The sequence below is a fragment of the Cannabis sativa genome, chromosome 2 (genome assembly GCF_029168945.1).
Source record: "Cannabis sativa cultivar Pink pepper isolate KNU-18-1 chromosome 2, ASM2916894v1, whole genome shotgun sequence".
NCBI lineage: Eukaryota > Viridiplantae > Streptophyta > Magnoliopsida > Rosales > Cannabaceae > Cannabis > Cannabis sativa.
This window is the reverse complement of record NC_083602.1, coordinates 31,645,039-31,717,127: the sequence shown is the minus strand read 5'-3', so window position 1 is coordinate 31,717,127 and position 72,089 is coordinate 31,645,039. Positions and strand designations below refer to the sequence as shown.

Sequence of the window (72,089 nt, the reverse complement as noted above, 5' to 3'; positions counted from 1 at the left end):
CCAAACTCGAACCCAACTTAAATAAAATCAACAAATAAAAATAAAAATGAAAATTACAGAACACACTTTTATTTTTTATTTTTAAAATTAAAAAATAAAAGTGGTTATATAACACATTTTTGTTTTTCAAAAACAAAATTTTACTTTTATTTTGTGATTAAAAAATTTAAAAATAAAAGTATTATCAAACGTCACTTTAATAAAATGATCCATTACTACCCAAATCAAATCGTACAATCTTGTGGTTCTAGGTAATGCTACCACAAAGTACACAATAATATCTTCACACTTCCACTCGGGAAGTGCTAAAGGCTATAACAAACTCACATGTCTCTATAATGTTCAGCGTTATGACAATTCAAGCACTTGGATATGTAATCTACGACATTATTTTTACACCATACCACCAATAGTAAGGCTTCATGTCCTGATATATCTTGGTGGCACCTAAGTATAACAAGTAAGGAGTGGTGCAAGCTTCATCTAAAATCTCCTTTATGAGTTCACCATTATCCGAAATATAAACTCGAGCCTTGTAAAGTAGTATTCCACTATCTAATACTGAGAATTCTTTAGCCTGGATAGCCTAAACTTTCTCTCGAGACATAACTAACTCAGAATCTTCCATTTGAGTATTTCTAATTCTTTTTTAACAGATCAAACTAAAGCGTCAAATTCCAATGTTTAACAACTACAAACTCAATACCCATCTCAATCAGGTTAGTTACTAATTAAGGAGAGATCATCTTCGTACTTAAAATTTGCTCGGGACCTTTTCTATTTAAGGTAACTGCTATCACAATTGCTTTCTCTAGGTAAAGAAGGATCTCACAATCATAGATCTTGACTAACTGTAATACCCTAGAATTAGGAATGGATTAGCAAAACCCTAATTGGTAATTATGAATAAATGAGGAATTATATTATTATATAGTTCAATTTATGTGAATTAATATGATTTATAACATGGTAAGACCCTGTTGGTGAGACAGGGGCATTTTGGTAATTATGACCCGAGAAGGGTAAAATGATGAAATTAATTTAATTACGTGCTTAAGGGAACTATATTATTATATAGTATGTCTGTGTTGTCTTTTCAGGTGTGTTCTGACAGGTTGGCGCGGTATAGTCACAACCGGGTATTTCGGGCCGAACCGAGTTCGGGCCCAAAATGTAGATTGGATTGATTTAATTGGAATTTTATTTGATAAGTGATAATCTAAAATTAATTGAAATTTATTTATGCATGAAGTGACAATATTACCCTTGTGTCATGCTTACGTTATATTTAAGCCCTAGGAGCATTTTGGTCTTTTGACCATTTGTTTAATTATCAACAAAGGGAAGTTTTACAAAATGAGAAAACCAATTTTCTGGTTTTATAGCACACCACCGACCCCTCCCTCTCTCTATTTCTCATCTTTTCAAATTTTCAATCCTTGAGAATTTTGCCATGGTTTAAGCTTGGGTTTGGGAAGATTTTGGTGCTTGGCTTTGAGGAAAGCTTAAGGTAGCTTTCTATTTAATTTACTTTGAATTTTGCTACTGAATATATGTGAAAATTATGCTTTTGATATTTCTAAATTGATTGGTTGCATGTATGTGGAAGATTAGCTTAATCTTAAAGCTTTTTGCTTAGTTGTGTTGATAATCCTTGGTTATTGTTTTGGATTAAGTTTAAGAGAGAATTTTAGGGATTGTGCTGGTGCTTCTTTTCTGTTATGCATCTCTGAATTTTATTGTTGAGCTTAAGCTTGTGTTTTGGGTTTAAAGATTCAAGGTTTGAGCTTGAATTTGTTGATATTTTGCTCAATGTTTGGAGGTTAATTTTTATATTGATTAAATCTGATTTTGGTTAAGGATTAATGCATTTGTGTTTTTTTACCCTATGTTTGGTTGGGGTTCGAAATCTAGGAAAGGTTGGCATTTTAAGACCTTAAAAATGGAATTTTTGGGTGTTCAAAACCCAGTCGTCACGACGGGATTTTTGGCCGTCGCGACTGGGTTTGGCAGTGAGAAATTCTGTTTTTCCCAATTTTGTTTTGGCCATAACTTTTGACTCGGGACTCCGTTTGGGACGTTCTTTATATCGTTAGAAAGTTCGTTCCGAGCTCTATTTGATTATTTATATTTTAAATGCCATGTTTATATTTTGTGAAAGTAAAATTGGGGATTAATCCTATTTGTGAATAAACCCTAAACCCTAAACCACCGAAAGAACGTAATACATGGATTACGTATATTCATGAATAGGGTTATGCGAGCAAGGCATAACTACGTTAGGCTCGGTAACCAGAACCGAGGTAAACCCTACTGAGGCCTTATTGTATATAGACGTGTGAGTGCAACACGTAGGTCTACGCCACGTAGACATAAATAGGCATGTGAGCGTAACATGCAGGTCTATAGCAAATAGACAAATATTGCAGTGGCACCAATAATTATGTGTTACATATTGAGATTAAGGGTTATGCGTCAATGCATAATCAAATTGGACTCGATAATCAGAACCGAGATGAACTATTCTAAGGCCTTGTTGTAATTAGACGTGTGAGAGCAACACGTAGGTCTACGCCACGTAGATATAAATAGATGTGTGAGCGCAACACATAGGCCTACGCCACGTAGACATAAATAGGCATGTGAGTGTGACATGCAGGTCTGTGACATACAGACATATATGAATGGCATTACTGTTTAAATAGCATGATGAGCATATTATATTTGTTAAGATTTATACTGTCTTGCTGGGCTTGGCTCACGGGTGCTCTACTGTGCAGGAAAGGGTAAGACTGTCGTTGATCAGCCATGAGTGCAGAAGTTGGACGAAGAATGTACATGTTCGGGCCACACTAGACCAAGCGGGTTGGGGTCTACCAGTGATGTATTTTGAGACTCTATTTTGCCGCTTAGGTCGGCCAAAGGAAAAGAACTTGTAATAGTGTTTTGTAAATACTTTTGGGATCCCAACTTTTGTAACTTTTAAATTATAAGATTTAAGATTATCACAAGTTATTTTCATTCCGTTTATTAATAAAGTTTAATTTCCGCGCTTATTTTACTAGTAATCCCGATTAGGAGATAAGGGTTTCATAAGTTTATTTGGTAGCGTGCCTAATTATTTAGGGCATTACACTAACTCTAACCACCGTCTGGCGTCATATTCAAATCTTCAGTGCAAACATCACTGTAGTGAGTTTAAAATCATATGATGAGTAACATCGCTCATACTCTTCTAATTGACGAGAAGTATAAGCAATGACCTTGTTGGCTTACATCGGAACACACTCCAAACTCTATTTGGATGTATCATTAAAAACCACAAACTTTTTCCTGATCTGATGATAAAGTTAACACCGGAGTTGTAATTAGCCGCTACTTCAACTTTTGAGGACTGATTTCACACTAATCAATCCACACAATCAACTGACTTTTTTTTTAATTCTATTAAAAGTGTGGAGATCTTAAAAAATCCTTTTACAAAGCAACGATAATACTTATCTGAACCAAGGAAGTTTTTGACTTCCATAACTGTCTATGTTCTTCACCAAACCCTAACTCATTCAATCCTTCTCGGATATACCATAATCCCGCCTTATTATTCATTAATGAATTAGTGTTATTAATGAATTATATGAAGCTTAATAGCCAGAATAGAATCAATCTATATATTTATATAATTCTATTGTTAGGGATGGTGATGTGGCATCTTCTATGAGTTTTCTTTTCAATTCTTTGCTCTCTAATTTTTTCATATTTTTTTAGATTTTTGTTAGTTTCAAGGTGATGTGGCATCATTTATGAAGTGCTTCTTCTCCTTTAATTTTCTATCTATAAATAATAATAATTTTAATAAGTAACTTAAAAATTTGTAATAACAATATTATTTATTATGTTCATAGGTAACCTATTAGCTTAAATATTATTTATATGGTGTATTTAATTACGTTCATTTCATGTAAGTTATATACACTCAATTACTATAACTAATTTCATATATTGTTAGAGATATGAGACTCTTCATTATCATCCCACATTTGAGACTCTTCAATACTCCACTTAATTTATATATCCTTATGCCAACAAAAAAAATATATATATATATAAATTTATATATATCAATCATCTTCAAATCCTATCATATAGGGAGATGTTAATTATAAACTCTAAAGCAAAGGCTTTATCTACGCTAAAAGATTTTTGTTAGTTTCAAGGTGATGTGGCATCATTTATGAAGTGCTTCTTCTCCTTTAATTTTCTATCTATAAATAATAATAATTTTAATAAGTAACTTAAAAATTTGTAATGACAATATTATTTATTATGTTCATAGGTAACCTATTAGCTTAATTACTAATATATTATTTATATGGTGTATTTAATTACGTTCATTTCATGTAAGTTATATACACTCAATTATTATAACTAATTTCATATATTGTTAGAGACATGAGACTCTTCATTATCATCCCACATTTGAGACTCTTCAATACTCCACTTAATTTATATATCCTTATGCCAACAGAAAAATATATATATATATATATATATATATATATTTATATATATCAATCATCTTCAAATCCTATCATATAGGGGTTTCTCAAAAAAAAAAAAAAAATCCTATCATATAGGGAGATGTTAATTATAAACTCTAAAGCAAAGGCTCTATCTACGCTAAAAGTGATATTACAAATGTTACAAAACTATAATCACACACTTTTAGAAAGAATATGAGCTGTATTTTTTTTTTAATTTTTTTAGAATTTAATAGTGTCTTTTTTTTCTGTCTTTTATTTTTAGTTTATTATTATCATATTGTGATGTTAACTATTGTGTATGTGTGCAGCTTATCTATGGCTCTTCTTGGGTGCGTGCACTATTTGATGTTATAATCGTTTGGTTACAAAAGGAGCTAGAGAGGAAATAAATAGAATGGAGCAGAACATATATTTGTGTAAGTTGTTCATATATTAAATAAATTAATTGTTGGTTCACAAAAATATGAAAGGAAAGAAAATGTAAGCAAATGAAGTTGTTTTTAATTTTTATGTTGAAATATAGTGTTCTATAAACAATTTTAATTATTATCAATTTTGGAATAATACACCAAATTAGAGTTTTAAATTTCGTTCAAATTTTCATTTTCAAATAATCTTTTTCTTTTATGATCACTTTCTTTCTCATAGATTTTGAAATTTAGAATTTACTTTATTTATTATTTTCTTTTTCAAGTGAAATTTTATATACTTTTAGTATGTTTTAATGTGGGCTTTAACAATTTAAGATTTGTGGAACAAAAACAATTCAACACCAATCCAATAATCTAAATTTAATAATAATATTATTATTATTATTATTATTATTATTATTATTATTATTAGTTTATAATAATAATAATAATAATAATAATAATAATAATAATCCAATAGAAAAATAATAGTATCTTTTCATTTGATAACTCCCATATAAAATATTTATTATTATTATTATTATTATTATACCTTGAATGCTCATTTAAAAGCAAGAAAACAAATATAATTAAATATATAAAAAAATATAGATATATATTACAAGTTTAATCTACAATAAAGTTAATTAGGATGAAAACATTATTTATAATAAAAAATAAAAAATTAGAGAAACTTTCAATTGAACTATGAACTCACAAATTAAATGATAAATATCATTAGCTAATCATATTTAGAGCTATAGTGATATATTGAAGAAGTTGAAAATTTGTTAAAAATTTTGGGACATGTTTATTATAAGTTATGCTAGAGATGTATATTTTATTTTTCACACATTCATTTTTATAATGAATGAATTAATAAAAATAAGAAATGATACTTTTTAATTAAGTAACAAATTATGTTGTTAATAATATTATACTTTTTATTTTTAATTTATTCTCCTCATGTAAAACTAGAAAAAAAAAATTATATAGTAAATAAAAAGAATGTTTGAGTTCCATGTGCAATATATAGATTAATTATTTTATATAGTGTAATAAATAATTATAATAAAGAATTTATGATTTTGTAACTTAAGTTAGTAATTAATACTTAATCATGATAGGACCATTGCTATTGGGCACCGGTGTTTAGCGCCACTTAAGAACCACTCTTTAAAGTTATTATATATGAGACCTGATACTTAATTACACTAATAACAATATAACACCGAAAAAAGTACTATGCACCACTGATACAATTTAGCATTTCTCATCATAGTAGCCAAGTGACGAACCAACCTATTACACTTTCTCTCTTAATTACACTTATGCGTTAATTAGTAATTAAAAAAATTAATGACAAATTTATTTATTCAAATAAAAAATGTAGATGTTAAACTTCATCTTTTTTAAAAAAAATATATATAAAAAAACTTAATTAATGACCAATTTATTATTTCAGTTAAAAAAATAATTTAGAATAGAGTACTTTAATTATGTGATTTATTAGTCTTAAAATAAGATAATAAACACTCCTAATAATTTTGTAAGGTAATCTATTATTTAAAAAAAATATAAAATGCAAGATTAATTAGTAAAAAGATAAAACACACTTTAAAGTTATAGTATAATAATATATTAAAAAATAACAAACCAAAATATTAAATTCAAATCAAATGTTGTGCCGAATCTCAATTAGGCATAAAGGAGGATTTAGCAATAATTAAGAATAGTCTTAGAAAATATGAATTTAACAATAATTTTATTTTTATTTTCTCATTAGGCATGATTGTTCAAATGGTAATGTACTTGACATACTATGATGTTAAATCAATTTTAGTAGTCACCTACAAAAGTCAGATTAAGGCTAAGTAAGTTTTAGAAATTAATTATTCATTTTAATAATTTAAAGAAAATTAATTCATGACAAAAAATAATGCATATACATTTCATAGAAAAGTTTCCAATCAATATTTATGTAACACCCTAACTAACTTAGGCGTATTACGTGATTTTTAAACATACTGTGCAGCTCGTTGCTAATCAACGAGGTTTATGGAAAAACGTGATTAATTAAAATTTTGCTTTTTCATTAACTTATAAACCATTTTACAAAAAGTCACGGGATCCCGATTTATAAAATATTTACAAACGTTTTCACTGTTCAACTTTTACATCAAAATAAAGTCGTCTAACGACAATTACAAAATCTCAGCCGTGCTGTCCCGAGGATCGTACGCTCCAGGCCTAACCGCCCCGACATGTACAATCCCATAAGCTCGCTCACGGTCCATCAGCAACTGCCTTGCCTTTACCTACACATGCAACGTAAACTGTGAGTCGACAGACTCAGTAAGAAAAGCATAATAATAACATACATAAAACTGACTGCCGTGTCCAACACGATACTGAGCCCCGCTACTGCCATGTCCAACATGGTACTGAGCACTACTGCCATGTCCAACATGGTACTGAGTTTTGAACGTTCAGGGGACGGCACTATTGACAAGTATCCTCCTGATCGGTCGAACCGGTCATACTCCGCCGTCGGTCATACTCCAGCTGTACCGACGGGATAGGTCAATAGCGCGAACCACCAACCGGTGGTCACTGATCGGTCGAGCCGGTCATACTCCATTCTTGGTCATACTCCACTGTACCGACGTGACGGGGTTGGGTGGTTCGAAGCCTAAATACATATCTAATGTAAACTAACGTGGCTTCCTACATGCACGCTAAACATGTAAACTACATATGCATACCGTTATACTAATCTTACCCGGATTCGATTTCGTGTGTGCCACAACTCGACCGGAACTGAAGCCGAACGGCGGACATCGGCTCCTAAACCATAAAAACCACAACGCTATAAGTGACACGCTAAATCACTTCCCGGGGACTAAAACTCGAAACTAAAAGTTTCCCTATCGATAAAAAGCATGGCAATACCCCTAAAAACCCAAAAACGAGGAAAACTAGGGTTCTGAAAAATCCCCCATCCGGAAGTCCGGTTGCCCAACCGGAATTCCGGTTCTGGGAAAATCTGAACCCCCATCCGGAATTCCGGATGCTCAACCGGAATTCCGGTTCCTCGCAGGCAGCAACCAAAAATTCCCATATCTCGACCAATTTAACCCCAATTGATCCCAAACTTTCCAGACCTCCTACATAGGTCCCAAATAACAAATCCAAGGCAACAAACCTACCCAGAAACCACACATACAAATTTTGCCATTGGAGCTCAAGCTTTGAGTTCCAAACTCAAGCTTGAGCAAACCACCTAAACAAGCATGCAAACCAACATAATTCAACATAACTAAGCATAATCTAACCTCTGCAAACTAACAAGAACAACAGCAACAACACAGAACATAAACACAACACTTTCCATCCAAAATTCATACTTTTTTCATAAAAACAACAAAGCTTAGCTCAATCTAACTATCATGCTTTCAACATAGCTTAAATCCTATCAAAATAACATGCTTGAACTACACAAATCAACCACAAAATTACAGCAGCAACAACATCTAAAACAACATGCATGCATCATAATTTTTCACATAGTTTTTCAAGAAATTAAAGGAGAAAGGGTTAGAATCACCTACCACACTCAAGAGCTCACAATTAGGACGAATTTAGCTTAGAGAAATGAAGAAAAAACCCAGCTTTGCACCCCACAATACCCAGCCGAAAGTGAAGAGGAAAAGAGAGAGTTTTGTTGGAAAATTTTCTATTTTTTCTAAGTGTTGAGAAATGAGGGAAATTAAAAGAAAATTGTCATATAACTAAACTTATTTCAGCCAACTCAAAATAACCAAATAATATTTAATTCCATTTACAAAAATCACATAAGACAAAATATTAATGGGGCAAAAAGACCATTTTGCCCCTCCACCATAAAATCATGAAAATCATACTAAAGGGGTATTTTTGGGACATTCTAAATTCCCGGCCATTCCCGACATTCCCAATGTCTAAAACCCGTCCCCAAAATACTAACATACTAAGTTGTGATTTGAGCCAAACGCCGCGTTCCAAAATACCGGACACCGGAAATGCGAAATATAAAAACTGCTGATAACATACTTATGCATATCTGAATTCCATAAATATCCATGATAAATTATTTAAATAGCTATAAATAATTTCCTGATTAACATAAATAACTGCTAATTTCCAAATTAACTAAGCGGGCTTTACAATTTAATTATCTCTTACATTTTATTACAAAATTGATTACCTTTCATATATTGACATTTTGAGAGTATAACATTTAAATGTAATTATAAACCTTTTTGTAATATGATATGGTAAAATAACAATTGCTATATTTAATATTTTACATATAATTAGATAATGTGCACTTAGAATAAAATTATGAAAATAAAATTCACAGTAAAAAATAATAATAATAAGAAGAGAAAAGAAGTAAAATTATAAATTTTATTTGAATATATAATTAGACGAATATAAAATGTACACAATCTATATTAACATAAATATGACATGATCACATACCATATTTTATTACATTTCTTCTTAAATCAACAAATTAACAACAGTAACAATATTAATAATATTATATAATAAACTTATCAAAAAATATTATTATTTTTTGTTATTATATTTATTACCTTTATAAAAATTATTTTTCTTTTTATTAAAAAAATGTACAACCGCGCAACGCGCGGTTTTATTGCCTAGTATCAATATATATATATATAAAGGAAGGTTTGAAGAGAGTTGAGTTGGCTTCCTATAAAGATAGTATCATCATCTTTCTATTTTATGGTGATTTTAAATTTTTTTTAATTATTTTTTATAATAACAATAAAATAAAACTAACTAATTAAAAGAAATTAATCAATGACTTATAATATTCTAAAACATGACTTATAGTATTCTAAAATAAAAACCATTTATATATGATAATTACAACATTATAACATATGTATTAACTATTTGAATTCTACCATTAAAAATAAAAACTATTTATATTATTTGTATTTATTTATGAGACTTTTCATCTTTTCACCATTCTTACCATACTATATATATTATATGTATATCCTACTATTGTTCAATAACATGAAAAAAAAAAAAAAAAAAAAAAAAACCTAAAGACTATCACATATATACCACATAACAATATATATTTTAGAGCTTGATTTTTTCTTTTAAAAAAAATTATCTTATGGGATTAGGAAGAGCTTCAAACTATTGGTATGATTATGATTAATAAGGTATGCATTTTCTATTTTTTATTAGTATTTTTAAATATGTCATATTGTATAGCTCTTTTATGAGACTTTTCATCACCAAAAATCTTCAATATTCTTACTGTACTGTGAATATATATTTACTATTACTTAATGTTAGACATATAAAAAAGACATAAAAGAGACTATCATATGTGTACCATACTGTAAAGACCGCATATGATAAATACCTTGTATTATTAAATAATTAAAGTTTTTAAATGAAATTAAATTAATAATTATGATATGCATATTTTGGAAATATATTTAATATACCATATATATTTTTATGCTATTTTATGTTAATCACCTAATTTCTGTGATTGTGTTCGGAAGCTGTGGAAAGCGACGTTGGGCCTATAGAGAGTCGCATTTTATATAATTTAGAATATTATCGGGGTATTATTGATAGGTATTAGAGGTGTTGTGAATTGGACGGGATTGGTAATGTCTAGAATGCCCTTGGTATTGTTTAACCTTTGGCTTAAGTTAAAAGGGCAAATAAGTCATTTTGTTTATGTTGACTTTTGGTTTTTAGTGAGAAATGATGGCTGCATCTTTTATAAGGTTATATTAATAACAATTCATTATTTTTTTTAAAAAAAAAAAGATAGAAATAGAAAGAAGCTTAGAAAGGAAGAAAGGAAAAAGGGAAGTTAGTGAAATCTAGAAGTCTCTCTCTCTCTCTCTCTCTCTCTTTCGTGCTGCCTATAACCAGCAAGGGGAAGGAAATTCTTGCTGAAATTGGAGAGTTTCCAGCTTGTTTATAGAATCCAAATCAAGGTATATCTCTTTAGTAATGTTACTCAATGTTTTATTTAAGTTTTGGGGTTATGTTTTGGTGTTTTAAGCTTGATTAGGGGCTGTGTGTATGAATTCAATTTGGATTCATTTTCTGAAGTTGAGTAGTGTTATTTCTTACTGTTCTAAGCTGGGATTGAGCTTTAGGTTGTGAATAATTCAAGCTAGAGGTTAGAAAACCTAAGTTAGGTCTTTAATGGTGTTTTTGGGAATTGATTGAATTGTTGTGATTTGCTGCTTGGGTTTGGTTTAGAATAGTGTATGCAGGTATTCTGGAAGTTTTTAGAAGATTTGGATTTGATTTGAACAAAGGGGTGGAATTTTTGGGTTTCCAGCTCAGAACCGGAATTCCGGTTACTGGGGCCCTGTTGCAACCGGTCGACCAGTTGGTGCCAGGAACCGGACTTCCGGTTGGCAACCGGTTTGCCGGTTGGGACTTTTTCCCGAGCCCTAGTTTGCCCTGTTTTTCAAGTGATTTAGGGTGTTGGCATCTTTTTTATCGATAGGGTTAAGTTTAGTTTCCATTTTAAATCCCCGATAAGTGTTTTAGCGAGTCTCTCATCGAATTTTGAACATTATGGTTTAGGGCCCTGTAAAACGTCGAGCTGCACTTCCACTCAGGCTGACCGGCACACTTGAGCACGGAACGAGGTAAGATAGCGTAAGAATATATATATGAATGTATATGTTTGTTTTAATTGTTATACTACTAGCACTAATATAAAATGATTATTAGAGTGTTAGTATAGTATTACATGTTATTGGGGTTACGGTGTTACCAACACGAGTACCCAGGGTACGTCGTGTTTGTGGTACAACATTTAGTAATTCCTGGGAGTACAGTTAGGGCTCTACCAACACAAGTACAGAGTTGGTACTTTAGTGCATTTGGTATAGTAGTCGTACTACCCTTAAGAACGTTCTTAATCATTTGGCGAGCTTCGTTGCTAAGCTCAGGGCAGCTTAATCATAAAGCTGGCAGCATGCTACTTTTATATATTTCTTGCATATCTTACTGAGTCTGTTGACTCATCAGTTTTCTACCTTGTGTAGGTAAAGGAAAAGCAAAGCTGGAGGAACAGTGAGGCGGAACTCGGCATGATTGTACATATCGCGGCAGTGCAACCTGGAGGGTTTCGGTTTACTAGTATTTTGGAGTCTGTATTTTGAGGATGCTTGTCCGCTAAACTTTTAAAAAAAAAAAATATATGTACATATTAGTGAAAATACTTTTAACTTGTATTTTGATACTCGGGATCCCGATCCATATGGTTATTAATGTATAAATTATTAAAATTAATATTCGAGTTTATTATTATAAAATACGGACGTTTCACATACTATATACATATATAAATTTTAGAACTTGAAGGTTCTTTAGAAAATTATCATGTGGGATTAGAAAGAAAGCTATTGGTATGATTGTGATTAATAAGGTATGTATTCTTCATTTTTAATTATTATTGTTGAATGTACATTTTTGTATACATTCTCATACATATATTTATGTATATTATATTATTTTTAAGTAATCATCTTATATATAAAATGGATTTTAGGAAAAAGCTTAAGCAATTACCTTATATTTATGAAATTGATTTTAAAATTGTAGATCCAACAAGGCTCATCATATTCAAATGCAAAATCATTTATAAAGTCTAGATCTTTACATAGTGATGAGAGCATCAATAGTGATATGAAGAGATAACTTGTACTATAGCAAATGGATATGGTTATAGAATGATCGATTAACAACATTTAAAGTTTAAATATTTCAAAAATTAATCGGACAAATTAGAATCGATATTTTAGTCCAAAAGAAGGTCATATTTTTGCTAAGATATATTAATTTATTTTTTCTCTTTCAAGTTTCATATGTTACCATTTATTATTTTTGTTACATTTTATTAAATATTAATATGGTTCTTTACTTAAATATTGTTTTATTTTTTTATTTCTTTTTTAAAGATCATATATATATATTGTAAATAAAAATATAGTAATGTACTATGTAGTTAGATCAATATATAGAGAAAAAAAGAAGAAGAAGAAGAAGCAATTTATTTACATCAATTTTTTTAGCAAAAAAAAATACTTATTTACATCAATTTTGGTAATAAAAAAAAATCATGCACATTAATTTTGTAACAATACTGAAAATTCTTGGCATTTTTTTTAATATTTATTGTTATTATAATATTAATAACAATCTATTTATCTATACATATATATTCTATATGTATATGATATAAATATATAAAAAAAAAATGATTTTACATTCTGTTTATATTTCAATTTATTTTTATTATTATGTGAGAGTTTTATATTTTTATCAAAAAATAAAAATATATGAAAAAAAATTATCATTAACTATCATTAATGGATCAAGTGAATTCTTTTTATTTTTATAACTCTCACCACCACTACCACCATTATTATTATTATTATTATTATTATTATTATTATTATTATTATTATTATTATTATTATTATTATTATTATTCCACTATTTATTTTTATAATATATCATTTGGCAATGTATTTACTCATTACTACAACATGCAGTAATACCATATTATTCTAAAATAATCCATATAGTAACCAAACAATTATTTTATTTTTGATAGAGAAAAAAAATGTGAGAAAATAAAAATTTAGATAATATAACAATATTTTTAGATATAGACTATTATACGGTTTGACTATAATTAACATCTAAAATAAAATTAATTCATTATATTTATAACCATTTAAATTATTTAATTTTGTAGTTGTTTTAGTTATGTAATTATAAAAATATATATACAACAATCAAAATTAAAGATCATCAACTACGTTGATATTTAAGAAAGAAATAGAAAATTTAATTACAATTACAATTAGTATTTTCATACCAAGTTGTATTGTATGTTATATATTTTAAGAAAAAGAATAACTCGACAATATTAGTATTCATATTGTGGTTATTATATACATTTTATAATATTAAAATAATAAAGGTGAAAATAATGGAAAAATATCTAAAATACATATTTTTAAAATATTTTTTTTCAACTACTTTGAATATAAGTATACATTTATATATATATATATTATTTTTTCATTAAAAGATGATATATATATATATGCGTATTCTCTGAAATATAATACTAATCATAAATATTAACAAATATAATTATACATTTATAAAAGTAGCATAGAATAGTAACTTATATGATATAAACTTGATATTTTTGAAAAAGGTATTAAATTGTGAAAACATAACATTACTATTAGTGATTATCAACTATTTTATAAAAACTAGCTAGCAGGGAATATATCCATATTAATATAATAAGTTAGTTATTTCTGACCATCTCTATTACTAATATATATAGTTAATTATTTTATTATATAACTTGAAGTGATTATTTCTATTATTATTAATATATATTTATAGAACAAATAGACATTATATTTGAATAGATTAATTTTTTTAAAAAAATAAGATTAGTTCAGATTTTTGTTGATATTTTAACTTTTATACATTAAAAAAATAATATATTTTATTTATTATTTATTCGATATAAAAATTAATCAACTTAAAAAATAACAATTGTTGAAAACCGCGCGAAGCGCGGATTCATTCTCTAGTATATATATTAAGGAAAGTATAAGAGAGGCCATGTGGCATCACCTATGAGCTATATTTCCTATTCTTTGTTTTATCTATTTTTCTATTTATTTAAGATTTTAATTAATTTTGATCATCATGATTAATACTCATACAAAAATTTAAAAGACACACTAATGAATATTATTTAGTCTTTATTAAGAATAAAGATGTGATATATTCTCTTATAAAAAAAAAAACGTAGTATATTCATATCAATTTCACAAGTGTATATAGTTGGATTTAAGAGAGCAGTGATTTTTTCCATACATTTTTTAATTTTTATCATATTTGTGTATAAAAAATAAAAAGTTCAATAATAGTAATAATAATCTATCTCAAATCTCAAATAATAATAAAAAATAAATAATACAAATAATATTTTAAATCAATTTTACAATTTTTTTTGTTCAAAGTATGCTCAATTATTTTAGTTCACTTTTATTATTTATTTAATTATTTTATTTTACTTTTACATATCTAGGATTCTAATTTTTTAATTTTATGGTTTTTTCTAATTTTTTTCATTAAACAAAAACATTCCATATATGATTAAAAATAAATTTATTTAAAAAAAAATAATAATATATTACATATAAAAAATGTAACATACATATATACACAAACTTTAACAAGTGTAACAAATATATTAATAAACAAACTATTCACATTCTTATAATAATTGCACCATACTCTTAAAAAAAATCAAAATGTAACTGCCAATATTAGTAATACATTTTAATATTTTTTTTTTTGGTAAATCAGAGAAATGCATTACCTCAACAGAATTTTTACAAACTATTAGCGCCTTCAAAATAGAAGACCTATAAATTCTATGTGTGAATCCCATGTATGAATCACCATCTAATTACAAATTACATCCCAAAATTACAATGACCCTTTTTTTTTCCAATTCACTATTGCTGTACAATTCCTATAAACCATTGAGCATCATATTCTGAGACTTTTTTAGGCCATACATAAGTAAATCTGCTCTTAATTTCTTCTTTGATATTCCTAGTCACCTCAGTGACTCTCGGCTCCTTGGACTCCCACAACATTAAATTCTGAGCCCTCCAGATTTGGTACACTGCTGAAGCAATAACAGCATACCATAAACTCTTTCGAAACCTGCCTTTGTTTGATCTTTCAATCCACCTCAATATTACATCAAGGTCCACCGATTCAATCCTCCAATGCAACCAAGATTTAATCTGCAATAAACACTGAGTTGCAAATATACAAGAGAAAAATAAATTGTTTTTTGTCTCGGAATGGCTACTGCAGAAGAGGCAGCAGTCATCTGAGATGACCTTCATGTGTTTCAACCTTGATCTAGTTCGAAGGCGATCTTGAACAGCTGTCCACAATATAAAGCTTTGTCTTGGAATGTTTTGTCTATTCCAAACTCCATGGCTCCAATTTACCTTCCTTTGAGGGGGGCAAAATAAATTGTAACCATTAGAGATTGTATAGATTGAACTTGTAAACTGCTGCTCACTCATTTTCCCCTTGATTTGTTCTTTAACATATACCAGTTTTTTCCAATACCAACTCGCTTGTTGTGGGGCTTGGTAGTCCCACCAATCCTCCCCTTTTAAGTATACACAATGTACCCATTTAATCCACAAATTGTCTTCCTTGTTCGCAATTGCCCAAACGTATTTTGTCAAGGCAGCCATGTTCCATTCTGCTATCTTTTTAAGCCCAATGCCTCCTGCTGCCTTCGGTTGACATACACTCTCCCAAGCTATGAGTCCAGGCCCTGTTGTTGTATGATGACCCCTCCAAAGGTAGGCTCGACATATTTGCTCAATGTCCTTTATGATCTTCTTAGGTAAAATCATAATTTGACTCCAATACGAATGTATAGCCATCAAAACCGAGTTTACCAACACCGCTCTACCTGCTAAGGACAGATTCCTTGAACGCCAAATTTTAATTCTTGCTGTCATTTTTTCAGCCAACACAGCACATTCTTTACCAGAAATTCGTTTGGCACATATAGGGATACCTAAGTATTGAAATGGTACCTCTTTTTTTGAAAAGCCTGATCTGTCTATAACTCTTTGCACCTCGCTTTCTTCCATGCCACAACAGTAGAAAGCCGACTTATCTGGGTTCGGTTGTAGTCCTGAAGTGCAAGAGAATAGTTTCAATCCTTGAAGCATAAGATGAATACTTTGGAAGTCTCCATGGCAGAATAGAATTACATCATCGGCAAACATTAAGTGATTCATCTTAAGCTCCTTGCATCGATCATGATACTGAAATTCTGGTTTGCTTCCAATTCTGCTCATTATCCTTGACAAGTACTCCATTCCTAGAACAAATAGGAGCGGAGACATGGGATCACCCTGTTGGAGACCTCTTTTCCCTTCAAAGAAGCCATGAAGAGTCCCATTAAACATTAATGAGAATCAAGTAGTGCGTACACAGGTCATGACCAACTGAGTGAACTCCCCAGGAAATTGAAAAGCTTGCATGATCTCTTCTAAGAAATCCCATTCTAGTGTGTCATATGCTTTCTGTAAATCTAGCTTAATCATACACCCTGGCCGAGCCCCTTTCCTCCCATAGTGTCTAATTAAGTCCTGACATATCATAATGTTGTGAGCAATAAATCGACCTGATACAAAGCCTCCTTGATTCTGTGCAATCAAATCTGGGAGAATAGTCTTGAGTCGAGAACATAGCAATTTGGTAGCAGTCTTGTAGATGACATTACAGCACGCGATTGGTCTGAAGTCTTTTACTGTGTTCGGACACTTGCTTTTAGGAACTAGTGTGAGTACAGTTGCATTAATTTCTTTCAAAATTTTCCCCGAGTGTATGAATGATAACACTGCTTCAGAAACATCATCCCCAACTATGTCCCAGTTATCTTGAAAAAAGAAGCTTGAATACCCGTCAGGTCCTGGAGCTTTAATCCCTGGAATCTCAAAGATAACCTTTTTGACATCTTCCTTACTATACTCTTTCATTAGTCTCTCTGCTTGTTGCTGTGTAACCAAGGGCCCTTGTTGCATGATACTCTGCATTACATGTCGCCTTTGCTCCATTTTACTACCTAATAGTTGGTAGTAAAAGGAAAGAAAAGCTTCAGTAATTTTATTCTGATCTTCTACCCTTATTCCTTGTTGGTCTTCAATTGAAAGTATACTATTCTGTCTCCTCCGTTCCCTTATGCTTGCATGAAAAATCGCTGAATTTTCATCCCCTTCCTTAATCCAATTTACTTTGGACTTCTGCTGAAGAAAAGAGGACAGCCCCTTGAGTAACAAACTGTATTTCTTCCTTGCTGCCATTTCTTGTTCAAGCAGCCCGTGTTGAAGTGGGTCAGCCTGAATCTTCATTTGAATCTCCACTAAGTCCTCCTTTGCTTGGTTGGTTGCCTCTTGAATGTTGGAAAATTCTCTTCTATTCAACTCTTTTCAATTCAGCCTTTAACATTCTTAACTTGTATACAAGTTGGAACATTTTAGTGCCAGCAACCGAAGCCTTCCAAATTCGGGTCACAATCTCTAAGAACCGTGGATGTGAGGACCACATTCTAAAGTATTTGAAAGGCGACTTGCCTCTTCGAATTTCAGGATGAATTGAGACAATGACTGGGGTATGATCAAACAACCCTTCCACCATAAAAACAACTTCAGCATTGGAAAAATCATCCATCCACTTCCTATTAGCAAGCACTCTATCTATCTTGGACCATATCCTTTCATTCCCTTGTCTTTTGTTGCTCCATGTAAAGTAACTGCCTCTAAATTTAATGTCCTCCAACTGGCAGCAATGAACACAATCAATAAATTCAGTAGCTTCATTATATTTCACCTTTTTCCCTATCCTTTCTTCCTTGCTCAATATCTCATTGAAATCACCTAGTATCACCCATGCCTCATTTGTTGCTATTCGTTTCAAATCAGTCCATAAAACCTTTCTCCCTTCCATATCATTAAAAGCATAAACATATGTAATAAAGAATCGATACTTACCATCTAAAGTTGTGACAAATAGATGAATAAGTTGACTAGTACACATGAGAACACTTACAATGAAACTAGAAGTTCCAAGCCACCAATATTCTTCCTCCATCATGCCATGCATTATTCGACGTAAAACACCAACCACGAAACATATTTACATATAAGGCACCCAGCTTGTGTGCCTTAACTCTCGTCTCGAGAAGACCAACTAGTCCAGCTTTATGAGTACTAATCATACTCTTTACTTGATTCTGCTTATCTTGACTATTGATCCCTCGGACGTTCCAACTTACTATTTTATCCATTTCCCACAGGAGGCACTCCCCCTCCTCTATTCTTTCCAATATGTCCATCCCCATATTCTGCTACTGGTACTGAATGTACTTGTGAAGTTCCTGGGATATCCAAACTCGAAAATCTGTCAGATAACACAACAAAGGCATTAGTCACTTTTGGCCCATCTGTTTTTGCAATATTCTTGCCTTTGCTCCCTTCTTTTTCTGCCTGAAATCCATCTGTATCCACCTTATCATCAGTTGCTGGTGCTGCTGGTTTACTCTCCTTTACTACCCATTGTTGCTTATTCCCATCCTTCTTGCGACATTCAATCGTTTCATGACCAAGTCCTTTGCAATGATTGCATTGAACCGGTTTCCACTCATAAGTGACTGCTGTAGTAACTACAAAACCATGCTCATCTTCAAATTGAATTAGACCGGGAAACTCCTGTTTTATCGACACTTCTATCAATACTCTAGGATAGTTCAGCTTGTTCCTTTCCTTGGTTACAGGATCGACTTGCAAAGGGACTCCCACTTGTCCCACAATCTTGTATAATGACTTCTCCCCCCAATACTTCAAATCAAGATCAGGGAGTTGAATCCATATCGGTACAGTCCTTATATCTTCCTTCTTGAAATTGGTATCCGGATCCCAAGCTTTCATCACCACAGGCCTATTGTTAAAGAATACATATCCGCCATGTATCACTTCATCCCTGATTTCCACAGTATCAAATCGAACTAAGAAGACACCATAAGACAGTGAACCTACTCTGTTCACTTTTCCATTCCAAACCCGTCTAATAAACCCTTCAATAATCGAAAGGGGTGGATTAGCACCCAGGACATAACAAACAATTGAAGAACTCCAGAAATGCACCTCATCTTCTATATCCTCTACTGTTATTTTGACCTTAGGAGCAGAATTTGTATTCTTGAATGATTTATCTAAGTTTCGAACAACATTGCCAGACCTAAGAATAGGGGGAGTAGCAACATTACCTTGCTGAATTCTTGCCTCGCATTCTCGATTAGCACTCAGGAAAAATGCAAAATCCTTGCTAATCTCTTCTTGCCTCTGAATTTCTTTCAGTGAAGACCTAGGTGATAATGGCTCCATGAATGACTCTGCTTCCTGCCCGTGAATCACTGGTTCGCCTTCTCCTTCCTCTTCCGAAAAATCAATTGGTTCTATCCCTAGAACAGCATCCATCGTCTTAGTTTTCTGGACATCCGCCGTAGAAGTCGGTCCTCTTTTCCTTGTTTTCTTGACTGCCGATTGCTGCTTGCCCTGCCTCGCCCTGGTTTTTGCCATAGCACCAGCCCTAGAGAGCTGCACGAGAGAGAGAGAGAGAGAGAGAGAGAGAGAGAGAGAGAGAGAGAGAGAGAGAGAGAGAGAAAATCTAATTTTAAAATTTTTAATACATTTTAATATTAATAGTAATTGAGGAATAACTTATATTCTTTTAGACTTCTGTTAGGATCATAACAATAATAAATCCAATAATAGTTTTTTTTTAAAAAAATCAAAAAAAAAAAATCAAAAAATCAAAAAATCAAAAATCAAAAAATCAAAATGTAACTGTCATTAGTAATACATTTTCATATTAATATTAATAGTAATTAATGAATAGCTTATAGTCTTTTAGACTTCTCTTTGTATCATAAAAATATATAATAATAAACTCAATGATAGTTTTATTTTTATTTTTGTTAAAATAGTGTATAATCTTTTTATAGGCTTCGTTTGTATAGGTAGTCAATTTTTAAAGAATATTATTCCAACATGTATAAGTTAATTAAAACAAGTATTTTTTTATAAGAAATAGACATGCAATTAATAATAATTATAATTTTTTTTTGACGTGATAATTATAATTAATTATAATAAGTAATAAATATAATTAAAAAAGACAATCAATATAATAAGTAATAAATATAATTACAAAAGACAATCAATAGAAGAATACTAAGAAAAACGTAATTAGAAAATAATATATATATATATAGTACTAAAATCTTTTTGATTATCAGAAGCCATAAATAAAAAATACAAGCTAATATCTCATGTAGGGGTCTATACCCTTCGTGGTGTTCTCTCTAATGACGATCTCAACAAGGTTTCTTTTCTTCCTTCTTCTCATATTTATTTTTTAATTTTGTTTATTAATGAATTCGCTTTCTTAATTATTTTTTAGTGGTATTCCATTCTTATTGATAGATCTGTAAATTTAAGTATAACTCATATATCGATTTCCTTGAGTAGTTCTATTGACTTTTAGTATATTCTGTTGGAAATTTATTTTACCAGGATCTTAGATCTACTCACAAGTATGTTTATTAACACCCTAAATATGAACTTTCTAAAACGATGGAATAAACACATATAAAGTTAAAAGAAACCTTACATTGGGTGCAGCGGAATAATATGACTCCTTCCGTTCAGATATCTAGCCCTTGATTCCTTTCTGTAGCAGAGCATTATCAATATCTGAACCTGGATCTCTTTCTCTGAATCTTTGATGCTGAAACTCCTTCTTGCTGAAAGTCTTTCTTCACGATCTTCCTCACTATGATTGAGGTATCACTTGCTGTGTGTGGGCACTACTCATACACTAAGTATTTCGAAATCTCAATGAGGAAGAGAGAGAGAGAGTGGGTTCGGCCAAAGATAGGGAGAGAGAAGGCTCAGGTTTTTCTCTGAAGGAAAAATAGAAAATTTAAGTGTAATTTTCCTGAAGCCTTCACTATCTATTTATAGCATTCCACTAGAGTTAGGTTTGAATTATTTGGCATTAAAATAATGAAAATATCAGAGGTAAATTCCTATAAAAGTGGTCGGCCCTATACTAGTGGATTTGGGCCTCACTTTTTCCAATTTTGCAGTTTTATCTTTTCTGCATATGATTTTCTCAAAAACGCCAATTTTCTAATTCAACCATTTAAATGCCAATTCTAACTATTTAATAACTATAAATAATTATTAAATAATATTGTCATTTATCATATTTATTAATTGAACCATACAAAGTATCATAATTAACAAATATGCCCCTAAAACTCTTTATTTACAATTTCGCCCTTACTTAGTGAAAAATTCACAAATAGACATAGTCTAATTTGAGAATTATAAATGATTAATCAAAACCAATTACATGAGTCTTACAAGCAACATTAAATGTTATTTCTGATCTATATTAATAAGTAAATCTGATTATATTGAAATGAGTTTTATTTAGGGCATCAAACCCAACAAACTCCCACTTGCACTAATATAAAACCAAAAAGTGCGTTTCAAATAATCTCAACACCTTGATATACAAATCAAGTGTAGTAGTAGTAAACTCCTCGTAATAGGATCTGAAAGGTTGAATTAAACACAACCTTTTCTCCACCATTACTCTTCCTTTAATTACAAAATCATTGATAATGTGAAATTCCTCTCTATATGTCTACTCTCTTGGGATACTGGATTCTATACCTTTGACAACTACTTTTGGTTAATCAGGAAATTAACACTAGTAGTTTAAGGCAATTTGGAATGGTGCCAAAGATGTATAGAACTTTCCTTAGACTGAATAAGTACCTTTCCTGCAGCTTTAACATTCAGTCTTTCTCTGGTAGACCTAGAGACTTCAGATAGGTTTTTACACTTCTCCAAAATCACTATTCCACCCCCAGAGTAACCACCATCTTATCAGAAAGATTTTCTAGCACAAAGGCAAATTTCGAAATCTGATGTGGTGTAGTCTAAGAGTTTTAAACACACTCTTATAGACTAACATATAGTTCCTCTTCTTAATCTTAGGATTTACTTGATTGTCTTCCAATGTTCTTCTTTTGGATTAATCTGATACCTACTCATTACTCCCACTCAACAACAGGTGTCTGGTCCAAGGCATACAAAAGCATATCTAAGACCTCTCGCTGTTGATTTAAGAAATTCTTTCATGGCTTTATCTTTTCTGATATAGTTGAAACTTTCCCTTAGATAAATAAAATCTATGTTTAAGAAGGTGTGAAGCTTCTATAGATTGCCATTAGAAAGAAAATGCTCCAGCATCTCACTAAAGTAAGTTGCTTGCATTAGAGTAAGTAATTACCAGGTATACCACAAGCCATAGGTTTAGATAAACTCAAACCTATAATACTAGGAACAGGAAGTTTTGTTAAGTCCATTGAATGGACTTATAAACGAAAATTTCCTTTTATGTCCTTGTAATAGAAAACTTTGGGTTATTCCATGTGAATGGATTAAACCATAGTTCTATTGGCTTTCTTCTTAGTTTCTTATCTTGACAATCTATTACTTGTTTAAACTCACAATGGATTTTAATCACTAGTGTCTCCCAAGTCATAAGAAAGTGAGTTCCTAGTAACTCTCCCACTACGACCAGGTACCGTGAATTATGTCTAAGAAAACTAAATGGTATTGATCTCTTCGGTTGTGACAAGACAACAGAGGCAGTGGGATCATCATATATCAAATAAGATGATAGAACACTTTTGGAATCAAGAATTAAATATCTCCTTTATTTGCTACTTGTTTTTCAGACTTAGTCATTTTCTTAGAAAAGTAGTATTTGTTTAAACGAACACTTTCTTATCTATTGACAATGGGATGGTCCACCCCTAATCACTTAGAATAGCTAACAAACCATGGTTAACAGTTCTAGCTTTTCTTAAGATTTGATTAGGTCATCCATGAATCTAGTAATGATTTACTTTAAGTACCTAACCATTACATCATTCTGAAATTGTATTACCATAGAAGGAATTAGGCAACGACTAGTAACTAATCATCAACATGCAACTCGAAATTTCTGGGGAGGTAAGTTTGGATATAATTCAAAAAACAATTTAATGATCTTTGAACTGCATATCTACTAACTATTTCTCCACCCCTATCAGTTCGCAAGATCTTTAACCACTTACCTTAATGGTTTTAACCATTGCTAGAAATTAATGAAATTTTTCAAACATTTCAAATTTCTTGCTAAAAGGTATAATTTAGAGTTATCGTTTTGAGAATACAACGAAAAACTCATATCCACCCTGAATGTACATCCATCTGCGAATGAGATGAACTACTTTCAGTGGATATAGGCATATTAACTCTTTGCAGAGATTGATCTTGTCAAATCCACTATGAACAAGATACAAATGCCATAGATTAAAAAAAATGTGGTAGTGTCTTTTGATGACTTAGGTATAGTTACATCAACGAGTTCATAGAATACTGCAAGTGGATCCTGGTCACAGAATACCTAACTCATATTCCATACAGTTTTAATCCATTAATATAAGATGGATATTAAACACTTTAGTAAGTGTAACTGTATTGTATTCTGGAATTAGAAATATAAGAAAATTTCTATTGGTAATCTAAAATTAAAGTCAAAGACTTAAATTTATACCAAATATAATGAGTAATTCTATCTTGGACCAGCACTACTAATACAAACTCTAAGTCAGATTTGCCCATACAAGTAAGAGATTTCTAAGATTGAGGATTTATATCAATTGGGAATAGAATTTCGGGATTATAATCATATTCGTCATTTAATTTCTTAAGAGAAAATATAATGACATGAAATGATTTATAGACCATTCATCCAATGATATATTATTGAGCTAATTCGAAATGAATAAGCTAAGAGGAATTAGGATAATTTCGTTTATAAATAAGAATCCAACGATGCTTCGATTAGCGAAAGACAAAGTAATCTTATTTATGTAATCTTCTTGTTTCATATTGTAAAAATACTAGTCTAAGGTGTCATCAATTGATGAACAGCTAGATGTTGCATATACAATATTTATCTTTCGAGATCTTACACTATTATGTATGTCTAATGGTGAAAATCCATTAGGGATTAATCTCATTAGAAAAACAAACATGTTAGACCAACAATGAAGATTCGAAATTAAACTACAACTTAATAACAGAAAATAACATGATTCAATATAAATTCATACACAATTCAAAAATTATAAACATATAGCAAGTAGGAATGACTAGTGAAAATACTAAAACATACAATCCTAAATAATTTCCAAGGTTTTCAACAAACTGATACAGTGTCCCGGTAGGCGAGAGTCAAAGTATCATTTATTGAATAGAGTTGTCAGCTCATCTAAAATAAAAACCATTCTAGCAACCTTTTATTCGATCAAAATAAGAATCCAACGTTGTCCCGGTAGGCGAGAGTCAAGGTTATTCTTATTTTATGAGCTTCCACCATTGTTTCATGTTTTATGAGTTTATCTCTAAGTAGTCACCGTAGGGGAGAGTCTAAATAGAGACGAAAACTCACAAAACACTTATCAAATGAAATCTTACGGTGTTAAATGCGTTCAACGAATAACCATCCATAGGGGGACGAAGTCTAGCGTCTCGAGGTTATATTGAAAACATTTAACTTTTGTAAGACCAACAATGGAGATCGAATATCTTAATAATAATCAAGCTCATTATTTAAAGTGAGTTGTATTTTCTTTGATTCTCTTTATTTAATTTATTTATTTTAAATATATATTTATTTAAAATTTCCAATTTAGAATGAAAAATTCTAAATATAAATTTTAATTTAATATTTATAAATTTTACTTAGATGGATATGAAAATAACATAAATTATTTCCATCTTAGTAATAATTTCCAATAAATATTTAGAAAAATATTCAATTTAAGTTGTTACAAAATTAATTTAAATTAATTTACAACTCAAATTTAATTTTCTATAAATATATATTGCATTTCGAAAAATTAAAGTATTCTAGGACACAATTTTCGAAAATGCATGTTAAAATAAAAAATTAATCCTGGAAAATTTATTCTAATTTAATGTTGGCCCAAAATTAATTAATAAAATTAATTTACAACAAAAAATATAATTTTCCTATTTAATTAAATATATAAGAAAAATTTCAAATATTTAAGTATGATGATGAAAATCAACTTAAATATTAATTTTCTATTTAATTAAATACACTAGAAAAATACTTCAAGCAAAAATATCATCTATCTAGATTTTTCTTTGACTAATTAATTCAATTTCTAATAACATACTTTAATTTAATTTATTTTAATTAATCATTAAATGAAAAAAATTATTGATTTAAGTTGGTCCAAAACTAAAATAAATAATTTACAACTTTAATCTATTTTTCAAATAAAATTCGAAATTTCAGCATTTAAGAAATGCAATTTCGAAAATTGATTAATAAAATAAAGAAAAATATATTTTACTTCATTTATTTTAATTAATCATTAAATGAAAAAATCATTGATTTAAGTTGGTCCAAAATTAAAATAAATAATTTACAACTTTAATCTATTTTTCAAATAAAATTCGAAATTCCAGCATTTAAGAAATGCAATTTCGAAATTTGATTAATAAAATAAAAAAAAATATATATTTTGAAAATTATTTAAATTTAGTTGAAAAAATAAATTTCAACTAAAAATAATTTTCTATTTAATTAAGTGTCATGAAAAAAAATATTTAAGTATGATGATGAGAATCAACTTAGATATTTAATTTTCAAGTTAATTAAATTCAAGAAATAAATAATGAAGTGTAGAGAAGGCTTAATTATTAATCTCTAGTTTAATACTAGGAAAAATATACTTAAAATAAATTGTACCAAAATTAATTATATAAATAATTAATTTCACAATGTATAATATTTTCCTTTTAAATATTAGAAATAATAAGTAGTTTAGAAATAACTATCTAGAAAATATCTTATTTGACTAAGTATCTTTTCCACAAAATTTGAAAAAATATCTAATTTAGGTTGTATTAGAAAAAATCTAGAACCTAAATATTTTCAAATTTAAATTTAATTAAATATCAAAAATTAAGTTGTAACCACTTAATTCAAAAATATTCCATTTTAAGTTAATATTCGAAAAGATATTAACCTAAAAAAATATCTTAAATATTCCATTTTAAGTTAATATTCGAAAAGATATTAACTTAAAAAATATCTAAAGAATCTTAATAACCAATGCCTAAAATTCTCCAACTTAATTTTGAAATTTTAAATCCAAAAGATATTCAGATTTAAGTTGGTTAGTTGTAGTTAACTAAATATCAACTTAAATAGGAATATTTAATGAAAAATTTAAATTAAGCTCCAGAAAGAATCTAGATGGTTATAATTCTATATTTAATTAAATACAAGAAAATACATATAGTTTAGCTTAGAATAAAGAATTCTTTAAACTATAATTTTCTTAAATTAATTTCAAAATAAATGAAATTAATTATGTTGCTAATCAATTTTATTATGTTAAACTAGTTTAATTAACCTAGTACAGTTATTCAAATCAGGCAAATGAGCCTTCACAATTGGGGTGGTTCATGTGAGGGGGTGCTGGGTTCAGTATGTCGTACCCACTACTATGGCTCCCAACTCTCACACAATGCCCAAAAGAGAGGAATTTAACCTTAAAATGAACAACTGTTATTAATTGAATAGGCCCAAAAACTAAATGGGCCTAAATAAAATCTATCAAGAACTATGATAATTTATTTTAGCAACAACAACATATATGCATCTATAATAAAATTAAACGCATAGGCTCACACAGGCACACTTTGAATGGGTCCTATCATGTTGCTAGGTCATACACAGATGAAAGAAGTTTGTAAATATACCTGTTACAAATTATTATCTTGACCAAGGGAGCCATCAGATCATTAGATCTGGCAAAAAGTAACCATGGCTATTTACAATCAAGTAATAATAGGTTTTGAAAACTTACAAACAACCTAAAACACATACTCCTGTAACAAGGTTAGCTGGATAGTTGGATGTAGGATTTATTTAATTTTAAATAAATAATTTCGAAAAATAATTAATTAAATAAATAAAAATTTATTTTCGTAAAAAAATTTAAAAAAAAATTAAAAAAATTTCGAAATTTAAAAAAAAAATTAAAATTAAACCTACAATTTTGAAAAATTAGGTTTCAACCAACTTAAATATCATTTCAAAATTTGCTAACTACTTTTAAAATTTAAATGTTATTTTATAAATAAAAATTAAATAAAAAATTAAAAAAGATAAATGAATATCTTTTTCAAATTTTAAATGTAATTTAAATAAATAAAATAACAAAATTTAAAAGTTAGCAAAATATCTTATATCTATTTAAAATTACATGATTATAGTTATCTTATTTTAAATTTAAATAAGGTCAAATTATTTAAAAAAAGATTTAATTTAAAAATTTAAAATCTGACATTAAATTTAAAAATAAGATAGATAATTAAGCAAAAAAGATAGATATTTACTATTTTCAAATTCAAATTACACTAATATCATGAATTAAATTTAAAAAATATTAAATTAATTCAATATGATAATTAGAATTGAATTAGGAATAGTAATAGTATAAATACAGAATTACACAAAAAATCGGAAGTTAATTCCATGAAAAAGCATGAAAAATCGAAGAAAAACGAAAAAAATGTGAGCTGTACGGACAGTTTTCGCGATCGCAGGAAAATTTCAACACAACTCCGATTTTTTCGAATCTTCAAAAAATCATAACTAATTCAAATTAAATCAAAATTGAGTTCTGTAAAAAAGTAACTTGCTTAATTTTTTCCATACTATCCAATAAAAATAATTCCAGAAACAGAATCGCAATTATTTTTTACAAAAATTCACAATCATCAATCAATCATCAAATAACACTCAATACAACATGATACCATCCAAAAACAAACAAACAATCGTTTTAAAGTCCAAATTTCTTGCAAGTAAATCAATTACCATGGCTATGAGGACAGTTGTTGGAAATTTATTTTACCAGGATCTTAGATCTACTCACAAATATGTTTATTAACACCCTAAATATGAACTTTCTAAAACGATAAAATAAACACATATAAAGTTAAAGGAAACTTTACATTGGGTGCAGCGGAATAATATGACTCCTTCCGTTCAGATATCTAGTCCTTGATTCCTTTCTGTAGCAGAGCATTATCAATATCTGAACCTGGATCTCTTTCTCTGAATCTTTGATGCTGAAACTTCTTCTTGCTGAAAGTCTTTCTTCACGATCTTCCTCACTATGATTGAGGTATCACTTGCTGTGTGTGGGCACTACTCATACAATAAGTATTTCGAAATCTCAATGAGGAAGAGAGAGAGTGGGTTCGGCCAAAGATAGGGAGAGAGAAGGCTCAGGTTTTTCTTTGAAGGAAAAATAGAAAATTTAAGTGTAATTTTCCTGAAGCCTTCACTATCTATTTATAGCATTCCACTAGGGTTAGGTTTGAATTATTTGGCATTAAAATAATGAAAATATCAGAGGTAAATTCCTATAAAAGTGGTCGGCCCTATACTAGTGGATTTGGGCCTCACTTTTTGCAATTTTGCAGTTTTATCTTTTCTGCATCTGATTTTCTCAAAAACGCCAATTTTCTAATTCAACCATTTAAATGCCAATTCTAACTATTTAATAACTATAAATAATTATTAAATAATATTGTCATTTATCATATTTATTAATTGAACCATACAAAGTATCATAATTAACAAATATGCCCCTAAAACTCTTTCTTTACAATTTCGCCCTTACTTAGTGAAAAATTCACAAATAGACATAGTCTAATTTGAGAACTATAATTGATTAATCAAAACCAATTATATGAGTCTTACAAGCAATATTATCTCAACTAGTGCGGGGACCATGGGTCTATATAACCGAGCTTCCAATAAGTAGATCAAGAATTTAGCACTAAAATTCACTAACTTATTAATTCTTCGTTGAATCCACGCATAGAACTTAGAATTGCACTCTCAGTATATAGAATGCTCTATATGTTCCACCATATAGACACATCATTAGTTATCCATTGTTATAATCCTAATTTGATCAATGATCCTCTATATGAATGATCTACATTGTAAAGGGATTAGATTACCGTTACACCCTACAATGTATTTTAACACTTGACCCCGTATAAATGATATTTCAGCTTATGTGAAATGAGTACTCCACCATTTATGTTCGTTTGGTCAAGCTCAAAGGAGATCATCCTTTGCTTACTATTCGCCAGATATAAGCTATAGATTTCATGTTTATGCTAGCGCTCCCACTCAATTGCACTACCGTGTTCCCAAAATGTACGTATCACCCTGACCTAAAAGTAGGCTTAACTAACAAATCAAAGAACACGAATAGCCTTTCAAGATTGAGCCTAATCATATCAGGATTAAGATCATTTGATCTAGGATCAACTAGGCGATATTGACTTGAATAGATATTACGGTAAGTTTAATAAATCTAAGTCAAAGTTCAATATCGGTCCCTTCCGATGCATACTCCATGCATCCAACCTGAGCTTTACTTTAACCAATGCTCTGGAAAGAACATAGCATTTCTCCAAATGCAAGTAAACTCTATTGTAGATTATCATATCAGTAAAACCCTGTGTCTGATAAATCTAGGAAACTTTATTCACATAGTCATGTTTACTTTCCAATGTGTTGACGGCACAATAAACAGGATCAAGTATGTGAAAAGGGTTTCAGATGAATTTATACATTATGTACATATAATCATGAAATAAATCATGTGAACCATGCAACATTAAATGTTATTTCTGATCTATATTAATAAGTAAATCTAATTATATTGAAATGAGTTTTATTTAGGGCATCAAACCCAACATATTCCCCTCTAAAAACGAAATGGTGAATTATCTATATTCTTATTTTTTTCCTCAACAAAAATAATATGCTCAGACAAATGCCATGTATTTCTATAAGTAAGGCACAATAGATGTACAAATGGAATTTACAATAATTCATATTGTTTCATTTTATTTATTTTCTTCTTCACTCTTTTGTGTTATTTTTGTTAGTAAAAGTCAAGTTAATTTCATTATTATTTGAACAGATGACTTATATGGATAAATTTAGATTGTGATAGTTTATTTTTTTAAAAAAAAATAATAGTATGTGTTTCTCTTATATTGATTATTAATTATTAAATTTAGCACAAGAGAGTTTATATATCTCAATATTTTTTTTAGAGTTTTTAATTTTTTACAAATAAATAAATTATTAAATCATTCATTAGTAAGATATTAAAGTAGTGTCTTTTCAATTTTGATAACTCTCACCCTAAATAACTACCTATAAATAATAAAATACCATCAAATCATTCATAAATATAATTAATATAGTGCTTTTTATTTTATAACTCACAACCTAAATAGTTCTCTGTAAATAGTGATAATAATATCTTATGTATTTCATATAATATTTTTTTGAGATATTATCTTTTTCATATTCATCCTTCTCTATATACAATATAGATTAATATTGTTTTTTAAAAAACTAATAATAGAATGAACTCTAAGATTTTGGGTACTTTAATCTTTTATTTAGTATTATTTGTCTCATATGCTCCGTAGTGATAGTAAAAGATCTTTCAAAGATTATAATTGTGAAAAAAAAATAATCATGAGTTTATAGATTAATATATATTTGTAAATACATATTCTAAATTAAACATACTAAATTTAAATAAGATTATTTTTATTTGTGTTATGTATTGCATATATATAGAGTAGTGTAATATTAGATAGTTTCTTATTTTTCATTTTTCATAAAATTTGTGTAATTTCTTGGTCTTACTATATATACTTTTTTTCCTCATCAAATATTGACATGATTCATTGATATTTTCATAATATTTGTGTAATTTCTTGACCTTACTATATATTTATATATATATATATATATATAAATTCTCATTAGAGATTGTTGTCTCACACTCTAATTGGTGTAAAAATGCAAATTAATTGATGATCATCTCTAAAAAATGGAGGCAACCACAACAATACATGTGAAATATTTTTTTTTATTATTTATTTAAAATATAGTTGTGTAAAATATAAATACTTAGGGTTTTATATCTATATTTATATATACGAAAAACACAAAGTAAGTCCAGGTGACATATTAGACTTTTTTCATTCTATTTTTGAAAATTTGTGAATTTTTATTTTATTTTATTTGAAAAGCAACTACACAAACAAAACTATGTATAAAATTACTTCTTCAAATATATTAGAACTAAATGTCCCACATTATTTATAAATTATGTAGGTATTATTCATATATGTTATAAATATTGTTCTTATTATGCTATATTAAATTATATTTTTTACGGGTGGTTGATTAATTTCTTACACTATAAATTTTTATTTATTTTTTACTTTTAATGTCTTATTCTATAAGTTTGTTATTTTTTTTATCTAATATACAATTTACTATTTATATTTTTAAAAATAGTTATTTATAATTTAATAATTATTTGTTTTATAAATTTTTTATTTTTCATGTAATATATAATTTATTATGAAATAATTTTATTTTAAGAATTTTATATATACTATTCTGTATTTTTTATTAGCTTAAAAAATTTCAAAATAAATTATTTTAAATGAACTAAATATTTTTTTTCTCTATACATACATATAAGAAAAAATAAAAATCAAATGAGATGTCATCTTATGATTATTTTTATTTTATAATATATCTTCTATATGATATATATTTATATTTTTTATAATAGTCCCACATTATTTACAAATTATGTGAGTATTATACTTATTAACTCTATAAAAATGTTTAATTTAAATATATATGATTATAAAATTAAGTTTGCTATGAATGAAAAAATAAGAAAAATGAGATTTTTTTATTACTTAAAAACTTATACCATTATAATATCTAACTCATTTAAAAAGAATATATTTTTAATAGCTTTTAATTATTATAAATAACTTCATTCGAGACGCGTCTTTATTTTTATTATATTATGATTAATATGTATGTTAATTATGTAAAAAAAAATTACATAATATATTATATAATTTTATATTATTCATAAAAAATAATTAAAAAATATTAGACTTAAAATTTCATTCATAACTAAAAATTAATTTTTTTAATGTAAAATTTTAGAAAATTATTAAAACCGCGCTAGTATAAAATATTTAAAAATATGCTCTACAAAATAAAGTAATTTAGCATATAGAGATATTAAGCATTATTTTTATTACAAGAAGGGAAGAGTACATGTGATACACTAAAACATAATGTGGCTGTGAAGGAAATAATTTGCCAAACCAAGGCAGATGTATATAGTAATAGAATTTATAGCAAACCAACTAAATTGAAACCGACAATGAATGAACAGCCAATATAGATATTAATACGTACCCTAATTAGTAATTATCATAACCGAAACCTATCAGAAAAATTTATTGTTTACCATATGCTGTATAAATATATTAATGTTTTTAATTCGATGAGTGGAAGACTCGAATATAGATTCCCTTAATACGGGTTAGGCAAGCACTTGGAGAATAGTCTAATGTCACCTACCAAACAGACCATTATGAGTGGGACCCACCCATATCGGCACGTCCAAAAGGACTAATTATGGACTGTTTTTGAGTACGCCAAAGCGTAAGGCAGAAGGGTATATTAGACATTTCAAGTGAATAAAAAGCGCCGGATAATAGGCCTCGTGATTGAGGAAGGCTTGTCCTGGATCTAGTGGGAAAATGAGAACCTGCGGGATCCACAATGTTCCTCCTTATTTGGTTACTCTTTATTTTTTATTATTATTATTTTTATTTTTATGTGTTATAATAAATAAATACAAGTAATGATAATGGTTGATTTATTAAACATTATCTAATTAATAATTATGCTTTTTGTTTAGTGCTATTTTTGGATAATTTTAATTTTATGAACCACTACAATATAAAGATTTTTCTTTTTTATGGAAATATCAAGAGGTTTGTTAGATTAAATAAATTATCTCTCCAAATAATAAATATTTGTTTAGTTCCTTATGTCATGTAACACTCCAAATAATAAATAATATATTTTTCTTATTAAAAGCAAATGAATAATTTTAGATTTATCAACCAGAGAAATAATACTTTTCAAAAAAAAAAAAAAGAAATAATAAACTTGAAGGCTGACATTTTAATACATATTTTTAAAACTCCATGGTGATAAGTGAGAATTCCTTCATTGGTATTGGTAGTGTGATTTGCAACGATGGTTGATTCGATGGGGGCATGTTTTGGGCGACATTATGGGTGGACATTCGACTCAATTCAACATGTTTTTTCTTATCTAATCCAATTCAATTAGTAATTTAATTTAGAAAATTATCATTAAATTTAATTCAATTAGACCTTAAATCTAATTCAATTCAATTAATAATGAGTGACAATTGTTGCTGAGAATTTTCGAGTTAATGTGGGAGTTGTTGGTACTAATATATGGCTTGCTTATCCTGTATATATAGCTTGGTATTAATTAGTATTCAAGTAGAGTGTGACTCTACTCATATGATTCCTTGGGTTGCCATTTCGTTGAGTGATACTTGTACGTTTGGTACTATTAATTCTGTAGGTGTGGCCATCTTTAGGCAGTCTTATTCTCATTTTTTTCAATTTTTTTTTAATGAAATGCTACAATTGATTTTGCTTGATAATATACGCCTCATTTGTGAAAATATAAAATATATATTTTTTTTTATTTAAGCGTTTATATTACAATCATGTAATATAAAATATATATAGTTTTTATAGTTCTACTACTCTCATTACATAACTTAGCATTTTCAGTTGGAAAATAATTGGATTAAGCAATAACAGTAACATCAATGTAACGGCAAACATGTATAATTATTTAAACTTAGATTACTACTGGCTAATTTATTAAATGTGAGCTATTTTTACTTTTATTTACTATTATTGTTACAAGATTGGTGTCTAACACTATTTAATATAAGAAAATTTGATATAATTAAGTATCGAATGTTGTATATAGGAGCTTTTTTATTTTTACACTTTAAAATAGTTTTTTTTTTTTTTTTTTTTTTTTGCATTTTTATGAAATTCTACATAGAAACTCCTATTGCAACTAGCGTTGCAACTTAAATTGCAACAAAAAATCGTACAGAAACCCCTATTGCAAGAGAATAATGAAGAAGGGACTGAACATTGGATAAAACCCGAAGTAAATCACATCAAAATAAATGTTGATGCATCTATTTTTCATCAAAAAGGTTCCTATGGCTATGCGTTGGTTGCAAGAGATAGCTCAGCAAAACTCATTGAAGCTAAAACATGTTTTCAAGGAGGTTATTACACTGCTGAGGTTGTGGAGGCGTTGGATATCAAAGAGGCACTTAGCTGGATAAAGAGAGAGAATTGGACTAATGTGCAAATCGAAAATGATAGCTTGCTCTCGGTTCAGGCCATTCGAATTAACCAATTTTTTTCCTCTAATTTTGGTTTATTTATTCAGAATCGCCAACTTTAATTATCTTCTTTACAATCTGTGAATTTATGTTTTGTTAGACGATCAGCAAATCGTGTCGTTCATGCTATTGCTAGGCACTCACAATTTCTTTCTAATTGTAGCATTTTTGAGCATAATGCTTGGGCTGATTTAAAAGCCCTTTTGTACTCAGAATGTTAATATTTCAATGAAATTGAGATTTCATAAAAAAAAAAAAAAAATTCCCCTAAAATATATACACTTGATATGAATATATCAATAAAACACTAATATCTAGTAATACAATAATAATTATTATTTAAGACTTTTTTATACGTAAGACTAACAATAGTATAAGTGCACTGTTAATGTTACTTTAAAGTAGCTAAATTTCAAAAATTAGGAAAAAAAAAAAGAGAGAGAGAGAGAGATAGAGAGTATCAAATAGTTATACAAGAACTCCTTTATTTTACACTTTTCTTAGGGTAAATTGCGGCATAAATACCTAATGTTTCAGATTTTATACACTTAAATACCTAATGTTTATTTTTGGAGGCAAAAATACCTAATGTTATAATTCTCTTACACTGTTACTACCACTTCCATTATTAACTCATAAATATGGACACGTAGAGGACAAAAATGCATTACATTTATTTATTTTATTTTAAAATTTAATATTCTTAATATCAAAAACTAAATACTACTTGTTTTTTTTAAAAAAAATAAATAAGAGAAATGCAGTACTAAATTACCATAGCTGAATGAACCAGTGTAGTATATGGAACATGATTATCGAATTGAAGTCCCAATATCATGTGAAAATTGTTATGAGAACAAGTTTTTTTTTCTGAAACAAGTAGCATTTAGTTTCTGATATTAAAAATATTAAGTTTTAAAATAAAATAAAAAATAAATGTAATGTATTTGAACCCTCCACATGTCCATATTTATGAGTTAACGGAAGTGGTAGTTCGGTGTAAAAGAATTGTAACATTAAGTATTTTTGCCTCCAAAAATAAACATTAGGTATTTAAGTGTAAAAAATCTAAAACATTAGGTATTTATGCCGCAATTTACCCTTTTTCTTAAAGCTCTAGAGTGGTCTTTAATTATTCTCTCTAAACACATTGCTCCTATAGGAGTAGATTTTTAAATTGAACTCCAACTAAAACAATATAGCTCTCTAAAATAGTAGAAAAAAAAAAGAGAGCTTTCTTTGTTTTTTTGAAATCCATGTCCATTCATTAAAATACAATTATATAAAGGATTAGGCGAGTTCCGTTGCAAAATAAAACTCACACGAGAGAGAGATTAACCCTATCCATACAACAGTAACTTTGTATGCTAAAGCTTAATTGACTAATACATGCGCTACTCCATTAACACTAATAAAACTTTGTAAATGTCGTTGAACTCCAAATTGTAAACTAGTTTGAATAGCTGTGAATTTTGCTTGTAATCAGGCCTGATCCTAGGTTAAGGTGGGCTAAGTTTGTGCTTAGGGCCCAAAATATTTATGTAATATACTTTTATGCATTGAAAAAATAGTATTTTTCGTAAAATTTTGTAAAAATAAGCCTAATAATACTTACATTCATCTTTATATATAACACTTTTTTTTTCTTGGGCCTATTATCGCTCAGGGCCGGTTCTGCTTGTAATGGTGTGTATTTTTGTTGTAGAGTAGTAGTTGCCACAAACACCACTTTACCATGAAAGTCCCGAGTCTCACAACTAAGATCGAAACAACCTCGATCCTTCCTCACACACTAGCATCAACATTTATCTCTAGGGATTCTTCCACTGGTGGTCTCCATTTGGCCTTGTTGACGTTGATTGTCTTCTCTTAAATTCAGTGTCGACCCCCTATACTCTTGAATATCATGGTGACGCCAGTCATTGACTTCCCTATCTTTTCACACTTTCTCTCCATGCTTAGTACTATTCTTGATGTACCATAAATTCTATGATAGCACCAGAAAAATCTCAAACACATCTTGCTACCATCTCTTTGATAACTTCATTAAAAGATTAGAACATCTTTTTCTTCTCACCTTTCACATGTTGCTGCCAACCACATAATTTTCACATAGGTTTGATTGATTACATTCCCATAAAGCATGTAAAACAGTCCTATTGCACCAGCATAATATCTGTTACAACGTGTATCAATTTCAACCCCTCTAAAAGCTAATTTTGAATGAGTAGGTAAACAAGAGTGAGTGATCTTCTACACAAAGTGTGTGACCTTTGGTGATATTTTTAACTTCTATAATCTCCTCCACCATGCTACTTCTTGACTATCATCAGATTGGTGCTTCTCGCGCCTTAGTTTAGACGCCATTCGATTCCCACTTTTAATCGAGTATTATTCATTTTTGCTATAATACCAAAGTATTTTATCTTCCTTCTCCCACCTCTCTTATGAAATTTTCAAGATCAGTTCAGCATCATCCTCATTAAATGTAGCTCGAATAAATTATTCATCCCACATGCCATTTCGGAGTTTAATATCAATAGCATACAACTGGCTTATCAAAAACCTTGAAGGTAATTGCCTAGGTAGCCATGGATCTTCTAAGATTCTCAAACTATTACCATTTTTTAATCCTATTAAGAATAATATCCTTTCCCCACACCAGATTATGCCATATAAAAGAAGCATGATTTCCATATCTAGCCTCAAATACCCCCTATTTGGATGGTAATTTGCTTTAAAAAAAACTTTACTTTCAAGACCTTTCAGCAAAGTGTTGATGGATATCTTATGCATCTTCAAATTTATTTAGCAAGGAGTGTCTGATTGAATAAATTTAGATCTCGAAAGCCTAACCCTCCTTTTCTCTTTAGGCTTGCATAGATGAGACCACCTACACTAATAAATCTTTCTCTTTTACCAAAGAACCCCACTAAAATCTTGCTACTGTTTTATAGAGATTATTAATTGTATTCTTTGGTAGTCAAAAATTACTCATTGTATAAGTGGGAATTCCTTGTATAACAACCTTTATGAGTACTTCCTTCCAAGTCATAGAAAATAAGGAATTTTTTTAATCTCTTAACTTTCTGCATACTCTATTTTTAATAAAATCAAACATTTGCTTCTTATTCCTCCCTACAAATGATGGTAAATCAAGATAGTTTTCATGATTTTCTGCCACTTTCACACCCATAATATCAGCCATATCCTCCTTGATGTCGTCTCCCACCTATTTCCCGAAGCCAATCTCAAATATATGAAAGTTTACAACCTGACTAGAAGTAAATGTATATTTACCCAATAGTTCTTGAAACCTCTGACAATCACCCTTTACTCCATCAAAGAAAATTAGACTATCATCTACAAAAAAAAAAAAGTAGATGGGATACAATGACACATTGCCTACCAAAATGAAGCCATGAAGATTACCCACAATTTCTTCTCGTTGAATTAAATTAGAAAAGGCTTCAGCACAAAACAAAAAGGGGAAAGGGGAAAGGGGGTCTCCTTACCTCAAACTCTGTTGTAGTATGACTTCCCCTTGAACCTTGCCATTAATTAGAAAAGAAAAACTAACAGAAGTGACAAACCTCATGATTTTATCCACCTTTGAAGTTTGATATCCCATCTTCAACATCATCCCTTGGATGAAGCACCACTCCACCCTATCATATGCTTTAGCCACATTCAATTTTAACACCAACTTCTTACCATTACAGAATTGGTTCTTTCTCATACAATAGAGCCCTTCATAGCCAATAATGGTATTATCATGAATAAGTAAGCCTTTCACAATTACACTCTGATTCTGAGATAACCATTCCCAGTGACTTACGTAAATGGCGTGCTTAAAACTTATGTAAATTTCACACATAGTTGTGTCAAATTTGAACTCGGACCCAGACCTTGCCCTAAGCGCCCGAACCTCAGACTTTGCTTGGACATGAATCCAAACCTTATTAAGACTTGAACCCAAACCCTAGACCTCGGCCCCCGACCCACTTTCTCTCACTTCAGTTTTCACTCTTTACTCAAGTTAAAAGAATTAAAATAAAATTTAAAACACACATTTTTTTGTTTTTAAATTATATAAAAAATAGCTATAGAGCATATTTTTATTTTTAAAAACAAAAATTCTAGTTTGATTATTGTGATTTAAGAAATTATAAAAACAAAAATATTACTAAAATGTCCTTATGATGGTAGAATTTACAATTTAAATTAATATAAATTATGATTAAAGATGCTGTCTTACAGGGTTTTCAAGTGATTTCTAAGGTTTTTTATGCTTCTTCCTCTTTGTTCGTTGAAGCTATGACTATCCTTGCTTTGGACTTTGCTGCGAAGCAGCAATGGAGTAAATTGCCTCTGTTTTCAGATTGTAAAATTCTAATCGATGCTCTTTAAGGAGTGTCAAATTGTCCTGATTGGAGATGCATCTCAATGATTGAGCAAATTAGAGCTATGCTTGGAAGTTTTGAACTATGATCTCTTTCTTTTATTATAAAAACTTCAAATGGTCTTGCGGACTCTATCGCAAGTGAGCTCGTGTTTCGAATTCCACTAGTACTTTTCTTTTCAGGGAGCTACCTCTTGTGTAGTAGCTTTGGCTAAGTGTCATTTTAATGAATATATATATATATATATTTTTTTTTTAAATTATGTGTTTATATATTACAACGAATAATTTAAAATTCAAGACCAACACCTTCAACACACAAACAACTTCCTATGAGTACATTGGTTTCCTTTTAATGAATATTCACTTTGCAAAAAAAAAATAAAAATTATGAATAATAAATAAAAGGCTAATGAAGTTAAAGAAAAAGACAAGAAGGTGGGGAAATTTACAGAAACATACCCACCTCCCCACTGTCTGCTACTTCTTACTTAAAACTCTTTTTATTTTTATATTACCTCCTCAGTCCAGTCACTCAACTCTCGGACACCACAGTCTTTTCTTCGCTCCTTTTCTCATTTTGACCCCCTTCCCTCTCTTTCTCTCTCTTTTTTAATTGCAATGATTAATATTAATTAATTTAAATTTATAGTTTAATCCTTTAGCTGAAGCAAACACATTCTTTAACTTAATTAAACTCACATTAATCATATTTAATTAACTGCAATATAAGTGCTACACTTTCTCTCTCTCAGTATTTTGTCAGTTTCTAGGAGTGAAAATCCAATGGCGAAAGACCTGCTGCAACTTCCTCAGTTGACGATGCTGATTCTTCTTCTTCTTCTTCCTTTTCTTCCTCTCCGACTGCTTCTGCAACGGTGTCGTTTTCCAGCTCTTTCATCCATCTTCCTATCTCTTACCTCACTCGCATTGTGATCTCTTTCCTTTCGATCCAACTTACTTCCCTCTCTCTCTCTTAATTCAGGTACATTCTCTCTCCCTGCACCTCTTTCTGTTTCAGATTTTGGACTCTTTATCTTTGTCTTCTGCCATTTTCGTTTCGTACTTTCTTTTTCGAGGTGCATTTTGCAGTTTTCATGCTCTATTTAGAGATTCAGTTTTGTTTTCTCTCTCTCTCTCTCTCTCTCTCTCTCTCTCTCTCGCTTTCTCTTTCAGATTGTTTATATGTGGCTTGTGATGACCTTCCTTTTGATTTTTTTTTTCTTTTCTGTCTCTGTGTCCAAATCGCACTGTTTGGTAGAGGGGAAAATGTAGGAAAGTGAAGAAAAAAAAGTAGTTAGTTTATTTCTGATGAATAGAAATAAAGTGAGATCTGGAAAACCAGGCATGAACTCACTCACCCAAGTTAAATACTTACTTAATTTGTACTTGGTTAGTTGAGTTCAACAGTTCAATATGTTATAGTTATGCCGTGAACTTTAAAATGTTGATTTTTCTTTCTTTCTATTTCCTCTCATTTTTCTCACGAGAGTTTCGAATTGTGTATTAATATCTCCGAATGCCTTTCTCCGTGATTTTTTTTTTCTTTCAAACACATTTTACTGATGAAATCAGTGTTATTAATGTCCTGAATTGATATATTCTAATCACATTTGCTATTCATTTTGATGTTTTAGAGATTATTTCTTTCACCAACAGTCGAGAAACAACGATCAAGATTGTTCAAGCCAACATATATTCTTTCTTAAAACAAATAAAAATAATAATTTGTACTTTTGAGAGATATTCATGTTTAGAATAAGCTCTATTGTTAGTGTTGCGGGTACATGTATGTTTAGTGCCCTTTTTTTTTAATCCTTGCGGATTCTTGAATGTCTATATATGTAAGAAATTGAACCTTTTTATTGTTATTTGATCAGAAAAAACAAAAGACTATTAAATACATTAGATGGAGCAATACGACGTGCTGGAGCAAATTGGGAAAGGGGCTTTTGGTTCTGCCCTTCTTGTTAGGCATAAGCACGAAAAGAAGAAGTGAGAATGAGTTCTGCATTGTTCTTTCTGCTACTTTTATACTGTTTTTGTAATTCTATAATGCATCAGTAGAGGACTGATATATTTTTACGTGCTTGCTGTATTACTAAAGGTATGTGCTGAAAAAGATTCGCCTTGCTCGCCAGACTGAAAGGTCTCGAAGATCTGCTCATCAAGAGGTTGGTATTGGTTCTCGTGTCTCAACAATAGATATACACTTGGTTATTTTATTTTCCACTCATTGTGTATCCCTTTGTTAAAAACTAATATTTACTGTCTACTTAGAAGCAAACAGGTAAGGAGGGTATAAAGGAATAACTGTTAGGCGTGAATCTTAACTGGTATTTATGATTACAATTCTTCTGAGCAACATTTAACTGTTTTTGTGGTTTGTGTAGATGGAGCTCATATCTAAATTGCGAAATCCATTCATTGTAGAGTACAAAGATTCGTGGGTAGAAAAGGTACAAGGGGTGTCTGTTGTTTATTTCTGTAATTTTTTTTGTTCCACATTGTGTTGTTGTTTAATGGGCTGCATTCTGTATAAAGCCCCTGCTTTCTGTTTCATTTCTAGGAGGAAATCTGTTTAGTTTATAGTAGTTTTGCTTTTATATTTTTTTGGTTAATTTTTTGTGGACTAAAACTGTTTACGTTGTTCACCTTGTTGTCAGGGTTGCTATGTATGCATTATTATAGGCTACTGTGAAGGAGGAGACATGTAAGTACAAGCTTTGATGAGTGGATTGATATTTCTGCCTCGAAAATTTTCATAACCTGTTATTTCTTGCATTTTTTTTATCATACAGGGCAGAAGCTATTAAGAAGACCAACGGAATACTTTTTCCTGAAGAGGTTTCTAAATCTTATCTTTCCTTTTTTTCCTCCCTCATTTTAGTATAGTTTTTAACTTTTTTTATTTTATTTTTGAGAAAATTGGTTTGCACCTTGTGCAAAAATCTAATTTTTCAAAATTCAGCTTTCACATACTAATTATGTGAAATCTGAAGCTCTACTATGATTGACTCCTTTTTATGCAAACCTTCTTCAGAAGCTCTGTAAGTGGTTAGTTCAACTCCTCATGGCAGTTGACTACTTGCACGTTAACCATATTCTTCATCGTGATGTTAAGGTCAGTATTGATCTCTTCCCTCAACTTTTTTTTTGGAATTTTTAATAGCTCTCGGATACTGATGGTTTTCTATGATTTCTCCAGTGTTCTAATATATTCTTGACAAAAAATCAAGATATTCGTCTCGGTAAGGGATCCAATAATCTTTTTAATCATTTGTAATTTTATTGCCTTACATTAGTATATCTTTTTTGGCTGAGTCCTGACAATATTATATCAATGATGGGTCAGGTGATTTTGGACTTGCCAAAATATTGACCTCCGATGACCTTGCCTTGTCTGTAAGTATTTTTTTATTGAATGATCAGAAGTGTGAGTGTAGTAAATCTTTGTTAACTTATCCGTTGAAAATTATAATTTGTATCTTCAGGTTGTGGGAACACCCAGCTATATGTGTCCTGAGCTTCTTGCTGACATACCTTATGGTTCTAAGTCAGATATTTGGTCTCTAGGTAAGCTCTTCTGCTGGATCTTAAAATTCTGTGACCTTTCTTAATTTTTAGTAATTTAAGTGATCATGCTTCCTCTAACCTTGTCCTCCAGGATGCTGTATATATGAAATGGCTGGTCTAAAACCAGCATTTAAAGCATTTGTAAGTTTGCAGGCCTCTTGATCCATAACCCTCCTAATTTTTCTACCATGTTTCCAATTATGTGCTTCACATTCCCACTTATTTTTAAATGCACTTAATTTTCTTGTGCAGGATATTCAAGCTCTGATTAACAAAATTAACAAGTCAATAGTAGCTCCCCTTCCAACAAAGTACTCGAGTGAATTGTAAGGATAATTTTCACTAGAATTTTGTGGTAAATTTTAGATATCAGAATAACGTGTAGCTTCCATTCCTGACAATTAGTTACAAAAATTTAATTCAATTGCGAGATAATTTTTATTTTCAATTTGTGATGTTATATTAATGTGGTAGTGATTATAACGGAATAATCATTTTGCCTCTTTCTAATATAGTCGAGGTCTTGTCAAAAGTATGCTGCGGAAAAATCCTGAATTTAGGCCAAGTGTAAGTATAATTCTTTTATAAGATTAATGCACGTATTTTCGATAGTATTTGATTATATAAACTATATGTCTTGGCAGGCTGCAGAGTTGCTTGGTCATCCACATCTTCAGCCTTACGTTCTCAATGTTCATCTTAAACTTAACAATCCCAGGCGTAGTAGTTTATCTGTACAGAGACCTCAGTCCAACTACTCAAGAAAAACAAGATTTTCGGAGCCAGAAATTCATTACCCCAATTTTCAAGAGAAGCGGCATTCATTTAGCAATGATAGGACACTGAATCCCAGTATATCTGGAGGTGAGGTTGATTTCTGATTTTTGCTTAAGAATATACACATTATACTCGGAATAATCTGATTTAAAAGTTGGCAGAACTATCTTTTGCAGACTCTCATAAAGAGGTTGCCACTCCCATTAAGAGGACAATCACCTCCAAAACATCAAATACAGCAAGGACTTCAAGGTTTACGTCGTCATCAAAAGCATCTGCCACCCCCAAGAGATGGATGGAGCCCCTTAAGCGTGTTTCGGTAAGATCAGTTGAATTCTCCAAGACAGTTATCCCCCTTATGAATGCCTGGACAGAAGTTTATTTTGTAATTGAGTAGAATAGTTTGCATAATTACGTGTAATAGCAAATTATAAAAATTCTTTTTTGGCTTTGTTTTGTTTTGTTCTCTAGGTTTCACATACTCAAAAGAAAACAGTGTCAACCACTCGCCGTGCTTCATTGCCATTGTCAACCAAAGCTAGAGGTCAACCATCTGATACCAGGTCCAGTGCAGGCATCCTCCATCATATAGAATCTCCTGATGTTTCTGTTAATTCTCCTAGAATTGATAGGATAGCTGAATTCCCGTTAGCCTCATATGATTTTGGTGATCACTCGATCACAAAAGACAAATGCACAGTTCAGATCTCTGACAGAACAAAGGCCAGTTATGCTGATGCATGGCAAGGAATTCAACGCAGCATCTTTAAGACAGAAAGGGAAGAATTAAGTGATGCAGGATCTGATTTAAATGCTACTGCTGGAGCATCAAGTCGCACCTCATCAGACTTAAGGCGCCATCGGTTTGATACTCGATCATTCCAGCAAAGGGCTGAAGCTTTGGAAGGGTTACTTGAATTCAGTGCAAGATTGCTCTGCCAGGCAAGGTATGAAGAGCTGGAGGTTTTATTGAAACCATTCGGACCTGGAAAGGTCTCCCCAAGGGAAACTGCAATTTGGTTGACGAAAAGCATTAAGCAAAATACAACCAAGCAGGAGGTTTGATACCAATATTCCTTCTGCCATATGTACCATAATCGTAATCGCAGCAATCTAGACTATTGGTAAGCCTTTTAGTTTAGCAAACTTTTTTCTTTTGTTAAACAGGAATTAGCCACTTAGATTTCTAGTTATAATTACTGAGATCTGAATCAGATATTGTAGTTACTGATTCAAATTCTTATAGTTTGTCAAATGGGACAACCAAGTAGAAGTTCTAGAAATTGTATCTATACGTTTGAACTCCGCAATTTTGCTTGCACTTTAGCTGAATTATATTCAGTGGAGATGTAATCATGTAGTATTGCTCTCCTTCCTTTCTTTTCTATTGAGTTTTCAGTTTCGGGAATTACATTCTTTCAGAAATCAGACTTGAGCTCATAACTATACGGTATTGATTGTTTTCAACTAGGGGAAATTTCATACACAGAAACACTATTATTGAAAGGAAACAGTTCTAAATTTCCAAATGAATATACAGCACTGATATTAAACCCATTCATCTTGATTAAATGCAATTAATGATCAGTTATCTTCACCAGAAGTCTCCTGCAATTATTCCTTGCTGAGTTTTAATCGAGCTCTAGCAACTTGAATTCTTAAATTAGAACAAATTATAATTGGGCTGCATTGAAATAAACAAGTAAGATTAGGAAACAGTACAGAGTCAAGAGTAACAATTTATATATGTATTATTCAAACATAAACTTCATACCTCATATTCGGCAAAACGATCGTAATAGTTGTTGGAGTGACTCTTTTTTGTGTTAATAGAATCAAATTTGCTTTTAGATGATTTTTTTGTGCGGTAGAGTTTAATAAACCAGGAATCAGGGTTGTTTTCTTCGCTATCGAATTTACACTGTGAAGATGAGCGTTTCATTAGTTGATAATCTTCACGGTCATACATTCCATCAGCCATTTCTGTTTCTGTCTGCTTGTTCTTTTGCTTCGTACTAAACTTTGGCCTTTGCCTTGGTTCACTCTGAGATCTGACTTTAGCCCTTGAAGATTTCGTGTTGGTCATGTAGTTTGGATAGCCATAAGACATGAGTTCTGAAAAATTAGGCAGTTGACGGGGAGAAGAGGCTATCACCGGACTTCTTTGGGACATTGCCGAGTAATTTCGAGGGCTATTCTCTGCTGTGCTGAAGCTACATTCCTCATACTGATGTCGTTTCGAAATTGAAAGTCGTCCAGAATTAAGGGCCTCAATTTGTGCATGGTTCAGATAATCACTTGAGCTTTTTGAAACGAGTCTAGTTTGACGTACTCTGTAGTCCTCAGAAATATCATTGTGTAATTTACTTCTAACAACAAGCTCTGCTTCCTCTGCCATTTGAACTCTCTGAACTCGAGCTCTCACTTGGATTGACATCAAAGCATGCATGCGCATCAAAGTAGAAGCTGTTCTTTTTCTTACAATGTGACCCCTTACAAGTGCTTGTAACTTCACTAGACCCCTCAACGCATGTAAGGCTTTCTTTGCCTGAAACAAAACATAATCCAAATTTTAGAAACAAAGAAAGAAGGAAAATCCCATTTTTCTTATCTACTTAAGTAGTCCAAATAACTGAGACAATTAAAGATTTAAAGAAAGAATTCGCACCAGATAAGAGCGAAAAGCAGCCTGAATCTTAGTGGCGGAATCATTTTCAATATGTTCTTGAATCACCACCAAAGCCTTAGCATGATTCTGCTGAGCCCCAGATTCTTCTGCAGGAACATGAACTGGGAGTTTAATAGCTTCAATTGAGTCCAATGACCTCGAAAACTTGTGACTTACTCCTTTGCCTGCTGACTTCCCGAAGCTCCACCTCCGTTTAACCTTTGGAGTTCCTGGTTTGCTCCCAATATTGGCTAATTGATACTCTGTAGAATGAGATGAATAATCATTCTTTTTTTTCTCATCTTTTTTTCCTATCAAAAAGTTTCTGATCCACTTGCTTGCCTTTCCCATATTTGCTTCAAACTTCAGAGTCCCACTTTGAGGTTGCTATCAACAAAAATAGGGGAGAAAGAAGGTACCATGCTCAATACACATCACATCATTTATTAATAGGACAATGATAATCTTAAATGATTATGATCTTTGTTGACTTGTTTCAATACCGACAAGAGTACAAATGTAGTCAACGATAACTTTCTTTCTCATTAGGTTGTGGTCTTCTGCTATTATTATATAGCAGTGGCCTGCAAAAATTAAAAAAAAAAACACTCGACCCATTTGCCACTCTCGTAGAGACAATACTTTTGATTGAAACGTTCGTTTTCTTTAGGTGGCGTCAAGTGGCAGGTTTCTGTTGAAAATGCCTTGTCTTGATATCAAAATTTCAACTTAGTGGAAGAAAATTAACTTCGATTTACCGAATTGATGAGATATTGGTCATTCGCAAATTGTCACTGGGAGAAAGAGAAGAAAAAAATATATATGAATAAACTAAAATAACTGTTTTTTTTTTTTTTTGAGGTATTGTAAAATAACTGTTAAAACAAGAAAAACCAAAGAATGACACGTCCCATAGTAAAAAAAGATCCATTATAACTGACAAACGACTTTTATAACACTTCCGATTCCAAAGCAATGAATCTTAAATGTTGCTGTTACACGGTTCAGTGTACAACAGTACGTTTAAAACTTGATGGAATTGATCAAAACTCAAACAAACATGGAAAAATTCATTAATTTGATCAAAATTCTTGGATTTGTTAACGGAATTCAATAACCAAGGGTCCTAAGAATTATGTGCTTCATTTAACAAAAGCCAAAAGGCAAGTCTGAATTCGGTAACTTTTATTACTCGCTTTCTGTATCGTAAGGTCCTTCCATCCAAGCACAGCTCTCCGTCTTCAAGATGATATCTAGTTTTTGGACATTAGAAGATCTTCATCTCTATAATCACAAGATTCACAGCTCTATCTGCACCATAAGTGATCAAAATCAAACACATACCCATAAAACACTTTATTTATTTCAATTCTCAACTAAGTTCAATGTCAGATGAATTCTATGCAACTACTTAGAATTTACTTAGTAAACACTTTTACCTCATCTGCTATCATAATAAATAAATAAGTAATGTCAAAAATAAAAAATAAAATAAATAAGTAATATCTCTCATCAGGAATTTTTCTTTTAGATTCTAATTCTACAATGAAACAAAAAAAAGTTCCAACAAATATGTTAACATGCTTTTACCTTTTTAATCATCGAAGTTTCTCCTTTCCACTGCTCCTCTTAGCTGCTTCTTTGACTTTCTCAATATAACCCTCAATAGGAGGAGTTAAAGTTGCCATGAAGCGATTTGCTGGGAATGGAGTCAAATCAGGCACCATTGCAGCTGCTTTCAAGTGTTCAGGCAATGCCTCAATCGCTTCTTTCTTCATTCGTAACAGTGTTGATTCCGCTGCTTGTCTTGCACGATGACGCCTCATCATAACTCTACTGTATTCCTTTGCAAGCCTCCGACCATCTTCAACTGTCAGTTCATATTTAGGTAGCTCATTTTCATCAACCAATCCGAGTGATATCAGATCCAAACCAGGAGTCCCAATAATTGTTGGTGTCTTTGAAACACTCATTTTTCCCTTATCTTTCTTCAGCAACTCAATCTCTCGCTGTCGATCTTTGCTAATAAGCCCCAATTTCTCCCTCTCCGCTTCACGTTCTCTCTGTTTCGGGGTCAAGTGCCTAACAGGAGTAGGAGCATTTAAACATTGATCATAAAACTTTTCTAGCCTATCTTTTTCACTACCTTTTCTGCCTGTAGGAGGAGCATCCCCAGCGCCTTTTTTCGTAGTTACCTTAGACCTCTTCAATTGCTGCCCATCTTTCAACTTACCTTTACCTTTTGCAGTTCTACTAACTGAGCATCTTTGAAGTAATTGATGGCTCGAAGTTTCAAAATATGATGCCAATGGTTTCGATTTTAATATTCTTATCATCTTTCTCAAAAACCCAGTAAATGCTAGGGAGAATGGAAAGGGCTAAAGCCTCAGTTCTTCAATCAACTCACTTCAGATATCACTACATCCACAGCACACAAAGCACTCAAGATGAAAACAAACAACAACATAAAATGTTTCAGCAGAATTTTCCTAGTAGATAGAGGTTTGAATTTCATTTCTAGAAACCAAAATCTTGAATCTTTCAAAAGCAAACATCCAAATATAAGTTGTATAAGTATCCCAACAATCACAAAACTTTAGACTTTTCACAATAACGAAATGAAACAGAATAAAAGGAATCAAATGCATATGTCAAACCCACTAACTAATGCTCTTCTTCTGAACTATTTTTCAAAGGAGTACTGATAGTCTCATCTCAACTATTTTTTGATTTAATTGCTTTAACACTGATCAGAGAACATGAATAAAACTACAGCTTATAACCATAGAAAAGAAAAACACAAACGGAGAGACATCAAAAAATTATGAAAAGGGAAAAATTCTGTGTGGAAATAGATGAAAGCTGCATTAAAGTTAGAGTGCCATTGTTCCGGAACCAATCCACATTGGCAGCCTCAAAACCGTACCTGTAAGTGCAGTCTCAGGTGGTAATGAAGCCGAGTTCGAAACCCAACGGCCTATACGCAGCAGCCCAGAAAAGAGATTCCTCCTCTCCGATCAGTTAGCAAAGGAGGTTGATAATCTTTCTAGGGTACCGGTTGTGAGTTAGTGACAGAAGAAAAGGGCCGAAAGTGGTGATGGAGAGAGAAGTTGAACTATGAGATTTAGAAGCCCTAACTGGCTTTGGATTTCCTATCATACTTGGGCTTGTATATTGGGCTTAAATAATACAACATTGGGTTTTTATAAAAATATTGGGAATTTTACAAAAATACTGTTTTTGGACCAAAACTTTACAAATATACTGGGACATGGCAAAAACAACATTTTTACTGCCCCAGCCCAATTTCTTTACTTTTGTACTGCCCAAGCCCAACAGCATAACATTTATACTGTGAACAGTAAAACACACGGGAAAACAACCTGCTTCGTGTGTGGGGAGTCGCCGGAGACGGACATCACCAAGAAAAAACCATTAAATCCGGCAAGAATAAACAAAAGCAGTAAAATCGACGTCAATAAATAATCATGGCAAAACAACGGTAAAACAACACTAAAACAATCAAACAAAACAAAAGAAAAAAATGATTAAAAAAAACAAACAATCTGCTGCACAACCTCAACACCAGATGCAAAATCAACTATATTTGCAAGTCTATTCCTAGAAAATTATAAAAAAAAAAACTACTAAAACAACACTGAAACAACACAAAAACAAATGAAGCAAATATAAATACTTAGAAAAATATAAAAGAAACACACACCTCAAAACTCTCTTGTGAGTGAGCTCGTCAAATATATTTATAGGACAACCAAAAGAAAAAAACCACAAAAATAGCCAAAGAGAACGAAGAATAAATGTATTTATAGCCTCCATCTTCCACACTCACAGACATAACCATCACAACAACACGAGAACACCCAGAAAATACCTATTAATTCCAGCGAGATGGAGCAAGGGCAGTGAAATCGGCATCAAATAAATAAATCATGAAAAACAACAGTAAAACAATACTAAAACAATACTAAAACAAAAAAAAACAATAAAAGAAAAAAATGATCAAAAATTAACTATGTTGTGCACATTCTCAATACTAAATGCACTATATTTGCAAGAAAAGTTCTAGAAAATTAGAACAAAAAAAAAACCACACTAACTCTTATATTTTCAAAAAAAAAAACATAACTAAGAACTTCAAAAAATTTAAAAAAAAAAAAAAAAAAGAAGAAAAGAAAAGAAGATGAAGAAGAAGAACTGAACATTAAAAAAAATAAAAATCATGAAAAACAACAGTAGAACAATACTAAAACAACGGTAAAGATGAAGAAAAAAAAAACTTGAAGAAGAAGATGAATATTAGAACATGGGGGTGAGATTTATGTGAAAAGCTAGAAGATAAAGATGATGAAGAAGATGAATAGTGAGAAATGGGAGTGAGATTTTTAAATCTATTTAAATAAAAGAAAAAGAGTGAGACATGGGGTGTGATTTTTAAATTTATTTAAATAAAAGAAAAAGTAAAACATGTCACTTTTATGACACATCCCATCAACTTTTTCATCAAAATAATAATTATTAAATTATCTCAAAAAATAATAATTATTAAATATTAAAAATAATAAATAATAACTTTTACATCCATTAAAATAAAAAATTAAATAAATAATTGAGCCCATGTCCCAATCAATAAAAAAAAAACAAAACAATAACATAAAATTGTTGGCAGCCAAAAGGAAAAAAAAAAAAAAAAAAGTATAAAAGTTATTTTGGGCGTGTAACAGTATAAAAGAAAGAAAATGGGAAAACACAGTAAACTGTGTAAATTTCCCAAAATATTGGATTTTGAGTAAAGATTTACATTTATACTGCCACACGGTAAAAATTATATTTTTACTGTCTTGGCTTATTTTTTTCTTTTTTATATTGTAAACACTAAAAAAAACGAGGCCTCCATTGAAAGGGTAAAATCTGGAAGACCAAACAAAAAAGATGATGGAAGTTGGTTGAGAAAAGAAACAACATAGCAAATACAACAAAATGTAGAGAGCTAGGGCACAATAAGAGAACATACAAGATGAGGCATCAAAAATAAAAGGAAGCAGAACAACTAAAAAAAATGTGAAACAACACGAAGGAAAACTGAACATATATTAATTGGAGCATATGATACTAAAGAAAATAACTTACATACAAATTTCATTATATTCCTATTACTATTAAAAATAGAACAGTGCAATAATATTTAGAAAAATATGATAAAGAAATGAAAGAAACAACAATAAAATAACATTAAAAAATATTAAAACAATAACAAAATAAATCAGTAACAGAATAGGGTAAGTTGGAAAAAAGATGGTGGACTTGGAAGTACGGTACAGATGGAGCCAAAGCTTTGAGATCAAAACAACTAAAGAACATGAACTTAGTGAGAGTTTCTGAAATATTTATACAAGAAGCTCATCACAGAGCAAGCTCTCCATCTCTCTCTCTCACACACAACCACACTCTTATCTTTTCCAAATCTTCTTCTTCTTCTTCTTCTTCTTCTTCTTCTTCTTCTTCTTCTTCTTCTTCTTCTTCTTCTTCTTCTTCTTCTTCTTCTTCTTCTTCTTCTTCTTCTTCTTCTTCTTCTTCTTTATACCTACTATAAAGGGAGAGAGAGAGCTTGATAATGTTGTAGACTTGAAAAAAAATGAAGAAGAAGATAAATAGGAAAAAGAGAGCTCAAAACTCAAGTACAATGAAAAATAAATGAATATATATACACACAGAATACTTCTTAATGGGTAATACCCATTAATGGGTAATAAATAAATTTAACTATAAATATTAATTTTAAAAATATTAAAATATTAGATTTTGGTCCGATAGCGAATAATAAAAGAGAAATTTGAATTTCTATGCTTAATTTAGCTACTTAATTAAAAAAAATCAAAAAATATATCTTTTTACACTATATCAAAAATATATTTATATGGAAAAACATTTAAGTCAAATTTAACTTTTGTTATCACTTTTTTTGCCGAAAAACCTTTTTTTTATTATTTTTTTTCCAGCTGATGGACTGATCCCAATCTATATAATGTAAAAATGAGAAATTTTTCTAATTAAATAGAAAAATTAATCATAAAAACTCAAAAATTTCTAATATTATACATTCATGGGTAATACCCATTAAGAAAGATCGCGTGGGCTGTGCCTAAATTTTAAAAAATAAATAAATAAATAATACAAATATTTAAGTAAAAAAAATCTATCACAAAAGTGACATAAATAATCCATCGAATTTCTCTAGTTCGAACCTAGCCATCGACATCCTCCTTCAATTTGTGTTCTTGTAGAATTCCTTGATTTGATGAGTTCTTGGTGAGGAAGCAAGTGATCTTTGAATCTCCCTTGATGATTGAAGAACCAAGCTCTGATTTGTAGGAAATTTAGCTCTGATACATAGAAATTAACCTTTGTAATTCCAGCTTCAAGATCACACTTAAACAAATAAAAGTTAAATCAAAACAAACAAATCAAAAACTAAAAACCAGCAAACACATTAAACTAGAAAAATAACACAAATAAATCTAGATAGCTTTCAGACACAGCAATACACGAAAATTATATTGGTTCTGATCCTAAGTTCAATGTGAACTTGGTCATACTCCAGTTTGAAAGCATTGCCACCAATCTTTATTGATAATTAGTGTTGGAGAAGGTAGTTAGTTAGTCAGTTAGTATGTTAGTTAATACCGTTACATGTTAGTTACTGTGTATATGCAGAGTCTGTTACATTCTCTCTGCTTTTCCCAACTGTATTCTGTACTTGTAACTTTCTATAAATACAATAGCAAAGAGTGTGTGTAAACACACAACTCATTCATTCATCAATCTCAACTTGGTATCAGTGCTACTGGTTTTTTTTTCTTTCTTTGTTGCATCTGGTTCTTGAAGCAGTCTCTCATGGCGTCTTCCTCAACTGCTGGTCTTAGGCCTGAAGGTTCATCGTCCTCCGCTGCTACACAAACAAATCAACTCTCGGTCGTGCAAATCATTCCCAATCATATTGTCCCTCTCAATCTTCGTCTTGACCGTCACAATTTCTTTTATTGGCGATCTCAGGTGTTATCCACTGTTCGTGCTCATCAGCTCGAAGGATTCATCAATGGAAATCGTCCAAGACCTCCGGCCATCATTACAGATCCTACAGATCCTACCAAATCCATGCCAAATCCTGAATTAGCAGACTGGTTGCGCCTTGACCAGTTTCTTTTAAGCTGGCTCTTCAATTCGATCTCCGAAAACATGCTTGGTCATGTTGCAAGATGTGAATCTTCAGCTGATCTATGGGAAGTTCTGAGACAACTTTTCTCAAACACATCTCGTGCTCGTATTCTGCAATTGCGAGGACTGCTTCAATCAACAAAGAAAGGCTCCACACCTATCGATGAATACATCCTCAAGATGAGGTGTCTAGGTGATGCTCTAATGGCGGCTGGCCATGCTCTCTCCGATGATGAATTGATCTTGTATATTCTTGGAGGTTTAGGCAGTGAGTATGACTCAGCTATTGTCACACTTACATCCAAAGAATCTATTACACTTCAAGAAGTTCAGTTTCTACTTCAAACTCAAGAGCTTCGGATCGAACAAATGACATCTGTTGCTACATTGGATCTGCAAAATCCCACAGCAAATTATGCTGCTACAAACAAGAAAGGCCCTCCTCCAACTAACTCCACCAACAATGGTCGTGGACGTGGATCCACTCGAGGAAGAGGTGGATGAAATCAACCCGGTCGTGGCAACAATCGTCCAATTTGCCAGGTGTGTGGCCGTTCTGGTCATACAGCCATAAAATGTTACCATCGTTTTGATCTGAGTTATCAAGGAGAAGGACACTCCAATACTCAAGAATCTCCCAGTGAAGAGCCTCAAGCAATGTTAGCTACTGCTTCCTCGGTCACAGATCCTCAATGGTACTTGGATAGTGGTGCTTCACACCATGTCACTGCCCATGCCTCAGCCTTGACACAAAAATCTGACTACAAAGGCAAAGGAACTCTCACAGTAGGTAATGGTGCCTCCCTTCCCATATTAGCCATTGGTAATTGTCTTCTTTTCTCTTCCCCAAATCTAATCCTTAAAAATGTTTTGTTAGTCCCTGCTATTCATAAAAATCTTATAAGTATCTCTCAACTTTGTACTGACAATAATATTGTCATCCAATTTGATACTGACCAATGTTTTGTCATTGATAAGATGAGGAAGCAGGTCCTTCTTCAAGGAATTCTTACTGAAGGCCTTTACAAGCTGTCTCTACCATCTCTCCAGCCCACTGTCAATCCCCTCTCTCATAATAAATTCAGTTTGCCCTCTGTTCATGCCACTACTATGTCTTCTAATAAATCTGCTTGTATTGCTTCTAGTTCTTGTAAAAATTCTGATTGTATCTCTAATCTTTGGCACAATAGGCTTGGCCATCCCTCCTTTGTAATTCTTTCCAAAGTTCTTCAAGAAATAAATGCCAAAGTGTCAAAATCTGAGTTACATTTCTGTGATGCATGCCAATTTGGTAAAAATCATTTAATGCATTTTAGTAGTTCTTCATTAAAAACCAATCAACCTTTAGAACTTGTCCATTCGGATGTTTGGGGACCTTCCCCAATTGCCACAGCTGAAGGATACAAGTACTATATATTGTTTGTTGATGATTTTACCAAATATTCTTGGATATATCCCATGAAAAGCAAAACAGAAGCCTTCCCTATATTCCTCACTTTCAAAACATTTGTGGAAAAACAATTTAACCAAAGCATTAAGGGTTTGCAAACTGATTGGGGTGGGGAGTACAGAAAATTACAACCTGTTTTACAACAATTAGGCATCCTATTTAGACATCCTTGCCCTCATACTCATCAACAACAAGGAAGAGTTGAGAGGAAACATAGGCATGTAACTGAAATGGCTTTAACTTTGTTAGCTCAAGCAAAAATGCCATTGAGTTTTTGGTGGGATTCTTGTGTTTCTGCAGTGTATCTCATAAATAGGTTGCCTACTGTAGTTAATAAGTTCATTTCTCCATTTCAAAGTTTGTTTGGCCTTAAACCAGATTACACATTTCTAAAGACATTCGGGTGTGCGTGTTTTCCCTTTCTTAGGCCCTACAATCAACATAAATTTCAATTTAAGACATCTAAATGTGTCTTTCTTGGGTATAGTCCTTTTCATAAAGGCTATAGGTGTCTTCACCCTTCGGGACGAATTTATATTGCTCGAAGTGTCAACTTTAATGAGCATGAATTTCCTTATTCTGATCTGTTTTCCAACAGACCTCAGTCCACTTACCACCACAATCTCATAGCACCTGCTTTCATCATTCCACATACATCTCCTCTCGATACTCACTCTCACATTCAATTTGGTTCTCTAAATTCTGTGTCTGAACCCTCCCAAAATATCCCAGCAGTCTCTTCATCTCATAATATTCCTTCCACCACAAACATCTCTGCAGATAACATTACATCTGCTCCTCCCAATCTTGATCCTGCCTCGGTTTCCCTTGAGGAAACACATATGCCAACACCCATTATTTCTCCTATTCCACCACCATTACCTCATGGTCACCCCATGCAAACCAGATCAAAATCTGGTATATACAAACCAAAAATATTCCTTGTCACTGCCTCTCAAAATCAGATTTATGATGTTCCAAAAACTGTGAAACAGGCATTGAGTTTACCTCATTGGAAGCAAGCCATGGATCATGAAAATTTGGCCTTAAAAAGGAAACAAACATATATATTAGTTCCTCGAACTGCTGACATGAATGTGCTATCAAATAAATGGATTTTCAGGGTGAAGTATAATAAGGATGGCTCTCTTGACAAGTTCAAAGCCCGATTGGTAGTAAGAGGCTTTCAACAAACACCTGGTTTGGATTTTCATAACACTTTTAGTCCTGTTATTAAAGCATCTACTATACGAATTATATTCTCCTTGGCTGTGACATATGATTGGGACATCCAACAAATAGATGTCAACAATGCGTTTCTCAACGGGGAGTTAAAAGAACTTGTCTATATGCAACAGCCCCAAGGATATGAAGACACAACCAAACCAGATTATGTTTGTCAACTTACCAAATCTCTTTATGGTCTCAAACAAGCACCAAGGGCTTGGTTTGACACACTAAAAAGCACACTTTTAACTTGGGGATTTAAAGTTTCTGTGTCTGACTCATCTCTGTTTTACAGAAACCAGCAAGGATCACTTTTGTTAGTCTTGGTTTATGTCGATGATTTGCTAATCACGGGTGCTAATCCTCAAGCCATCTCCAAACTCATAGCAGATCTTCACAGTAAATTTGCTTTGAAATCGCTCGGTTCTGTCAGTTACTTTCTGGGATTCGAAGCCTACAGAAATCATTCTGGCATCTATCTCACACAATCTAAATATGCTACAGATCTCCTACACAAAGCCAATTTTGAAGATGCTAAAGAGTGTGACACTCCAATGGTTCTTGCCAATAAATTCTGTCAAAATGACAGTCCAATTTTTGACAAGCCCGAGCTTTATCGAAGTACAATGGGGGCGTTACAGTATTTAACATTGACACGACCGGACATTGCCTATTCTGTCAACAAATTGAGTCAATATCTCAAATCCCCTACTATCAACCATTGGAATGCTTGCAAAAGAATTTTAAGATATGTCAAAGGCACTCCTCATCTAGGCTTACACTTTCGGCCATCTACTTTACTTAATCTAGAGGGGTACTCGGATGCCGACTGGGCTGCAAGCCTTGATGATCGCAAATCTACAAGTGGCTACTGTATTTTCCTTGGAGGAAATCTCATAAATTGGAGCTCTAGAAAACAAAAGGCTGTAGCTCGTTCTTCGACAGAATCCGAATATCGGGCTCTTGCCTCAGCTGCCACTGAACTTGTGTGGATCAACTCTCTAATGTCTGAACTTGGTCTCACTCTTCACAAAACACCACCTGTGTTGTGGTGTGACAACCAAAGTGCTCAATCCTTGGCTCTCAACCCAGTTTTTCACACACGAACAAAGCACATAGAGCTTGATGTCCACTACATAAGAGATCAAATTTCTCAAAACAAGTTACAAGTCTGCTACATACCTACTGAAGATCAAACTGCTGATTTGTTCACTAAACCGCTGTCTTCTCCTAGATTTCAATTTTTATGTAACAAGCTTTACTTAGAACATTCTAAGTACAGCTTGAGGGGGGGTGTTGGAGAAGGTAGTTAGTTAGTCAGTTAGTATGTTAGTTAATACCGTTACATGTTAGTTACTGTGTATATGCAGAGTCTGTTACATTCTTTCTCTGCTTTTCCCACTGTATTCTGTACTTGTAACTTTCTATAAATACAATAGCAAAGAGTGTGTGTAAACACACAACTCATTCATTCATCAATCTCAACTATTAGAATTAGAGATATCAATCTCAAGAGCTACAAGGAAATAATCATAGTAAGTCATCCATGGTATAATCCCTTAACACTCATTAACTCACTAACCTGAGCCAACATAATTGATAATGTTGCTTCATAAAATTTCTCAGTCCCAGCTCTTAGGGGTGCACAAAATATGGGCCAAACCATTCAACCCGGTCAACCCAACCCATTTTTTATAGTAAAGGCTTATGTTAAGAGTAAGTCATGGTTCATTGGGCTGAAAAGTGATAGGCCATATAATTAAGGGTTGGTTATGGGTTGGACACATTATAGTTCTATATAACCCAAACCAACCCATTTCTTGTGAGATGTTCCAGATTTGAGATAACTTTCATACATAAAATATATTCTACATTCACAAAATATATACAAATATATATTTTACGTTGTCATACATAAATAAATTATATTGTGATAACCTTAGAAAGTGAATTAACCAAACCCATTACTAACACGTAGTTTATAGTTACCTTACTACTTCTACCAACAAGCCTAATGTGAGAATCAATCAATATTAGGGAAATTTGCGGTAAAAGTCCCCAAAAAGTTGAGTTTGATACAGATAAGTCCCCAACCTCCAAAAATAGCGGCAATAGTCCTCAAGGTCATGTTTTTTATTTGTCCGTTGGTCTCCAAGTTGATAGATCCGTTAAACCCAATTCAAATGCCACGTGTCGAAATATTATTGGTGGGTGTTATTATTTTAATTTTAATAAATAAATAAATAATTAAAAAAAAATCTTTTTTTTCTTTTTTTTTTCTTATTCTTGGTGATGGCAGAGAAGAAGCACCTTTTCCCAATGCTTTGAAATTAGTCTTTTGCCATCCATGACCTTCTTTGTAGCATTCCACCTGTACATTCAAGCTTTTCTGTATCAAAATCTTGTTAAGACGAAAGGTGTCATTTATTTTCTACAGAAATGGAAATATCAAACTTACGGTCTCTAAATTCTCATTGTCACCCTTTATGCCGCCAATGGCATAAATTGTATCTTCAATCACAGCAGCTGCAGAATAGCCCCGAGAGTCGTTCATGGAGTCCCCCATCATCCAAGAGCCATTACGAGGGTCAAAAATCTCAACAGAAGACGTTACGTTCTGACCATTATAACCGCCCAAAACAAGCCCATCACCAAGTTTTCTCAGAACCACAACCACAACCCTAATGAATTTCGACGAAGAAGATACCGAAACCCTAGACCAGTTCGACCAATCGATGGACGATGTTTACAGTAAGCTGAAGAACAACGATAGAGCTCACGTCGTCCGTTCGAACTCCGACACGAAACCCTCTAACGGCGAGGCTCGACCGAAGCTTTTGAAGTGGCCGATTGAAAACATCAGGGCTAGAGTGGTCGGGGTTGTGGTTGGGGTCGTGGGGTCAGGGCTGGCCGAGTTAGCAGTCGGGATGTGGTTGTGGTTGGGGTCGTGGTGGTGCTCCGGTGGCTGGTTGGGGTTGGGTTGAAGAAGAAGAAAACGAAGTAGACGAAGAAGAAAAGAAAGAAAAAGAAAAAGAAAAGAAAAAGAAAAAAAGAATTTTTTTTTTTAAATTATTTATTTATTTTTATTTTTATTTTTTTAAATTAAAATAATAATACCCACCAATAATATTTCGACACGTGGCATTTGAATTGGGTTTAACGGATCTGTTAACTTGGAGACCAACGGACAAATAAAAAACATGACCTTGATGACTATTGCCGCTATTTTTGGAAGTTGGGGACTTATCTGTATCAAACTCAACTTTTTGGGGACTTTTACCGCAAATTTTCCATCAATATTATTAACTTTGCTACTCACATAATGATACCACTACCACCTTAATTTTTGTAAAGCACTATATTACACACACATATGTATCGTTTTTTTTTTTTTTTATATGCACTAGGTTAAATAATTTTGTCATGTTTGTAACATAAATATTAAAGTCTAAAATATATCTCAACCCAATAAACCTAATTCCTATATTATTGTACTAAGTAGGGTTGAGTTGTACAATAACAAAAATTTGAATGGATTTAAGCTTATCCAAACTACAATCATTGGATTGGCCCATTAAAAGACCTCTAACCCAGCCAACTCAACCCATGTGCACCTTTGTAGATTTTTTTTAAGAAAAAACAATTCAAAATATAGGAAATTCATTAAAAAAAGGAAAAATATATTGTAGACGCTTTTAGAAGACTGATAATTTAATTGTTTAAGCTAATCAAAATTATATACACAAATTATAGAAGGAAAACAAGAAAAAAGGAAGGACGAACACAAACTAATAATTTATATGTACTTTTAATTAAACGATTAAACCCAGGACAAATTTGGTGATTATTATGTTATTGTTAAGTAAGAAATTATCTCCAACGGTCCTTGTGAACACAAGAAAAAAAAATTAATTCCTTCCCTGGCATGAAATATTTGAGTTAGAAATTAATAACAACTTAATCTTATAAAGTACATTATTAAAACGGTTGGTAACGAAGTTCAATGACGTGTGTCACAGTGTTAGAAATTAAAATGAAGAATTATTTTCTGTGAGGGAGGGTAGGTACGTAAAAACGAAATAATTATTAAAAAAAATACAAAGGTATGGATAGAGATGAGTAGAGTGGGCATCCGATCCAATCCAACTTTTTTTTCCTTATCCGATCTAATCTAATTAGTAATTGGATTTGGAAAATCATCATCCGATCTAATCCAATTAGACCTCAAAATCCAATCCAATCCAATTACTAATTGGATTGGATCGGTTTTTTAATTGGATATCCAATTACACAGTTAAAGTTCAATATTAACTTAAAAATATGAAGAAAAATACATAAAAACTAACTATTACCTTTTATTTAAGTTTAATACTTCATAAATATATTATTTTTGCAAGTGTAATGTAGCTAAAAGTTTTAAATAATTAAAACAACAACATTTTTAAATAATAAAATAGATCAAAACATTATTTTCTTGGTTTATGAGAAATTTATGGGTGTGACTTTTTATTTATATTTAATAAAATAATAAAATATTATTTATATATAATAAAATAATAAAATAAAAATTTAAACTGATATTTGATATTTGAACTGATATTATTTATATATATACAATATTATATATTGTTCTCATTTTTTCTATTTTTTTTATTAAAGTTAATTATTTTAAATAAATAAAAATTCATAATAAAAATCTAACTTCTAAATTTTCTCTATTACTATACTATTTTGAATTTAATTAACAACAATAAAATATATGTACGTATATTTTTCATTTAATATAAATTTTCTATATACATATATATTTATACAAAAAAAAAATAGAGATAAAAAATAGTAGTGAAGAGATCCAAAAAATTTCACATAAGCTTCAAACACACTCTAAAAAAAGTATAATTTATAATTCTATGTGTAACTAATTTATTTGTTTATTTGGATGATTTTAGTCTATATATCTCAAATTATACTTTTTAATTTTTATAATTCGGTTATATAGCAAGTAAGAATATTTGGATTGATGTAATCATAACAGTATATATATAGCTTTATTAGTTGAGCATGAATTGTCCATTTGATTTTGTTTTAAGTTTAGATTTTACAATTGTATTTGAATACTTAGTTATATATATATATATGTGGATCTTGAGTTTATCGGGTTAATTTGTTGAAAATATATGTTTACTGATTTGCTCAAAATAAATATACATAAACACATATATTTTGTTGAATCTAAATATACATAAACACATATATTTTGTTGAATCTATCATGGAGTGCTATGAGATTGATGAGAGACTTCAAGAGAAGAATGATATTGAGATAAATTTGGAGAGCATTGCTTTGTTATAATATTATTTGGAAGCTATCATATTTCTTATTTTTTATATTCTTTCTTTCATATGTCCAGTTATATGCCTGCTACCCTTATTCTTTATAATTTTATTATTACCGGCTCGAGTTAAGTGTCCATAGTAAGTGTGTAGCATTATTATTTTTTAAATATATTTCAAGCTAATTTCCATTCTCCTCTTCTCTTTTTGCAAATTTTAAATTTCACTTTTCACTATTGATTTTCAAATAACCCCACACACTAATTAAAATTAGTTTTTAAATCATTTTAAATTATATGATTATTTATTGAATCTTTCTTAATTAAATTATAGAACACATAACATAAAACTAAATATACGTGCCTTGCACGTAATTTTCTTCTAGTAAAAATAAATACACAAAACAATCAAGTGTTACAAATTCAATATACAAAAAAAATTTAATAAAATATAATAAATATATATTATATTTTTTAATATTTTTATTAAATAAATAATTTTTCAATATATATAAATGTAATTGGATTGAATCGGGTTTTAATTGGATTTTGAGATTGGCATTCAATGACCGATCCAATCCAATTAGAATCCAACTTTTAACATCCAATCCAATCCAATTGTAATTAGATATCCAACTTTTTGTAATTGGATTGGATTGGATCAGTTCGGTTCAATTGGATGATGCCCACCTCTAGACTCTAGAGAGTTACAAGATTAATAATCTAATTTGAGATTAAGAGAGCAAAAGTTTAATCATAATATCATATAGGACTATAGGAGCCTCTATGAAATTTCCGCGTGTAGAAAATATGCAACAAATCCAATATCTATTTATGTCTATGCCTTTATTTTTGGATTGATAAGACATCACACCATATATTATATTATAATATAATTGATTTGCCAATACATTAAACATAACCATTTGTCGTATTTCTTTGAAGTGTTTTGGTGAAATTAAGACAATCTTGTGTATTTCATTGTCAACGTAGAATTATTTATTAATTCATCTTATTCTATGTCTTTTCTATATTATAATTATTATTAATTATGAGGGGTTATAATAAATAATAATAATATAGACAAAATTGAACCACATTGCAGTGAAATTTTGACTTTTGAACTAAAATTATCAATAGCTTTATTATTGAATGTGTTAATTTCTAGAACAAAACTGTGAAATTTGGTTCTAAAGCACCATTGGAGGGCAGACACGTACGTAGATTGTGGATTATTATGATATATAATCACTGTTTGATTGAATACCTATCCCTAAATCCTCACTAAGATTCTCATACAAAAAAGAAAAAAAAAATACACATTTCAATCTTTGTTATCAATCTAGCTAAATAAAAGAACATCTTCTCTCAAAACTATTACACAACTATGATACTTATTTAATTTCTTATGATACTTATTTAATTTCTTAATTATTAGCAGGAGCTTGAATAAATATGTATAAAAATCCCATCATTTGGTTAGATATTAAGAAGATTCTGTCACGAGTAATATTCGGCCGGCGGCCCAAATGGTTAAAAGAAAATTTACATAATTAAATAAGTGTACATGTCTTAATAATATAAATTAATCAGTATTAAGTACCTAAGAAATCTCCTAAATTAATATTTTAAAAAAATGATTTTTATTTTGATTTGATTTATTCAAAGAGAAGAAAAGAATGGTATTACTACCTGTCTTGTGTACGCAAGTATATTCGTATCACCTTATTACTTAGTAAAAGTCAAGAAAGCTACTCTAAAAGAAAGAAACTGGTGTTTCTGGAAGTCCTGTTTTTAATATATTTTTTTCTCTCATGTTTGTTTGAGTAACAAGAAAAACCTCAATAACTCACACCCTTAATAATATATATGTTAATTCATATATTTATATAAATACGTAAACTCATAAGCCCATTAAACACACACGCCATATCTTCTTCCTCTCTCAATAATCTCTCTTTTTCATTCTGAGAAACTAGACCAAATGGCTTCCTCTACTACTTCACTAGCTTTTCTAGCTATGATTCTGGTATTGTCACCAGTTGCTGTTTTTGGGCTTGATTGGGATGACATAGCTCCTAGTATTTCTGGTACTTAATCCATCATCATGCACTCTCTTTCTATCATATATATAAATCATGACTGACTTTGTTAATGACATTTATAACAATTAATAACAGAGGATATGTGTAAAGAAGTGGAGTGTGGAAAGGGAAAGTGCAAATGGAATGGAGCTTTCCCATTAGGGTTTACATGTGAATGTGATGCTGGTTGGAAGAGAACACGTGATCAAGATGATGAAGATGATTACCCTTTTCTCCCTTGTGTCATCCCTAACTGTAATTAATCAAATTTTTACTCTCTTCTTTAATTAATTAATTCTATATACATAATTTAAAGATGAAAAATATTTATATTTATATATACAGGTACTCTAAATTATGGAGGGTGCCAACCAGCTCCACCCCCAGTTCCAGAGAAGGAAGTCCCACGCAATATTTCTGCTTTTGATCGTAATTACCATTATCTTCATCTCAAAAAACTATAATTCTTTTTAATCTTTTAATTTCAATAATTAATTTTGATTTTATGTAAATTAATTAAACTTTTTTTGTAGCTTGTTACTGGGCCTATTGTGGGGAAGGGACATGCACTAAGAACAGAACTCACACACACATGTGCCAGTGCAAACAAGGCTTCTCAAATCTTCTCAACATTTCTGCTTTTCCTTGCTACAGTGAATGTATACAACAGCCTTAATTCTTTCCTAATATAATTATTAACATGATGAGCTTAATTTAATTTGGTTTGTTATATATTATTTTAAAGGCACACTTGGATCCGACTGTTCAAGACTTGGAATTAAAGTAGCAGATTCGACTTCTGGGGGTGACAGTTCGAACAATAATAATAATAGCCAAGGTGAGTTAGTTAGACTTGGATGAGATCAATCATCAAGAAACCACTTTTATTAGTTAGCAAAAAAAGCAACCTCCTTTATTATTAACTATGTATATTCTAAACTTTGCTACTTACCAACCATGGATGTTAAAAACAGAGTTTAGGTATTAAGAAGAAAGTTAACTAATTAACTAATATTATTTTTATAGACACAATTAGAATAAAGTGATAAAGATATCATATTCATATGGTTAGGTGGGTCAAACTAAAACTCAAAACTCCTTTCTTTCTCTTCTTATAAATGATTTCAAATATGATAGGTCGACACAATTGACTTATAATGCCACATTACTTTTGCTTTGATATCTATCCATAAAACATGTTGCTTGTATGTGTAAGAAAAAAAAAATAGTTACTTAAAATCTGACACTTAATGTTGTTTTTTCTTCTCCAGCTACGTCTTTTCTGCCAGGAAAGTTTCAAATGATGATCATATTTATGGTGTCATTGGGTATGGCTATGTGGAAGTAGGATGTGATTTAATGGAGCAGGACTATTGGATATGTACTTCAGATAGATAGATAGATATTTATTTGCTTTATATATCATTGGTTTATTTGGTTTTGATAGATTATTTTTGTAATAAGTTTGCTTTGTATAAATAATTGAGAACAGTCATGCTCTGGTGACTGTAGCATAGTAGTACACTAGTACTAGTACACACTATTTATTACTTTGTGAGTATAGTTATTAGTTATTGATGGTGTTTTTTGATTATACATTTGCTTCTAATTTTGCACTTTTTGACATATATGGAGAAATAAAGCTGGGAAGAAGGAAATGAATCCACTTGACAAAATATTACCCCAAATAATTCAACGAACAAAGTTGCAATTGAATGAAAAATTTATAATACATTCAAAGCTACATGAAAATAATTTTATATAATGAAATTTTCTGGCTTTGCTAGTGTTTATTGCCCAAGATTACACATTAATGGTATGAAAAACTATAATCGAATCTATACTTGGGTTGCATTCCACATACATTGATCATTATAATCTTTCTCAAAGACTTATCCCATGTATAAAGAACATTTTTCCTTTGTATGTAATCATTCTACTTTCGACCCCTACACACCAGAGATGGCCTTGCAAATCCAAGATTCCTTTATTTCCTGATGTTTCCCAAATGAACTTGAAAAGCTCAAGTGCCCTGTCCAAATGTCTCACCCCACTCCAGATCATCCTTTCCTCATCTGAAGTTAGAATCCTTCCCATACACAAACAGAACTTATCATTCCCACTACTATAAAACCCACCACACAGATCCACTTCGATATCTCTGACATGCCCATAAAGATAATACAAGAGAAGTGTGAACAAGCACTTGGACGGGTAGCCCAAAATTTTAGAAAGTTTCTTCTGCACTAAGCTTTCTTGGAGCCGAGCTTCCTTGTATCCAATACTTTTATCAATCAAAACATCCTTGATTTGAGATAATCCTTCTTTCATGGCCTCAAGCTTTACCACATGATCAAGTAGCCAGTCTTCAGTTTTCAAACATTCAATAAGGTCATTAAACATCTCAAGAACATCTTCCCATTTTTGAGAGCAAGAAGATTGAACCTTCTTGGCAGGCACAAGCCGCATCCATGAAGTAGAATCAGGGTCAGAGGAAAAGGCTGTGTTATACAAAAACTTTAGACAATTGGAAACTACCTGTTGACCCAAGTGAACTCCTTTGCTTGGGCACTGATTATTCAAATAGTCCAACTCGGGTTTTAATCCATTAAGCACCTCCTCAAGTGTCCTTATCAATATGCGATGATGGGTAACTTGAGGGGAGATCGTTGCACGAATCAACTTCCTTTGTTGGGCAGAAATGTTTAGGATGTTGCTCACTTTGGTGAGTGAATTCACAATCATGGGTTCTCTTTCGCTTGGTTTACTGAAACAGACAAATGGTTCACCTTCACCTACAGAAACAGCTGCCATGTTAGCCTTGACAGTTTTCTGGACTGATGGAGATCCAATATAGACTCTAACAAGTGACTTGAAATTGTACATTTTTCTTTCTATACGATCATCAATGATGATTGAATCATCACGGATATTAACAAGTCTTCCATCAATCAAATCCACATTCTTTAACAGGCGGGTCAATTTCATCATCTCTGGAAATGCATTTTCATACCAATCTAAGTGTACGAGTTCTTCATGTGATTCCTTTGAAGAGTGATAAAGTATAGCATCAGAATGAAAAGCTTCAATTCGCCTATTCCTAATATACTTAGCACCAGTACACATGAGTTTCTCAACATGTTTACAGGCCATTGTTGAAGAAAATCCACCATAAACAATCTGTAAAAAAAAACTGGGCTTTTAGTCAGTTCCCTTATTATAATTTATTTACTACATCCCACGAAATGGAGAAATTAGTTACTTCACAGAGGCAAATAATCAAACATATAGTATACAAAAAAAAAAAAAAGTACACAATGCTAAAATTTGAATGAAAATAATCTCAATTTCTTTCCAGACAAAGAAAACATTATCATAATACTTGCAAAAGAAAAATTACAATACTAGGTAGTTTGAAAATTAACTAAACAAAGATTACAAATATACCAAGATTAACATATTCAGCCAAACAAAGCAGAGTAAAAAGAGCTGACCTCAACTAGGCCACATGTTCAAGGGCCCTGGGTCCACGAACATACAGACATGGCAAGCCCCAACGCACAACCACGGGGCAATGTGACCATGCCAGCGCTGAACCAAGCCAAGAAGGCAATAACGCTCCAATCACGATAAAACCCACTTCTTATTTTTCCAATTTCTTCTGGCAAAAAGCATAACAGATTAAAACAATATGAGACCGGGGATGGTATTTCAGATTAGGAATTAAAACTTATCACTTTTTAGAAACGACTAGAGAGAACTGAGCGAGAGATTGATCTCATCTATTCGCCAACGAGTAGCAGCTCATCAAAAGAAGACGCAAGCACAAAGCCAAGTAGCACAAAAACCACACATTTTTAGAGAGCATAAAAGTCTTGAAATAGTCTCCCACTTGACGGAAAGCTTCGTCGCGGTGGTCGTCGTCGGCGGCGCCGGCAGTGGTTTCTTTCTTGTCAGACCAGAGGCGGAGGCAGACGGAGTGATGTCGTTAGAGGGAACGTGAGAGAAGAGTAGAGTACAGAGAAGGTGGTAGAATTGGGCTGGCCCAAAACCAACGTAAAAAACAAAAATATTGGAATTTGGGTTAAATTTTACAAAAAACTTATACAAAAATCTTTTCAAGAATACTGTATCTTTATAAAGTGGAATACAAAATAGAACAACTAAAAATAAAAGTGGAACAACTAAAAATTAACAGTAGAAAAACTTTGAAAAACTTAACACAGTACACAGTATAAAATTTATACAGTAATTTTGAAAAAATTCCGCCCACAGTATAAGTGTAAAAACATTAAAACTTTCAGTATGTGGTAAATTTGTAAACATATCTTTTTCCGTGTCATGTTTGGAAAATGAAATGACAGGTATCACCACCCCAACCATTTCGAAGTGGGATACCTTTTGGAGAATTTTCAAAAACACAAAAATAAAAATAAAAATTTTGTTTATAAATTTTGTTTTGGAACAATCAAAATGTGTTCTATAATTATTTTTATTTTACAATTTTAAAAATAAAAAGTAAAAGAGTATTTTATAAAATTTATTTTTATTTTTATTTGTGGATTTTATTTAAATCGGGTGAGAAGCAGAATCGAGGGCGAGTCCAAGTCTACGGTTGGATCCGAGTTCAATTTTTAAGGTCTAAGTTAGAGTTGAAGTCCAAAATATTGATTAATTTTTTTTTAAAAAAAAATTTTGAAAGTGATTTTTTTTTTTTTTAAAGTTTAGATTCTTAATTAAAAAATAAAAAAGTAAAAACAGTTTAATAGAATATGATTTTTAAAAAATATTTTCACATTTCTAATTTTAAAAAGAAAAAACTCATTAAAAAAGTGTTATCAAACGTACCCTTAGCAATTAACAAAAGAATCAAAATGTTTTCACACTCGAATTTGTTCGTTGCTTTATTTTTTTTTTTAAAAAAAGAAAGAAAAATACTTTGTACTCCCAAAAACTTAAGGAAAAAAAAGTCAAAAATAGGTTATATTTAAAAAAGAATAAATAGTAATTTTACCCACTGAATTTTTTACACTACTAGATTGTGTTATAAACATAGTTACTGGAAAAAGAAAAAGAACGATATTACTGAATGAAATTTTTGGATTGAGTCGCGGACTAGGTCACTCTCTTTAACACATTCACGGTATTGCCCAAGAATGTGTAAGCAGTTGAAAAAATATCGATCGTTCTTTGGATAAAATAGCCATGTCATGCACTTTATCAGAACATCACTGCATTGTAGCATATTGTCGAATGCACCATCTAAATATATTACTGCTAAAAAATTATATCGAATGGGAAAACTATTTGTAAAAAGGGATGTCTTTCTCCCGTTGGTTCTGATGCGCTATATAGGGAACAATCAGAGAAATCAAACAGTAAGAAAGTCTTTTTTTTTTTTTCTGAACGTGGGAGAGAGCATTGGATCATGACTCAAAAAGTTGAGGAGAAAATGTCTCTTGTTTATCATTTAGTTAAACACGTTTAAAACAGTATTAATAAATTAAATAAATAAGGTGCACACCACACCAACAAACTAGCTCATATTGGTTGAACGGATGACAGCGGCGTGCGCATGTGGTGTTTAGGTGAGTTTTTATGTGACTCATCTCTCTTCTATAGAAGTGGGCACCCTTTGGAGAAAACTAGCTCAGATCGGTCGAACGGATGACCGCGAGGTGTCAGGTGAGCTTTTGTATGATTCCTCCCTCTTCTACAAAAGTGGGTACCCAAATAAGGTGCACACCACACCAACAAACTAGCTCAGATTGGTTGAACGAATGGCAGCTAGCTGTGAAGAAATGATTTTCCCTTTGTATTTGGTTAGATATCATGAGGTGGCATACCAACCTTTGATGGTCCCCAAATTGGTTAACAAACTTTGTCCTTTTTTGTACCGTTAGGATGTTCCTTTTGTTGTGTAAAAGACTTGATTAATTTGTAATGATTGTACATTGTATTCTGTTGTAATCATTGGTCTATAAATACAATTGGCCAGCCTCATGTTCAAATGAGATGAGCTTTCCATTTTCTCCATTAGTTATTTTCTCCATTAGTTATTTTTCAACGCACAGCCACGGGGCAATGTGACCATGCTAGGGCTGAACCAAGCCAAGAAGGCAATAACGCTCCAATCACGATAAAACCCACCTCTTGTTTTTTCAATTTCTTCTGGCAAAAAGCATAACAGAGTAAAACAATATGAGACCGGGGACGGTATTTCAGATCAGCAATTAAAACTTATCACTTTCTAGAAACGATTAGAGAGAACTGAGCGAGAGATTGATCTCATCTATTCGCCAACGAATAGCATCTCATCAAAAGAAGACGCAAACACAAAGCCAAGTAGCACAAAAACCACACATTTTTAGAGAGCATAAAAGTCTTGAAATAGTCTCCCACTTGACGGAAAGCTTCGTCGCGGTGGTCGTCGTCGGCGGCGCCAGCAGTGGTTTCTTTCTTGTCAGACTACCACAGGCGGAGGCAGAGAGAGTGATGTCGTTAGAGGGAACGTGAGAGTAGAGTAGAGTAGAGTAGAGTAGAGAGAAGGTGGTCAAAACCGATGTCGGAAATAAATGGTAAATTTGTAAACAGATATTTTTCCGTGTCATGCATGTTTTGAAAACAAAATGAGGGGTATCACCACCCAACCTTTTGGAGAATTTTCAAAAGAGAAATGGTAAAGGGTACCAGTGGTGCCTAGCACATTTCTATTTGTCAATATCGCTATTGATCGAACTAAGTATCGGCCCCCATATAATTTAATATAATAGCTTTTAAGGAGTATCGCTAGGCAATCGCAATGCGACATGTCGAGAAGGTGCTAGGCACCACTGGTGCCTAATAGCAATGCTCTTTTCAAAATCATAGGTGGCGTTTATGTTTTTGAAATTATGATTCTTAATTAAAAAATTGAAAAGTGAAAACAGTTTTATAGAACATGTTTTTTAAAAATATTTTTACTTTTCTAATTTTAAAAAATGAAAATTGATTAAAAAAGTGTTACCAAACGCCACTTAAGATTTTTATTTTCAAAATTTTTAATTACAAAAATAAAAATAAAAATTTTGTTATAAATTTTGTTTTGGAACAATAAAAATGTGTGTTATAACCACTTTTATTTTTTAATTTTAAAAACAAAAAATAAAAGTGTGTTTTGTAAATTTTATTTTTATTTTTATTTGTTGATTTTATTTAAGTCGGGTCTGAGGTCAGAATCGGGGGCAAGTCCAATTCTAAGGCTGGGTCCGGGTTCAATTTCTAATGTCTAAGTTGGAATTGAAGTCCAAAATATTGATTAAAAAAAATTTAAAAGTGATTTTTTTTATTTTTAAAATTTAGATTCTTAATTTAAAAAAATTGAAAAGTAAAAATAATTTTATAGAACATGATTTTAGAAAATATTTTCACTTTTCTAATTTTAAAAACAAAAAACTCATTAAAAAAAGTGTTACCAAACGTACCCTTAGCAATTTACAAAAGAATCAAAATATTTTTACACTTGAATTTGTTCGTTGCTTTAAAAAAAAAAAAAGAAAAAAAAACTTTATACACCCAGAAACTTAAGGAAAAAAAAAGAAGTAAAAAATAGGTTATATTTAAAAAAGAATAAATAGCAATTTTTCTTATTGAATTTTGCACCCTACTAGATTGGGTTATAAAAACAGTTACTGAAAAAAAAAGAACAATATTACTGAATGAAATTTTTGGGTTGAGTCGCATATTAGATCATTCTCTTTAAGACGTTCACGGCATTGCCCAAGAATGTGTAAGTAGTCGAAAAATTATTTGTCGTTCTGTGGATAAAACAACCATGTCATACACTTTATCAGAACATCACTGCATTGTAGCGAATTGTCGAATGCACCATCTAAAAATATTACTGCTAAAAAATTATATCGAATGGGAAAATTGTTTGTAAAAAAGGATGTCTTGCTCCCGTTGGTTCTAATGCGCTAAATAGGGAATGCTCAGAGAAATCAAACAGTAAGAAAGTCTTTTTTTTTCTGAATGTGGGAGAGTGCGTTAGATCATGACTCAAAAAGTTGAGGAGAAAATATCTCTTGTTTACCATTTAGT

At 31.2% G+C, this 72,089-nt stretch overlaps 6 protein-coding genes and 1 pseudogene across 7 annotated transcripts; 3 read left to right on the top strand and 4 right to left on the bottom strand.

The window, feature by feature from the left end:
- Window positions 1–15,585: 15,585 nt before the first annotated feature.
- LOC115719951 (uncharacterized) lies at window positions 15,586–17,079 on the bottom strand. The gene has a single exon (XM_030649122.2). It carries the CDS (start codon window positions 17,077–17,079, stop codon window positions 15,586–15,588), a length of 1,494 nt encoding a protein of 497 aa, XP_030504982.2.
- A 23,102-nt stretch (window positions 17,080–40,181) lies between these two features.
- Window positions 40,182–45,424, top strand: LOC115719660 (serine/threonine-protein kinase Nek1). Of its 2 annotated transcripts, none has more exons than XM_030648780.2 (16): window positions 40,182–40,648; window positions 41,544–41,658; window positions 41,771–41,837; window positions 42,057–42,122; window positions 42,330–42,376; window positions 42,465–42,510; window positions 42,707–42,787; window positions 42,872–42,914; window positions 43,019–43,068; window positions 43,158–43,239; window positions 43,331–43,380; window positions 43,492–43,565; window positions 43,755–43,806; window positions 43,884–44,103; window positions 44,178–44,335; window positions 44,488–45,424. In XM_030648780.2, exons 2-16 carry the CDS (start codon window positions 41,573–41,575, stop codon window positions 45,079–45,081), a joined length of 1,716 nt encoding a protein of 571 aa, XP_030504640.2. In that variant the 5' UTR covers window positions 40,182–40,648; window positions 41,544–41,572; the 3' UTR covers window positions 45,082–45,424. The 2 variants fall into 2 exon arrangements, with proteins under 2 accessions (XP_030504640.2, XP_030504642.2); XM_030648782.2 differs by having other exon boundaries at window positions 40,184–40,648; window positions 44,193–44,335.
- LOC115719662 (protein IQ-DOMAIN 19) lies at window positions 45,352–47,489 on the bottom strand. The gene is made up of 3 exons (XM_030648783.2): window positions 46,685–47,489; window positions 45,791–46,564; window positions 45,352–45,700 (listed from the first exon to the last, which is right to left on the bottom strand). Exons 1-3 carry the CDS (start codon window positions 47,033–47,035, stop codon window positions 45,680–45,682), a joined length of 1,146 nt encoding a protein of 381 aa, XP_030504643.2. The 5' UTR covers window positions 47,036–47,489; the 3' UTR covers window positions 45,352–45,679.
- Window positions 47,490–47,597: 108 nt separating this feature from the next.
- Window positions 47,598–49,824, bottom strand: LOC115719695 (uncharacterized). Its single transcript, XM_030648840.2, has 3 exons — window positions 49,611–49,824; window positions 48,275–49,102; window positions 47,598–47,995 (listed from the first exon to the last, which is right to left on the bottom strand). Exon 2 carries the CDS (start codon window positions 49,018–49,020, stop codon window positions 48,283–48,285), a length of 738 nt encoding a protein of 245 aa, XP_030504700.2. The 5' UTR covers window positions 49,021–49,102; window positions 49,611–49,824; the 3' UTR covers window positions 47,598–47,995; window positions 48,275–48,282.
- A 4,312-nt stretch (window positions 49,825–54,136) lies between these two features.
- LOC133035309 (small nucleolar RNA Z247) lies at window positions 54,137–54,272 on the top strand (annotated as a pseudogene).
- A 9,358-nt stretch (window positions 54,273–63,630) lies between these two features.
- On the top strand, window positions 63,631–65,604 carry LOC115720604 (uncharacterized). The gene is made up of 6 exons (XM_030649756.2): window positions 63,631–64,016; window positions 64,107–64,265; window positions 64,356–64,439; window positions 64,544–64,669; window positions 64,756–64,848; window positions 65,282–65,604. Exons 1-6 carry the CDS (start codon window positions 63,911–63,913, stop codon window positions 65,356–65,358), a joined length of 645 nt encoding a protein of 214 aa, XP_030505616.2. The 5' UTR covers window positions 63,631–63,910; the 3' UTR covers window positions 65,359–65,604.
- A 100-nt stretch (window positions 65,605–65,704) lies between these two features.
- Window positions 65,705–68,073, bottom strand: LOC115720603 (uncharacterized). The gene is made up of 3 exons (XM_030649755.2): window positions 67,864–68,073; window positions 67,505–67,671; window positions 65,705–67,190 (listed from the first exon to the last, which is right to left on the bottom strand). Exon 3 carries the CDS (start codon window positions 67,161–67,163, stop codon window positions 65,895–65,897), a length of 1,269 nt encoding a protein of 422 aa, XP_030505615.2. The 5' UTR covers window positions 67,164–67,190; window positions 67,505–67,671; window positions 67,864–68,073; the 3' UTR covers window positions 65,705–65,894.
- Window positions 68,074–72,089: the final 4,016 nt, after the last annotated feature.

Coding starts and splice junctions, on each gene's coding strand:
- LOC115719951 (XM_030649122.2), bottom strand. CDS start 17,079: ATGTTTAATGGGACTCTTCATGGCTTCTTTGAAGGGAAAAGAGGTCTC.
- LOC115719660 (XM_030648780.2), top strand. CDS start 41,573: ATGGAGCAATACGACGTGCTGGAGCAAATTGGGAAAGGGGCTTTTGGT. Junction 42,377..42,464: donor TACTGTGAAGGAGGAGACAT/GTAAGTACAAGC, acceptor TTTATCATACAG/GGCAGAAGCTATTAAGAAGA. Junction 43,240..43,330: donor GTCAGATATTTGGTCTCTAG/GTAAGCTCTTCT, acceptor CTTGTCCTCCAG/GATGCTGTATATATGAAATG.
- LOC115719662 (XM_030648783.2), bottom strand. CDS start 47,035: ATGGGAAAGGCAAGCAAGTGGATCAGAAACTTTTTGATAGGAAAAAAA. Junction 46,565..46,684: donor CTGCTTTTCGCTCTTATCTG/GTGCGAATTCTT, acceptor GTTTTGTTTCAG/GCAAAGAAAGCCTTACATGC. Junction 45,701..45,790: donor ATCGTTTTGCCGAATATGAG/GTATGAAGTTTA, acceptor ATTTCAATGCAG/CCCAATTATAATTTGTTCTA.
- LOC115719695 (XM_030648840.2), bottom strand. CDS start 49,020: ATGATAAGAATATTAAAATCGAAACCATTGGCATCATATTTTGAAACT.
- LOC115720604 (XM_030649756.2), top strand. CDS start 63,911: ATGGCTTCCTCTACTACTTCACTAGCTTTTCTAGCTATGATTCTGGTA. Junction 64,017..64,106: donor CATAGCTCCTAGTATTTCTG/GTACTTAATCCA, acceptor AATTAATAACAG/AGGATATGTGTAAAGAAGTG. Junction 64,266..64,355: donor CCCTTGTGTCATCCCTAACT/GTAATTAATCAA, acceptor TTATATATACAG/GTACTCTAAATTATGGAGGG.
- LOC115720603 (XM_030649755.2), bottom strand. CDS start 67,163: ATGGCCTGTAAACATGTTGAGAAACTCATGTGTACTGGTGCTAAGTAT.